This window comes from Ascidia mentula, chromosome 1 (assembly GCF_947561715.1).
Source record: "Ascidia mentula chromosome 1, kaAscMent1.1, whole genome shotgun sequence".
In the NCBI taxonomy this organism is placed as follows: domain Eukaryota; kingdom Metazoa; phylum Chordata; class Ascidiacea; order Phlebobranchia; family Ascidiidae; genus Ascidia; species Ascidia mentula.
This window is the reverse complement of record NC_138566.1, coordinates 24,303,672-24,372,462: the sequence shown is the minus strand read 5'-3', so window position 1 is coordinate 24,372,462 and position 68,791 is coordinate 24,303,672. Positions and strand designations below refer to the sequence as shown.

Sequence of the window (68,791 nt, the reverse complement as noted above, 5' to 3'; positions counted from 1 at the left end):
CACATTGTAAACATGCAACGCTGATATATATTGTAATGTAATTGTACGTGGCGCTGAAAGGAGATTATCACGTGTCTAAGCCGGGCGTCTCGTATCTCACATTAAATATCGCTGTGATCGTCGGCATATAATTTTATAACTTGGCAATGCACAGTGATGTTAGGAGGTAAAGGGTATAGAGACTGTGTGCCATAGCACAAAGAAGGTATAGGCCTACTAAAACACCCGAGTAGGGCGTGGTGATAGTCGATGAGGTGGTCGATAGACAAATTCCCCACCTGTATATCATCGCGTTGTTTTTAGGGCTTTACTGATACTGAATGAAACCAAAAATGTCTAACGATACAAATCGTGAGATATTTTATCAACGGGCGGCTGCATTGCGGAGTAGATGGAGCACTGAGGACGATTTGGAAAAATCTTCTCCACCTTTCGCCGATGTTAAAGACCTCATGGATTCGAACGAATCGGAATTAGAAAACATTAAAAATGAATGCAAAAGGTTGGGTTTTTACCAAGTCCTCTTGTTGTACGTACGGTTTTGCAATAAATTAACATGAAGCTTTTGCTCTGTCGCCTGTAACAAAGCAAATAACTAACCTTCATGTGCATGTAAGCTGCCTGACCTATAAAATGAATGGAAAACAGAAACACGCAGTTTCGCTTATTTTACTAAATTTACTGCACGTTACAGATTAAACGACGACATCAAGAAATTGCAGGTTGAGACGGGCAGAGTACAAGAACAGATTGTAAGAAGTAAGTACCAAATGCTTGCACATAACCCCGCATTCCTACGAAGTCGCATCATATATAAGTCACCTGGGTTGGACATAAACAAACCGAACAGGCTAAGTTTCTAACAAAAAAGACTATTCCAGTAGGGCGAAAAAACGGCAACAACAATACCCGTAATATCTACTCAGCGGACCGCTTCTTCTTGAACTTCTTCGCTTTGTTGCGCAGAAGTTGGTATTTGCCAAACGTGTTGCGCTCCCAGAAGAAATAGGGGACATAAAACGCACGAAATGCTCGGTTCGTAGAGTTCTGTGCGCTCAGAAAATGTACTTCTTCGACAATGGACCACTGTTTCGTCATATTGCTGTACAGTGGTTCACGATTTGTCGCTACGCCATTGTTGAGGTCAATCAAAAAGTGGCAAGAACTTATGTCCACATAACGGCTTTTTTCTTCCAAATTTTGATCGTTGAAATTATTCCTGACCAACCTCGTGCCTTCAATCCCAGGAGCAGAGAAATGTTGGGGCAACTGAGCCCGAAATTCCGACTCGATGAGCTCCAGTTTAAAATGGTCTGGAAGGAAAAAAGTGGAGGGAAATCTGTGCCATTCCTTTCCAACACAAACGTTGATGGTTTTCCCGGCAGTGTCCATTTGTTTAGAGATTTGATGCATCTTGGGATAAATATCGATGGATCCATGGTAGCCCTGGAAGACGGCATAGGAGCGAGACAAGGATAGGATTGCAAACGTTACTATGGCAACGATAGTCATCCATTGTTCGGTCACATATTTATGTAAGTTGAACACGCAGTAGAGCTTCTGGACTGTGGCAAGGCAGTGAGCAGCAGACAGGCATATTAGTGGATAGACTGGAAAAAGAAATCGTTCTTCCTTATGTGGACGTGTGAAAAATACCAGGAACCAAATGAGAAGCGTTGATAATGAGAAACCGATCAACAGCGTCGGAGGTCTGTAGCCTGGATATTTGAACTTGATGATAAATTCTGCCAATGGGATGATTATAAAGGAGAGTAAAGCCAGTATAAAAGCAATGTTAAAATTGAGGAAGCCGTTTATGAAATAATAAGAAAACGGTTCAACACCATAGAGATCAGGCCCATGGGAAGTAAAGACATTGTACATAAGAATATTCATGGAAGCACAAACAGATTTTCCATAATAGTAGCTGTCGATTATGATGCAGGGAAGTTGCATAGTTAACAAGGCAATGGTGAACCATTTGGCAAAGTAAAAATATTTTTTTCGTCTTATTACAATGTCCACTGCCAACGGGATGCCAAGAGCTGCAAAAAATGGCCAGGCAACTATGGCTCCAGCAGCAACAGCCAGAAGAGCATGATGTAAATTGCCTTTCATCCAAGAACCAAAGAACAGAAATGTCATATACATACAAAATGTGCTTGGCAGGAAGGCAGTGGCTGATATGAACATACCAGTGCCAAACAACAGAAAACCAAGCACCAATCTTGCAACATTGTTTCCAAACCTTAATGTTACACCATTGTAGAAATGGACTTCGCAAAGGGTGCAGACAACACCCAGAATCATACGGATATAATAAAAGACCAGCAGTCTGTTGTCCAGAAATCCAAAGTGAAACCAGGTGAGAATATAGTGGAGATATACGTAGGCCCAAGATCTGATGGCATAAGTTGGGGAATACTCCCAAGTCTGGAAACCTCGGCCAGTTATCATATGGTGTAAAGGTTCCCAATAGTTGTAACTTTCATCGCAGTCAGAAATATTGCTTAATAGAGCAGAACACAGATTGGCAGACATCAGAATTCTGAAGGCAGTGTTAGTTTCAGGCAACCAGACTTCAGATGTTTTCGACCTGGATTCTTTGGATTTTTCATCATCCGAATCTGTTGTGTCCTTGTCTTCTTGTGGAGCTGTCTTTATATAAACACCTTTTCTGTGTTTCATTGTGGATACATATACTGCTAAGAAGCAGGTTCTAAAGTTGCAAACCCCAAAACACACGCTCTATAAATTGCAAAACACAAACATTATGAACGTGATTGTTGTCTAAACTAATTTTGTCTATCACAACACACATATTAATGCGGTAATCCTAAAGAAACTGAGTGTTTCTGTGCTAAATGGTATTTTTACGCCCAACTAACTTCCAAAATTGGTTAAAAACATTGGTAATCAACTTTCTGAATAAAATTATCGAAAAGTTATAATTTGCTTGCCGCGTAGACGTACCAATAAAGTTTTGGTAAAAGTATACACAACTTTTACGTACTACTATTTGGTCGAGTAGCTCGATAACAAAATTATAATGTTTTATTTTAATAGTGAAATGAGATGGAGTTTTCTTGATCAATTCGGTTATTATGGGAAAAATTTTATTTTTCCATTAAATGGGCATCTGGTCAACACTTCTTTCAATATTCTTTTTATAATGCCGTTACAGTATACCACCAATAATTCACGCAGGTTTAAAGTTAAATATGACTTTCAATTCCCAATATGATATCATAGACTTAACAACATGCTATGATCCATAACGACAAATAGTTGTATATCTGTTTTGCAATGTGCGTATTGCCGCAGTGTACAAAATCAAAAATTATAATGCAGATTTTAAAGAACTTTTGTGAATTTCCCAGCTCTGAAGTTAACGCTTACTTTCAACACAGGTGAGCATATTAACAAAGGGAAAAAGCGCAGACCTCACAACGTCCGTCACAGCGGCTCTGTCGAGAAGAAACCAACCGTAACGAACGTTGCGTCATCGGCACGTGATTCGTTTGAACAAAGGCTGCGCGTCCAGGTGAGATAAACCTGTTTGACCCCAAACACGTGGTTCACTAAAATCGCGTCTGCTTCTAAATATGGTGAAGGGTTGATGTAGCGGGACAAAAAAAGTGCAGAGCGAAGCTTATTTTTCCCTGGTGTCTGGTGTTTACATGGGGAAGAGATTTAGACAGGTGCGATCGAATTCAGCCATTTGTCGGTTTTTCCGGAAATTCTCAATTACACTTAGCAGGTGTTCGAGTGTCTGTAACATGTTCCATGATTTCATCTATACGATGTAAATTTGAGTTAATTCGTTATATCAACATTGCTGCGGCGTCACCAACCCCGCAGCTTACCTGATCAATATAAAAAACACAAACAGTGTCACCAAAACAATTTAAATCCGTGTTTTCGAAATTGATAGCATGATAATACTTAGTTGTTGCAAAGAAACGTTTTACTTTTTTACCTGTAACACCTCGAGACTGAAACCGTCCCTGCGGGAATTTATCGCAAAGTTATCTCGAGTAACGTCACCGCTCCACGTTGATACGACCAGTCGGGGGAAAAACGGACAAAAGGAAGATTTTGTTACCGACACCAGTAGTGGAGGTTTAAAGGCGATGAAGCATGCCGGCGTGTTGTGTTCGCTTAGAGTTAATGAACAGGTTTATAGTCAGCAGATAACTGCTGGTTTGGGACTCGTGGTTATGAGCGAGGGAAGTCGTATGACTATGTATTTAATTGTGCTTTTATTCGCTGTCGTCGTTTAGACCCTTTTAGTTGTTTTGTATCAACTAAAAATATTACCAGGAAATGGTTAAAATATACAGGTCTTTTGTGAATAGTTTTTTTTGCCAGAATACCACATTTGAATTACAACAATCAATTTCACATATGAGTTATCATGTTGTTCACAAGTTCACTTGTGTGCGGAGAAAGGATCTTAGTTAATGGTTGTGCTAGAATTTCAGTCAACATGCAGTAAATGCATGAGAAAAGTCAAGCAAGAAGGTTAAAGCTTCAATTTTCCTCACCTGACGGAAGTCTTAATGAATTTATATCGATCGTCTGTTTTGTCAAGACTCATTCGGTCGATCAAGGTGTCTCTATTCCCCGTGAACTTATGGTACTGTTGTTTATGACTTTCGAAAATCGTAAAAAAGTTGTTGAGCAGATCAGAGTTATTCAAAAGTGTGTTTGAATTTTGTTTGAAAGGTTTGCTGTGTGTGTAAGTCATAGCGTTTCCAATGCGAATATATCCAAACATCCCCAACACTCACGTGTTACGATTTCTATGAAGCTTTATAGATAAGAGCGACAAACCTGTAGTTGATTACACTGAACAGAAAAGTCAAAATTAATATGCTGACCATTGTAAGCGAACGCTCATCACCAGTGCTGTGAACTAACTGACAAAGGCGGGCAAGCTTTGCAGATAAAGTGCGTAAGTGAAAATTGTGAGAACGCGACGACAGAAAGCAAGTTTCGTCCCGAGCAATAAAGTTGAGGGAAACTGTGACCAGCGCGCAGCAGCAGAAAGTCTTCAGCGTGTTTAACTATCGGCCGACTAATCCATTCCTTTGTGAAGCCCCGCGGGAGCACATGCGTCCAGTTGAACGCTTTACTGTAATAGTGGTGCGGCAATTTGGTCGGAACCGCGCAACGGTTGGCGAGGAATGCCTACTCTTACCTGTTAACCTGTAAGCCGATACGGAAGGGAGAGGAAAGCCTGGATTTCTTCGTCGCAGCGAACGCACGAGGGTCGGCTGAATCAATTTTCAGAGTGTTTACACTAAACATCTTGTTGCCTTGTCTTACATTGTATTGCGCAAGTCCGGCGCAGGATCCAGGTGCTGATACAAGATAAGCTCCATATGGAATATGTTTTTTCTGGCTAGCGGGCAATTGAATGCATAGTTTGGGGGACAGGCCGAGGAATATTTCTGTGAGGATTTTAGTTGAAAAGTGCCGCGAAACTCGTAAAACAGTATACTTAGTCGCGATAACGTAATAGCTGAGGAGTTAGAACCGTAAAAAATATATGACTCCCTTCTTATTTAATCCTGTGTACTTAAGGTAGTAGAAAAGCAATCACAAAGATATCAATTTCATGACCAAACTTTGCGGCTAGCATTAACTTAAAGGTTTAGAAAGAGACAGTGACAAAATTGACGAATTTTTGCGCAAACAAAAATTTCCGCTGAATTGTTATCAGCGCGTGTCTTGCTCAGTCGTATTGACAAAATAGACTTTCACTTACAGAGAGGGCGAACACGGTTCCGCCGAATTTGTGCGATATACCGTAAGCCGTGGCGCCCAATCGACTCGACACGCAGTTTCCCGGCAAGTTATTCGCCAGATTGTCGTTGTATATTCCGGGAATTGCGAAACTCGATTCCTTCCTAATCGCTCTGGAATGGTCCGCACAGCTTAAAAAGGTTTTACTGTTGTTGGTTGCGAGGTTCTGGAAGTCAGAAGCGCCCGGCATGAGAAATTGTAGCTCCTAGAATGCTTTGAGTTTACGGTTAGCAAAGTTCGTAACTAAACAGGAAAACAAGTTGACTGGCTGTAACATATCAACGTTTTGTGATGATGTGACTTTTTGGAAAGATAGGTTTCAGTTATTGAGAAGCTGTTTTTCAGAGAAGCAAAAAATTGCTAAATAAAGCAGCGTCAAACATAGTTATTTTTTTTAATTTGCTTTAATATCAATCAGTTTAATTTGCTGTTTGTTTCGTGTTTCGCTTTAAGCAACTTAAGACATACTGCATACCAGCTGAAATACACTTTTGATTAGAAGAAAGTATTTTCGCGTAAGTCAATCCTATCACATAATGTCAATCTTCTGCACAGTCCCACTGCGACCGCTGGCACAACTAGCACACAGAGACACAGCCTATTTCCGTACAGACAGGAGTATTTCAAGTCGAAGACCAACAGTAAAATCATAAAAATCCGTGCACTGCGTCATAAACCAAGTTAAACGAAACGATTGTTTGACATTCCGAAGAAGGCGGTCCAACGACCGACGTCCTAGTCTTGTGTTTGCCTATTAGTTCCACAGAAAACAGCCTTTTGTGTTAGCGTCTGTTGCGTCAAATTAACTAATTAGTACGAATCAAGACAACGCGTATATGGTAAGGATATAGTCAGGAGTCGAATTACTTGGAAAAGCGACCTGTTTTATTCAAACCATTATCACAGAAACCAATGTTGTTTGAAATTGATTTTCAGGATTGTAGAAAACAATTTGGTCCTTGTTGTAGTTTACAAAGTGCTGCGTCTGTGTTTCGAAAACCGCAAAGACTTCGCGAACGACTCGACGGAAAAGGTAAGATTGTGTTTACAACTTCCCGCTGTGTAAGACACCCGCCTTTACAAGTGCGATTGGGTGCAGTGCAGGCGCATTTATATTAGAATATTGACAGTAAAGTCGCTTGCAATGCACTAACTATCAATTCTCTGGCAAGCATGCTTATCAACAATAAATAAAAAAGAAGCAGGTGCTTACATTAAAAAAAAAAAATTAGCGCGATCAAATTCGTAAGGTTGACATGAACAGATACCTCTGTGTATAACATTGCCGAATATTATTATTTTACATCTGACGTAACAACGTTTTTTATGCATAATAAGTGAAGCAACATATGGGGTTGTTTTCTGTTGGCGGCCTCGGTTGCCTTGACTCGCTTCCTTATCATGCTGTGATAATGGTGCCATGACCTTCTGAACAGAGGTCATAACCCTGTTCTTGTGAATTTCGATGGAATCGCATTTACTAAAAGAATTAAAGTTCGTCCCCAGCCAGCAGTATTTCCTACATGCTGACGAGGCCAAATGCACTTTTGCACAGATAAAGTCAACTGTTGCAAAACCCAATGCCTCAGCTATCTCTTGCACTGCGTTCCTAAGACTTGGTACGAATAGTGTATGCCACCTTATGTGATGTCATGCCAAATATGATGTCATTTCCTCTGACGTATCAAAATTTACAGGAGTTTGAACTTTTCATACCGATACGTGGTTAGCCAGCTAGCGCATATGCATTTACCCTGCTGGAATACCTTTGTAGATTGTGGAGCTTGTCGTTATGTTTGTCAGAAAACGACCTGACACAGTAACACAATGCTGTGGATGCACTATTTGCAGACAACCGCAATCGACCCCAATCCACAAGCGTTAGTGTATATTCTCACCTTTCAGCAAGGAAAATAAACAAAACGGTACAGAACAAAACGGTGGCGACACACAAAACCAAAAAAATCTCACCGCCAGCCGTAAGTTTACTTAACCACACGAGTTCGATACACCTTTTCACATATGAAAAGCTTCTGGCACTTGGATTTCCAAGACAAATGTTAGCTTTAGTCTGCGGCTGGATATTATTTTTTCGCTCGGAAAGAATGGTCTGAGAGTGGGTGGAGGCATTGTTGACAGTGGTATAGTACTTAAGTGTAAAGGTATTTTATTCGCCCTTGGTCTTTTTGCTGGAATGCCCGGTAGCAGTTTAGTCGTTCCGTGCAACGAGTTGTGGATTGCACTTAAACATGGTTTAGAGATGAATGTATTGGCAGTGGAGGCACAGATTTAAACCAGTTTTGGAAGTCAGCATACCGCAGAAATGACTCATACTTTTAAATACGACATGAACATATTTGAAGAAATGCGTAGCCTACATTGTAGACAAGTTCGCCAAATGCTCTGTACTGGGATCTATTGTGCATCATATCGATCTTTAGGATCAAGGATTGGCCGCCATGCTAGCATAACCTACAAATATGTAAGAAATAATGTCTTGATGTTGTTGGAGTTGTTAGGTAGATAAAAAAAGACTGCCGCGGAGTGTGTTTATCCTTCAATATCGGTTTCTGACGCCAGGTCGGGTTTAGTGTGTTTGTCCACTTAAACCTTGCGCAAACATTTCTGCAGCTATGTTGTGGTCTGCTTTGGACACATATCCGCGCAGATAAGAATCGACAAAATGAAACTGACAGGGATAACTCTTACCTCGCATGTTGTCTTTCAGTTTCTTGTTTATGAAAACTCGAAAGGAAAATGGATTATTTTTGTTGCTCAAATACCGCGAGACCAGCAAACTATAAACTGACAAGAGGCACTTTTGCTCCTTTCCGGCTGACGTGGTAGTTTGTAATAGCTCTTTAAAGCGCCGTTTCTTTCTAACTCTCCCTTTAAACTACATAAGGGCCAAGTTAAATTAATTTTTAACCAAATATTTTACTGTGTGTGGTTTCACGTTTGAAGTCATGCATGTCAAAGTCAGAAATGTCTTCATTTTCAATAAACAGTCCTACACCACTACTGTATGCGTGGTTTTCGTGTAAATCTACAAATACTTGTGTACAAGGAACCACTATAGGCCACTAAATTGCTACCATTGTAATTGTTTAATCAAATAAAGTCATCTGTAGGTGTGGATTTCGTACAAGCAGCAAACAAAATACCGCCGGACCTTCGCAGACACGCCTCAGTGACCTTGTGGCGCTCCGGTGAAATAGCAATCTACCGTATCCAAAAAACATCACGATATCTCACCTTGCTCAAGAGGTTTAAGTGGTTTCATGTTTTAAGGCGACTTCCCCGAACATGCAGGCACCGTTAGCTAAACATTGGACGATACGATACAAATGTTTTTCTCGACTAAAGGTTTAAATGAAATTTTACGAGATATTGATGCTTGGAGGTTGGACGCAAAAGTTATGGTGTTGTTGGAACTGTGTGTAACGCTCATGCCATGGCATTTAAACCGCTAATTACATTTAAGTTTTGCAATCCAATTCACTTAAGACGCGTTTTAAGTTTTAGGTAGATTAGGAAAATCAATAAGATGACAACGGGAACCAGTCCAGGCAAAGCTTTACAACATTACAGAAACGGACTCTGTTCATTTCAAAAAAATAAACATCACACAGCACTATGCTATCAATAGGTTACCATACATCGTATTAGTTTTTGTATTTTCCATTCCATGGTGGGCATGTACATTGTGACGTCGCCGGGTATCGCAAAATTGAATATCAAGTTTACAACAACTACAAAATAGATTTCATTCGCGTATGCATAGGCGCCTCGTTTTCATATTTCCGGAGTTGGCGTCTATATTGTGACGTCGAAATTTGCTATTATGACGTCATGAGGTTTCGCATAACTTTTTGCGAATTTCAATTTAACAACAACTATAAAGAATATGAGATTTGTGCCCATGTGCTGCTAAGTTCATGGCGATCAAACGCACTAACATGACGTTCGTTCAATTTCGCAGAACACAGATACCGAGTCGCGATGACGGTGTGTCAGATTTGTGAAAAGGATACGGGACTGCAGCGTGCCCCTTGCGTTCCAATTATCTAATCAGACACTTCCTTTCAGGGTGTACAGGCGTCTGTGTCGCGCAGACTGCAAAGGTCAGTTGCTTAGTCACGCTGCAACTGCTTATATGAGGTCCGAAGTTTGTGGCTGTTCCCTCGGCGTCATTTTTGCTTTTAGTGGATAACATGCAGACTTCGGCGGTGGTCAGATTGAAAGGCCTGCGAAGGGTTTTTAAACAAAGATGCTTAGATACAGAGTGTATTTTGTTGACAATGTTTGATACGCATATTGTGTAGACAGTCTTTTTGAAAACGTTAAATTCCAAGGTTAAAATTAGCCAGGAAGATCTGTTAAAAGAGGTCTTAGCGGCAATACATCGACGCAAATATACCAGTAGCATGCTTTGACGAAAGCAGTTGACTTCTTGGCGTATTCCAAATCGTGTCTATGCAATTTAAACTGGAGAAACCTTGGTACGAAACATATTTCGTAAAAGTCGATTTTATCTGACAATTATGTTAAAACATGCTTGTGTTTGGTCGTTATTAGTGTGCAGCACAATCTATAATTTGCGAGAAACTATGGTACAGGAAGGTCAAACATGTTTTTTAAGCTTGTTTCCTAAAAAGATTGCTTTTCTAAACCAACACAGCCCCGTGCCATATTTCGGCACCTACCGAAGGAACTGGACTTTCCTTCTATATATTGAGGAGCGAATATCAAATATTGACAAAACCCACCTCGTTTGCGGCGCGTATCGTGATTTCATCACATTCCGCGCGGTGTTGGAGGCGTCGACCAGTTGTATATATTTACTTTTTTCCTTTTGTTGGCTTTATTGCTTTCGATGGCACCGAAAAAACATGGTTGGTTTTGTTCGATATTGCCAGATGCGAGCAACTGAAAGGCATTTGTAAAGAGATAGGATGTTGTGTTCTTTATAAGCACTGTTTTGGGAAACCCTTGGGTTCCATGAGCTCAGCGTTCAAGCAAAAACTACTAAACCTTTCCATCAAGTCTTTGAGTATTACTTGTTAGCCTAAATAACCTTGCAGCGGAGAAAAAAGTTTGGGAAACACTGGCGTTAAGTATCGCATTTATAGAATATATATATTAAAAACACGAGAAAGTTGCGGTTAAACTCTGTATATAGACTAGAGATCATGAATCGTTTGCAACCATTTTTTTTGTATAGCACGAATATATGTGTAAAGTTTTGGTAAATTCTTTACCATTGTTATGGGAAATATTCGCGGATCATTTCATGATGCGAAATACGCGGGAGTCACTCCCTCTTCATTTTGACAATTAGACATGTTTTCATTTCTGCACCTACACAGGAGCACATTACCGTGTAAGTTTGTGCCGCCATCAAGCCGTAGAACCGCAGCGTGCTTCACATGTACGCTGTTTCGTGACGTATACAAGATCAACCCGTGACGAAAACTGACCTTTGAATAAAGATTTCAGAAGCTTCGCCCAAAAATTTTTGACCCGATTGTCGGCGGCGAGTTCGAAAACGACAATTTGAGGATTTTAAGGGTGGGTGAATTCGCCCAGTGCCAGTTGTGTGTGATTCGTCATCGAAACAGGAGCGCTTTGGTTGCTGTTTGCTGAGGGCCGTGTATAAGGTCTGCAAACGTGTGTTGCAAGTTTTCGTGTTGTCATTCATCAAATGTGTGGAAAGTTCTGTTGCTGATGTAAAGAAGTTCAACCTTTGGTAACGATAAGGGCTAGTCAGAACTTTGCGTATTCATGTTTGCACGGAAAACTTTCATTAGATATCGGAATACCGTGTCGGGTTTGTACCTTATATTAAAACTTGATTAATTTTACGCTTCAAATGTTTCTGAATAAGGTCTTTTATCAAAATAGTTCCTATGGCGTAGAAAATGACTGTTGGATGTTGGATGGAAGGGTTTTGTAATTCGATTGTGAGCTTTTGAAGTGCTGGCAGTCTTTGCAAACAGACTTCACGTCCATGACGGTTCTGCAGTTGCAACTTTTCAATCGATCGTGAAAAAGCGTTTTGACTTCCTGTGGACTCGCGCGTATCTCGTCAAAAACAAAATCGTTCGTTCGTGACAAAGTCTTTGCAAAGGCGCCAATCTTCTTATTTTCGATTCCCGCCACAGAGTTTGAGATCGGTGATTTTCTGATGTACCTCTAATTCATCTATATATCACTAAAACCTTGCTGTAAAATATAATATGTTGATCAGCAATTTGCGTTTGGCGTTAAGGTTAAATAGCACAAGTAAAGAACGTAATTTTATGTTAGGAACAACAACAACAACAACACATATTACGATAAACAAAACAAGCCTGTGAACCTTATGATAAAAACAACCTATTTTTATGGAAAAAGGTAAGCGTTTCCTGTTGATATTGGCTACAATTAATTTTGCACCGCTGTGATTGACAGCGATAAAGTACAGGTTTATGCGTGCAACAGGTATTGAATCAAACTTGCTGGCGTTGCCGTCAACTCTTTGTTTACTTCGTGTATTTGATCAACCAAGTCGTACTGGGATTTTACCGCTCGTCAAACCTGTGAATTCGAGGATTGAATGTTTTGTACGAACCTGACTTTGCATTAGTCGGCAATACAACTTAGTACGCAGCTGGAGTTTTTTGTGGGTTTGAATTTTGTGCGTTGTTAAGATTCCAAGTGTAGTTCCGTTCAAATTGCGTTAAATGGAAGTTCGGCAATTTGGTTATGGCAAGTATTCCGTTGTGAGCGTTTCTATATGATCGGTGGTCTTACGTCGTATCGCATTAGGCCTTTGCACAGGCATTACAAAAGTTCCGAGAAGTTTAGTCAGGATTCTTTGGCACACCGCAGGTCTTTGCGAGCACCTTTAAAATACAGGACTCTGTAACCAATCGTTAAAAGAAATTACAACACACAAACAATTAGTAACAAACCCGCGTCGGTCTCTTTAATCTCTAATTGTTTTCCTGGCATCCTCTGTGCGCACGGTGCTGGACCTCATAATTTGGTCGCACCCCCTTGCCCGATGTAGCAATAATCATGGTATAATCCCTTGCTGTATACAGGCTAGTCGACTAATAAAGTATGCACGCTGCTGTATAATCCGTCTGCCCCGCGCCGCCCGGTTCCGAGCTTGTACGAATAACTCGTTACAAGTTGTTGGGATGCTTGCTAACATTTGTACAGCCTTGTTTTCTCGAAAGCGCAAGGTTAGACAACGCACTTCGCGGGTCAATTTGGATGAGTTCCCAACTGCGCTGGAAAGTTGCTTGTAATGAATAAAAAACGCGGTTGGTCTCTTGATCTATAATTCATAGAGCGTAACTCACATTTCACATCAATAATACGGGCTGCGTGTTGTGTATGCAGGAGCGTGAATTTGCAGCAATTGGATGTCACGAAAAGTTGTATTACGTTAGCTGAGGTATGTGAGCTAAGATCTCCAGGTAAATGATCCTATCGTATCATGTACGAAATGCATATTTTCTGCGTAATTCAAAAGTTGCGAGGACAATTGTCGAGTTCAGAGAAGTGTACAAAGTGACTTGCTGCACGTACTAGGAAAGCCGAAGCTGATATGCGACCATTATTAGGCAAATGTTTCGAACACTGCTGTACTCATCATCAGTGCTATCAGTACATTGCTCCGTTTTGCAGATGCAAGTAATTGCTGAAAAGCTGTAGGTTTAGCTTGGCTTTGAACTAACATCATTTATCACGCAAGATACGCATATAACAGACATGAGTTCCAAGCAGGTATGTATTCAGTCTGTTGACATTATGTTGGCCCAGTGCGTTAAATTGTAACTCGAAAAACCGCATTATAAATTTCATTTCGAAAAATACCAGCATGCTTAAGTGACATGATTTTGAAACTTATTTGCAAAACTATGGCAAAAGCAAAATTGTGCAAGTAATGATGGTAATATCGTCATTCTTGTTTGCACCATTTTCTGTCTGCAATTCCAAAAGTTGTTTATAGTACGCAAACAACACTTTTTTGGGTACTAACGTCGGTGCATCGACTTTATTGTGATCGTAATGGGTCTGGGGCCGTTTACAATGTAGCGCAACTAAAAATCGAATTAAAAACCGAGCGTCGAGGGCATTGGGTGGCGAATACATCGCTCGCTGCTGTGTAAAAGTCGTTTAGCATCGACCACGGGAAGAAAGGCTCACGAACACTCCAGGGAAAAGCCTGTTTTCCATCCGAGCACGTCAGGCCGCGTCAACTGTACGCAGTCGTGCAAGCAGTTTCTCAGTTTGCGATAACCTTGACAGTGACGGTGACAAGTGGGGATGTTAATACATGGCGCTTCCTCTGTAACAGATGCGGACGCAACTGACTTTCATCGAGTTTAGACATATTCACTCTCGCGATCAAACTGTCGTTGCACAGTTAGGTTTATTGTCAAGAAAGTTTGGAAAGTCTTTTACCAATCATACTTATTGAGACCCTGTAATGTATCAGTCTTAGGGATAAATACTATTTAGGCAAAGCAAACATAATAGAGGCGTTTTACTAATGATGTGTGGTCGTATGTAAGGTTGATGGCGGTGTATGACCACGTTTCTGACTCTGGTTGTTTTGCAGGACGTGTTGGCCAAGATCAGTCCGCGGTACATGCTCCAGTATAAGATTGACCTTGCCCTACAGAAGATTTATCAAGACGACATGGATGAACAAGCGCAGAGCACCGAAGCGTGTACAGGTGTGGGTTTTAAGGCTTTCCGCCTCTAATACTTCTGCTGCGTTTGCAATATATATCCGTTACTCACTCGACTAAGCTTGGGGTTCAACTTCATCCAGTACACGTATTCTCTGTGTTAAAAAAGGTTTTGTAAGGTTTGGTCATGTAAACAACTGGTTTATAGTTTAGATACCATTGTAATCGAATGTAATGGAGTTTGTTCGCGTAATTGTGTGCGTTTCTATGTATATGAGCGTCGATACAAAATTAGGTCGAATCGAATGCATGCAGATCCGTTTGTTAATATCGGATTGTAAGTTGAACATAATCCCATTGATCGCCATTAGACTGGATTTCAAACTGATCGCATTCAAACCAACATTGGGTAACTGATGACGTGGCAGCAATTGGTATTGGCTAATATCTATACATATATGCTCATAACATCGCGTTCATCATCTTCACGTTCTTTCAGGCTTGGACTTAAGGGAACAAAACGAGTCATCCCACAGCAGTTCGGACGATGATAGCGGCTCCCACGCTTCACCAACCCCAAGACAGAAACGCGTAAGCTCGACGTCATCAAGTTCAAGTGTGACGTCATCCTCATCTGACGAGTGCTCGCCAGCGCCGCAGGCGGAAAAACGTTCCTTCACTCCAGACGACAATTTTTCATGCGATCAGAATCAGCAACACACAGATATTCACATCGGCACTGACGTCACTAGTACTACGTCACCACCGGTTCCGAAACCCAGAAAGCGCAAAGCATCGAGGGAGCTGGAACGTTCTGATGAACATGTTTACCAAGGTGAATGCACTGGGGCGTGAGTTCAACGTGTTTTGGGTCGTTCATGCTCTGTCGGGTTCTGATCGGGGAATCACGTTTGTCTGCTGTTATTATACTGTGTTAAACCCATGAAATCTATGCTACGCGAAACCAGACAAAACGTCATATTTGGAGCATTTTCTTCAGGTCGACCTTTAAAGTATCCATTTCTCAAACATTTTCGGGTAATTGAGCGTTAAAGTTTAAGCGTTTCTAATGTGTTTTACCCTCCAGAGCTAGACTAATCCATTTAAGCAACTAATCGTAACCGGAACGACCATGCGTTGGCGTTTAGTTTCTATCCCCCATTCAGAATTCGAAAGTTGAAAGAGCAATTGTTACGTCATAGAGACCCTGCTTGCCTGACTGGTTTGACCACACGAGCGCTGATCGTTCATTACATGGGCGTCGTAATCATAACAACTTTGACTGGACATTTTGTAGTTGGTTTACAAGCGTCAAGTGATGCAATGTTTTGAAACTAAGGTGCAGGAATGAGATGGTTTCGGTCGGAATAGAATGACCAAAGCTAATATGCTGGTCATGGTGAAGCAGACGTTTCAAACACTACTGTGTCCATTATCAGAGCTGAATGAAAACTGATAATGAACACAGTAGTGTTTGAAACGTCTGCTTCACCATGATTAGCATATTAGCTTTGGTCATTTCGCGCCTAAAATTGTTACACAGTATTCGCAACACAATTAAGCCGTATTTCGTTGACAATAATTAGTTGTTTCGTAACGATGAAACGTTGTCTTAGGATAAAGAATTTGTAGCATGACCGGACTGCCATAGTATATTTTACAATCATAAAAATCGTTTTGAAAACTCGATGTGGCTTTTGGCAGTTGAACATTCGCTCAGCACATTCAAGCTTGCTGTAAAAATAACATTTTTCGATTTTCGGGAGCCTGTTTACTGTTTACGACGCAATATTTCGCCAAAGGCCAGGTTGGTGAAATTGCGTAGGACGACAACGATCGTGCTGTGCGACAATTTGAAAGCTCAAAATTGCTGTCAGTTAGCATCGCTAGTCATGGTTGAGTCAAATGCCAGATGCAATGAGATGCGATTGCTGGTAGCTAAAATTAGCCTTGGCGCTTGTTAGGTTCCTAATGCTGCCTTGGATGCGGTCGTAGTGGGCTTTCTGCTTCCCTCTCGCTGTATTACTTGGCAAGGTGGCGAAATTTGAACGACCCTCAGGTGGCAATCGTTCATAGTAAAATTAGGCAATTGTTTATGATCGGACAAAAGGTTATGCTTGGGTGATTCTGCGGGACAAATAGAGCTGCTGATGCATTTGATGACCTTTAAGTGGTTTCTGGAGCGTAATTAAGGGCCGGGTGCGTTTTAGGTGGCTCGGTATGGCTCTCGTGCAGCAGACAGGTGTGAAATGTTGAAACAGTTGAATTGGTGGTTCCTCAATTTAACAGTTCTGCGGTTTAGTTTCTTGGTAATGCATATTTAAGGTTGGAAATTTTGTGCAATGCGAATATTGAATCAAAGAATGTTGGTGAGTGTGAATCAATTTTGCTTCAAAATCGTTTTTTGCCCGACGAATTACTTTGAAGTGAGACTGGTATACGAATGTTGTAGTTGAAAAACTTAGTTAAGGAATTAAAACAGCCGAGTATAGCAATCACCACATGCATTAATAAAAGCTACGTTAAATTAGTTAGAAGTCGTTTGCAATGCCATTGCAGCAGTTGCACGCAGCTTGCAACATACAGCATTATTGCTAAATAATAACCTTCACGAGCAAACGCGATGTAAGTGATTGGGACGTATCTATATACACGTCGGAAGTTGTCGATTTTCATTCACTCAGCACAATTCGCGTGCTGAGTGGGCGTATATTGCTTGCATGCAATTTAACACCCTTTTTTCTGATTACGTGATAAGCGATTTGCAGGACATGTTGAATGCGACAAAATAAATTCGTTTTAAGGGTTTGCGTTTAAACAACCATGGGGGACCTATTCGGTCTATGTGCGCCTTCTTATGGGATTTTGTGGCTGGAGCTTCCTTGAGGCTTGGGAACATGGTTTCATAGTTTGCCATTTTATACTTTAGTTTTTGACATTATTCATGTATATTTGGACCTACATGATGTTAATTGTCCATCTTTACCCATTATGAATAGTTTTCAACTTGAACTTAAGTTAGATATCATGATAACACTGAAACTGCTTTGCACTCGAGATTGTTTACGTTAGCGTTTCCTTCGTGGACAGAACAATCGAACGCCGACGAGCTCGCGCCAATGTCAGACGAGACCGAAAGTAGCAAGGTGGAAGACATGACGTCAAACGACACTGAACCCCGGGATGCGTCACTTCCGGTAGACGAAACGCCGAAAAATCCGCCGGTTGAGGTCGAGAAGGAAAGCGTGGAATTTGAGGAGCGGCCGTCGATCGAGAGCGGAGAAGAGGGAAATGAAGGAGCACAAATAAACAACAAAGGCGACGACGATCAAACATTAGAAACGACGGACGAACTTCTACATCCTGTGGCAAGTGGCCTTTGTAAACAGGACGCGGAATTCGATCAAGCTGAACTAGAAGAAGGCGGAAATTTGGGGGTAGATATCATTGACACTGCGCAACCGTTGCAAGAAACCAAAGAGGACGTTTCCGACGATGCTTTAAGCGAAAGTGGTGGCTCTTCAATGGATGAATTGGACGCCACGAAAACTCAGTACGTCTACCAGGTTAATTCCGTGAACGCCGAACAAGCTAGCGTCGAATGTTCGTCTCAATCTTCGCGAGCTGAAAGCGATTCCTCTAGCGATTCGGACAGTGTCGCGCCCCAGTTGGACTTAAGCGCAGAAAAGGTTCTTGAAGACAAACAAAGCAAAGGCAGTTGGCATGACAACGAGAACACGGCGCCCACTATAATAGTATCGGGACCCGTTGAAATCGAGGCGCAGGACGACGAAGAAGGAATGTACAGAACGCCAGATGTGGCCGAAGAAATCTCGAACAAAGCGACTGATTTTGATGAACGGGATTCGTCCTCGTCAAGTGGCGAAAGTTCGGCGGGAGACGAAGAACCTGGCCAGGTTTCTATAGATACAGATACAACACCGGCTCTCGACGAAGGCTCGCGCGGCTTCGAATCCATTGTAAGCAACGCGAATCACGCTGAGCTGTTCGCCCCTGCTCTGGCCCGTGCTGTTGTAATTGATGGAATTAACGAGGCCGCCATGGTAGAAGTTGCACCGACGACAACAACTGCTGGAAAGGGCGATGGGTCAGACCGCGGTCTCCTTATGACAGAACAAGGTTACGACTCGTCGACAGGCGATGAAGAAATGCAGGGCGAGGCCGTTGAAATTCTAGACGAGTCTCAGAACGTTATTGAAAGTGACGCAGGCAACCAGGAAACTGCAGTTGCAGAGACTCCATTGACAAATTCTACACAAGACATTGCGTTACAAGACAGGAAGAGCAGCAGTGACAGCAGCAGCAACAGCAACAGTAGTTCTTCTGAAAGTGTATCAAGCAGCGACGAGGAAGAAACTTATTTCCAGAAGGAACCCGAAGTCGAAATATACCGGGAAGCGACCGGAGAGGACCTAGCGGTTACCGTGGAAACAGAGAAACAAACTCCCGAAGAGCAAGATCCAGGGGTAGGGAGCGAGGAGTACGTTGAAGTTTTCCAGGAGGAGAAGAAAGAAGATTCAGTCGAAGGAGACGAGATGAGGATTATTGAACACACCGGATTGATCAACCGTGACGAGGAACCGTAAGTTCAATGTGTTCTGTGAAAATATTTAATAGCGAAACTTTTTAATCCGTAAATACGGACAAAAAAGAAAATATTTCGGAAACTAATTGTTTTAATTAACTTGTAGACAGGGCCACTGTTTCGATTTATTAGGCCTCATCAGTGCGTTTTTGTGACTGTTGTCGACATTGCCTATCAAACGGCCACTAATTGTTGTAGCTAGGTAAATGTTATTATTTGAACACCTCCTTCTGCCAGACGTATGATAGGCTTTAAGTCTCAAATAGTGCACTTAACCAAGTCACAAAATTACGCCATGAACTTAATGTATAATAATGCAAATTTGTCATAATTTCTTCCTTACGCAAATATGAGTTCGCATTAAACGTTGCAAACATTCCAGTCCGGTTTATACATTTCTGTTGTGGTGGGCCCGTGACTGACGTCGGCGTATCAATGGAATTTTATCGCAACACATAAGGAGTGACGCCGGTGCCTTTTGTAAGTTGTGGAGATAATGGGTTTTGCGCATTCAAGTAGGTTGGGACGCGGCGACTTGTCAAAGCCGAGAGACGCAATGTGTTAACTTCGGGGAATCCGTTTAAAAATACTTAACATGACGTCATGCAAGAGATGTAACCTGATGTCATTATGGGAATGTACTGATTTAAACGAAAAACATGAAAAATAGTTCTGTCGATCCAGCTTCTTTTTCCGTCAACACTTCCAAATAATTTCAATCTACACCCTTGGAATGACGTAATCGCTCCTAATATGACGTAATCAATTTGCCGCCAGTCAGACGCCCAAACTGATTAAACTCCCCCCCTCCATCGCTGTAATATCGGCCAGACACATCGATTGGAATTGGTCTACTGACGACTATGTGTTAAATTTCACGCCTCTCCGCCAGTGTTACTCTTACTAGGGCATCCAGTATAAAAGTTTGTATAATCACGCTGTTCACCGATGCAGTTATATGTGGGTTTCTCTGATTGGAACTAGTGGTTTATTCCAAAAGCGTGGTAAAGTTGTATTGCAAGGTTCATCTTACTATCTGTTGAAACCGATCGAATTCAAATCGCCGTACACACCGCCATGACGTCACAAAAAACTTCAAAAACTTTGCTTGCAATTGATACCACTTCACATTAAAAGCGATTTTAAAACTTTGGCCACAGCTTTTAAGTCGAATGATTTAAGATTATGACCATAAACATTTCCTTTCGTTTTACAGGGAAGACAAGACGAAGTCGTCGTACAACGCAGCGCACAGCCAACGCAACACTGACGCCACCAAGTGGTTTGGTGAGCCGAAACCCAAGGACAAAGTCTGGTTGAAACCAAAGGGAAAAGTTGATGATGATGCCGAGGCGTGAGTTGATTTATTAAATGTTTTCGTATTCAAACTTCATGTAATGATAAATCTGGTTTGTTAAGCTTTGGATGCTTTGTTAGCCTGCTATTGCAATTCACGTGGGTTTGCGCCGCCTGAACAACAAACGACGCACTATTTGGGAACATCTGCCCTCAAATATATACATACCTAATACGTAACCCCAACAGGGGATCGGGCAACCGCATAAACCTGTTGAAAGTAGCAATTGGCATTTTTCGACTAACCTTCGGTGGTCCTAAGGCTTGTATGTTTATCTACCTAATTTTCATTTAGTGTTTTATTATTATGATGACGTTTCTACCAAACTGCCCGGCGTTTGAAATAATTTCTCTGCCGCTATTGGTCGCCAAAGCGTTCGTTATCTCTGGACGTCAGGGATTGGCGTTTTGGCGACTTGCCTTAGGGCACGTTTGAACATAAACTTGGATTCCAAAATAGAATGCACTGGACATTGAGCACTGCACAACGTTTCATAATACCCTCGTATAAACTTTTTATTCCGGGTTAACATTGCTGCATAGTTCCACGATTTCATTACAGCCACAATAACTAGATTTTTGTGGGCAAACCGCGTAACATAAAACAGATTTTGCTTTACGATCACATAGTCAGGAATGTGCACTTGGGCCTCTCTGTTTTGTAAATATTCCTGACATGTTACCACATACAAAAAACAAACATGCTTGCTTTATGATATAGCTTTCGAAATTATGCGGCGAGGCGTGCAAGTTCAAGCGAGGTATATTTTTGCCGAGCGTTATAGCCTCCGGGCAGACTTTCTTGCGATAGACATTGACTGAAACTTAAAAGCGAGCAACACAACAGCTTGGTCCTATGCCCTGCATTCTAAAATCTACGCTATAAACATTTTAATCGCTTCATTTTAAAGCTGTACGTTTAAAACTTCCATCTGCAGTGGCAATAAAAGCTGGCTGTGTTTGGGTCAAGTATAAATTGATCCATTCCGGAACTAATGCATAATGATGGTAATCCGATTGTGGATTCCTTTTTTTCCAACAACCTAAAATGTCGTTTAACCTTGGGAGGTCAAAATGAAAAGAAATATTTGCGTTTTGGTTGTGACATTTAAATGTGTGGCGTGCAGTGGTTTTACTATGAAAACTTGCAATTTAATTCTTATGGACGGTTGTCGACTGCGTTGTACCAAAAGGTTAGCTAAGTGGATTACGTGAATCAGACCACATTTATGCCCAACAAATACAAAACCCGGATAAGACGTTTCAATGACGTCATAAACCTACCACGATTACGTCATAATCCGAATGCAACTGGATATGTTTGATGATGAGCGCTTGTTTAAGCAATTGTTTGTCATACTCCGCAGGACAAACCCATTAAAGGCAAGATAGCGGAACGTCCAAATTGGCCCGCGGCCCTCTGTACTGCGTTTACCGTCAAAATGGCCTCGAAAGTAAAATAGGGATTGAAGTAATTGACTTATTAGGTCGCCTGGCCCTGACAAGGCTTGTCAATGCGAGCGCGTTCTGCAACCCTCTGTCCTACGCAATGCTGTGAACTATTAAACTGCACCTTCCGACGTTTTATTCTTTGCGAATATGGTTTGATGTATTCAGTAAAGGTTGAAATTTCAATCCTTGTCAGGCAACCACTTCCGTGTAAAAGCCTTATCGTGCGAAATACGAGACAATAACTTTATTCGAAAACTGACGTCACAATAGGACTAATTTAAGATTTAATCAAATTTTACGTGTAATAATTAGTATATGCTTCAACTCCTGGTTGTCAAATTGATAAATCGACCCTCCCCCCACGACAAGCAGCGAAGGTCAAGTGAAGGTCGCACGTGTTGCCCTTTCAAATATGACGGCCGACGTTTCTTTTGAACAGAGAACGTCGGAAGGTGATAAAATCCATGACTCGTAAGCACAACCCGAACATGGTGCAGAAGTGGAAACCACCGGCCGAGAAGGACTGGACGAACGACTTAGACGGAAATAAGAAAGAGAGTTTGAGAAAGTAGGATGATTTTAACACTTATCACCATTTTTTTCTCGCATCCTTTCGTTGAAATTCTATTTCAATGCTCATGACCCCGATAACGGATATATGTGATTTTTGTATGATAAAATACCAATACATGTTCAAAATATGGGTTTGCAAAGGAAATTTCATTGTTGGTCTCAGTGAAGATCGCCAAAACTTTCTTGTTGATAACCAGACAGTCAAACATGTCAGCTGTCCATTTAACACATGTTGAAACGCAACGGCCTCAAATATGCAGAAGTTCTGCGCATGTAAATGAACATTAGCCGCGAATTCACCACAAAAAAAACACTCTTGTGCTCACGCAGGTACGAAGAAAGAAGGAAACAACGCATTGAGAGCGAGAGCGATCCGGCATCGCGCCTCAGGGCTGCCTCGGTCGAATCCTTCGCAGATTCTCAGGCCTCCGAACAGTCGTCGAGTTCGAACTTGGAACAGCAGCAGCAGCAAGTCGTGAAGCAGCAGGAGTCTGAGGTGAGGAAATGACGTCAAGAGTAGTTTAATGGCAGACAGGTTGAGGTTTAATATGGAAATGCAGAAAATGATTTCTATGCAGTGTGTTATAACTTTTCGATTACGTAAAAGGTTTAAGCGAGTGTTACTCTTTATTCAGCGGTTAAATAAGTCGCATACAGCATTGGTTCGTTGCTCTTTTTCTTTTAACCTAAATCATTTTTCGGCTTATTTGCCCACAGCTATACACGCTAGAGAGTTTATTTGCACACGCTTTAAGCATATTTGCTGGTAATCGAATTAGCGTTTACTATTGCTACTTTGTTGGGTCTATAGAGAGCGAAATTTGCTTCTTGGTTTTGTGGGATCTTGTAACAACCAAGGGAATTTGTAGATAAAGAACCAATGCACATAAGTTTAGAATTTCGGACGAAACAAGTTTCAATTTATCGATGATTGGAATGAATGAGAAAACCTTCCAGTCCACGAGCATATTTTCCTCAAGTTTTCGTGTCGTAGTTTCGCGTTTACTAAACTCGACCTATTCGTGGCTTTGGGCTAAGTGGAGGCAAACACAGCATAGGTTCGCCTTGCCCTATAAGGACCTAATGCTATAGTAGGCAACGTCGGGCATCTGATCATTAGAAGGCAACGGACGCGCAAGGTCGTAATTAGAAAAGTTGTGTGCAAAGTGCTCACAACCGTTTCGTTCGTCGCAGAGCCCTTGTTAGATCTTGGGTGGTTTTGTTGTCAACTCTACGGTTATTAATAAGTACGGTTGTCAGTAGAATTACGGTTGGCAACGAAAATATTTTAGGACATTTGGATTTCGTGTTTGCCAGCTGTTGCAGTCGTTGATTCAACTTTAAGCAATAGGTTTTGCCACAATCCTCACACAAACAGAATACGATTCCGTTGAACAATTCGTTTAGCTAATTTAGAAAACGCTTACAAAAAATATCAGTACGGTATCTCCTCAGTGACATTTCGTAAAACCACAGTTGGTTTGGCCACAAACGATGTGGTTTCGTACTCAATATACTGTGACCGGGTTTGTTTTTACGGACGAATGGGATTATTTGTACCCGAGTCCACTTCGGAGAATGCTTGTGGGTAGGATTACAATCCGACGTAGATAGATTGTTTATTTATCATCCGTGCGACGCGACAAGGCTTCTTATTTTCTCGCAGGCGCTTTTGCTTGCGAGGTCGCGCTGGTGGTCGTGTTCGAGAATGAAATAATCGAGCATGAAGGTCTGTTGTCTTCGCATGCTGCTGTTGTGGGACGGAATTAAAAATTCGGAGGCTGTCAGTTTATATTCTGTGGACTTAGGGATATCTTTGGTGCTGATGAAGGAATTAGATCTTGGAATATTTTGAATCCTTGGTTTGTTTTGTAAGTTTGGTGTTTTCGTCACCATTGAAGTTGGTTGTGTGCGGTCTTTCGTTCATATAGGTAGCGCCCGACCTCATATTTGTGAATTGGAACTTACTTTCAATTATAACGGTGCTTCTAGTGCGTGTTTTATGTAAAACGAAACAAAATTTGTGTGTCGGATGTTCAGATTTGATATCGTTGGTTTCGTCCATGAGACGAAATGCCATGAGCTGACAGAATGCTTTTCCTGTTGAAACTACTTTGCTTAGCTAATGCACATCGGTACCGTATTTTCAATGACGTCAGCAAATACAGGTTATGTAGATAAATGGAAAGTGTTTTGCACTATGTTGAAGCATCAAGTTTCTTAAAAATCTCCCATAGGAAAATGTATTAGACGTATTCGGACGCGTTCATGTAGACTTGTAGAATAAATTCTTGGCGGAATAAAGTTGTTTAAACCTGTTATGATTCGCATAAGCGCCCTGGAAGGACAGGAATATACGGATTGATTTGGAAGACGTGCGGCCGCGAATTACCCCGAAACGGATTCGCTTGTCTGGTAGTGCGGAAAACTGTGCCTAAAATTATCGCTTGGCCGCAAGCTAAACCCACTGCACAAATAGTTTAGTTATACGTAGGTGTGAGTCTGTTGTGCGAACTACGAGTATTTCTTCTAATTTCCAGTTGTGAAAAACAATAATATGTGGATAGTTTTCAGTGGAAGTTTACAAATGTGGTTTATTGAATTGTGGTGTGAGCGTTGTGGCAAAACCGACATGTGGCAGTGACGTTGTTGAAGGTAAGGTCTCATCAGCATAATGTTTTGCAAGGGATTTGTGATGAGCACCTGGGAGCAATAGTCTGTGTTTTTGAAATCTGTTGTTGTTACTATTCAGTGACTCATAGAGTTTAGTAACCGGGACAAACTCTTGTTTAACCAAGTTCTATTCTTTGCAGGCCGAACCTAAGGTAGTCGGCAACAGTGAGATCATATTCGAACCAGTGGTACACAGTCGTGACGCAATCAACGTTTGGGAAAGCAGACTCAGTGAAAAGTTTCAGAAGGAAAAAACCGAGGAGAAAAGACTTTCGGTTGGAAAACAACGAAGGTGAGAAAGTGAAAACGTACTTGGGTGCAAAATATCTGGAGTTAATAACTTTGAAAACTTACTATTAGTAACGGTCTGTAAGTATAAACCGCCGCGCAGCCCAATATAATGTTTATAAAGATGCATGTATACACTTGCAGTATACATTTATACGTGAGTGACAGTGGATCGCGCTATTATTACTTTTGTTGCCATTCTACATTACCGTATTATGAACTTAAATGTCCGCAATTACACAAAAAGAACTGGATGTACAACGCCTGTGTGGACAGCTTTGCAAAACTTTTTTCAAGCGCCGCATTTTCTTGCATCGTAACAGGACTTTGTGGGAGGCTAAACGACGGGAAAGAACCGAATCAACCTCCAGCGTGACGTCATCGACGAGCAGTATGTCGGAACTCCCCCAAAGCGAGAACATTATTCGGGAGTCGATCGGGGTTTCTGACGTCAGAAACAGGTGGGGGTGTGGATTGAATGCGCCAGTCAGTCGGATAAATGGGAGCAGTTTATTTTGGGCGGAGGTCATGGTTCCAGTGAAGCTTATAGCCTATATTTCAATTCCTAACGGCGCAGACGACCTTTTATGGACCTCCCACGGTTACCGATACGAATGTTTTGACATATCAACCTTCAGTTGTCATGTAAATAGACCGAAGTTTATTTTTTATGTTTGTCTTTTTACGCAGAGAATTCGAAAGCGATATCCAGACCAGGTACTTAAATTAAACCCCAATAATTCGATTGCACAAAAAGCAATGAATTATATCAATTTTCCTGCGGTAAATTGTTAGCACGTTCGGATGCGATATTGCGCAAAACTTGCATGAAACCCTCGTGTAAGATTGGTTTAAACTCGGAAGAAAGATTACTGACTGCGGTTGCGTAATTTATAATTCATCGAACGAATCATCATTGCATTATGCTCCATACATTGGCATGAAGCACGAATATGCCACGAAATTTCTATCTCAGATAAACTAAAAAAAATCCGTCAATTAGCGGTGTATTTCGCCTTCACGACCACATACGAAGCTCGTCCTTCACCATTCCATAATTTCTCCTGCACTTGAAATGCCGAGATGCCACTTGAAATATTTGCTTGTACTCAAATGTCGGTACCGGATGGGTTATGGGGTCATTGTGAGAGTTGGGTTGAGGGTTGTAAACTTATGAATAATATATGGCTGCATTCCACGTTGACTTTTGCTAAAATCACACTCAGAAGAAATTCACATTGTCAATTTTAAAATAATTGTCTCGCAATTATGCGGCGAATGGCATGGTTTGTTATGTCAGGTGAAGAAGTTCCATGCTAAGGATTAAACGACTTATTGGCAACAAATCATACGCAATTGTGCCTATAGTTGTAATAGATTCGAGTTTGATGCAAATACACACTGCGTTGGCAAACATTGAAAACAGGTTGAACTGTTTGCTGTAAAAATCAAAACGGAATCTACCGAAAATGCATTGACTAGATGAAATTATATTTCAATTAGCGTTCGACTATTTGCGAAGGAGCGTGGCGTTACTTCCAAAAACGTGTCATATTATCATATTTAATTCATCATTCTAATATATCACCCGCAAAACTCAGTCTCCACACCCAGCAGCATTCGACACATTTTACCGTTTCCGTTTCCTCAGGTGGAAAAACCTGGACCACAGCAGCACCCAGAAACCTCCTGAAGTGTCACCGAAACCCGCATCCCGAAGATCGCAGTCTTTCACGGTCAAGAGCGCGTCACCCTATAGAAGCTTCGGGAGAGTGACGTCAGCAAAGGAGTCACCGATTCCTGCCGTGAACAGTGGTGACGTCACGGTGATTAGCAGGAGACCGGGGGAGAGTCAGATCGATTACGAGATCCGGGAGTCTGCGGAGCGGGAGGAGAAGTGGAGGAAGGAGAATCGTCATTCCGGTAAGGAGGGGGAGGGGGAGCAACCAGAGGCGAATCTAGAAAAAATATGAGGGGGTGTCGAGTTTGGGCATAGACTAATTATTGAAGCCGTTATTTGCGGTTACAAATTTTAATTTTTTTTCGAGGAACGGATAGTGGTGGTTATATATAAAGTTGTTGAGTATACGAATATTAACAACACTAAATTGCACTACATACAAAGTACAAGCGATATAACAGGATCAGACTGGTATAAGTTATCAGAAAATGCTAATCCTGTATTAAAGCTATAGTACTATGTGGGAGTATTATTAAGGAACGACCAGTGATTGCAAGGTCAGCACCTGCAGTCTATGGATAAGTTCCTTATTTTCATACTAAAAGTCTAAATTGTATCATGTATTTTACCTTTTAGATAACTTTTTAGACACCATGGGTGTAATGGTGAAAATCTTAAATGGTCGGACAGAAGTAAATCAGCAAAGCAATGTATTTTAATATCTAAAATTGCATGAGACTGTGGAACGTGACAGCGCAGAAAACACATGTTTTCCTAATCTTGCTCGGGACAAATCGTAAACACCCACTTATGAAATTCTCACGTCGGATTATCGCATTCCATATTGCGTCACAATGCAAACATTCCAATTCCCGTTCCAGAGTCGCGGGAATCCACGTCCAATCCAAGGTCGCCCGAGCCAGAGAAGAACATGGAAACGGTTAATCCAGTGACAGAAACTGCCGAGCAACAAGTTGAGGCTCCGGCTACTAACAAGTAAATAATAATTCGTTTAATATTTCACAGTGACCACACAATTCTTTGTAGTCGGAAGAATGGATAATTGTCAACAAACCTTTGGCTTCAAGTTGATTTAGTTCGTTAACGGCAACGAGACCTGGTTATTTGAATATATGTGAATAAGCGTTGCTTTTGAGATAAGATATTACCAATGTAAAAGCACATTTTATCACATAACGCCATACAGACCGCTTTGTTTCCGGCGATTTCGCTAACTCCATGCTTTCACCTGTAAAACTATCTATTTTACGAATTTCAGAAACAAAACAGAAGCAAAATCGCCCGTTGAGGAACCTCCAGTTACCCCGGTTAAAGTGAGATCACAAACGATGCCAATTCTCGATCTCTCCTTCGCGCTTGGACCCACCCCCGGAAATGACGTTGGCGACAAGCATGCCACAGTTGACGTCGATACCGGCGCCGACTCAGGAATTGAATGCAACGCCACCAGTGCAGTGACGCGATCAGACGTGACGTCACCTTTGTCTGAAGATGGCCACTACCCAAGCAGCTCCACGGCGCCACACAGCGGTCACGAAGACGATTACGCGTCATCGGAGTTGTCTGCGACGTCACAAGATGATTCGCATGGTTCCAAGGTAAAAAAAGTTAAATTTGGCGGAAAAAATCCACGTATTTTGACAACGACTTACTGACGGAATTCAATGTATGAACGAACCATCTTTTGCTATTGGAATGTTGATGTAAAGCATATAGTAACGGCTTTACTAACATTTTCTTTTGGTAAAGTAGCACACACATGGCTTTGATGTTTAATTGAAAGTTTACTGAAGATTATATCACTAAATATCAGTGTCAGTGAAGACAAATCTAATCTTACTTGAAACAACTTCGCAACAACTGCAACCTTCATTTCTTCAAAGGAAAATTCCCCGGAAGTGAAAAGCCCATCATCATCCACGCTACCCACAGTGATGTCACCCAAAGGTTGGTCTCCCAAACCCACAGCAATCAGCCCTGTCAGTCCTCTACCCACAACTGAGGTATAACCAATTGAAAGCAAAATTGTCATAATAAGGTCTCATATTTTTAGTACGTCTGTGGATAAGTCTTGCACGGCTTTCTTTGCAGAAGACTTTTTGTGAACATTTTCATTTAGATTTAAATATGATTTACACAATTTTAATGAATACATGGGATGATGTGTTTAATGAATGAATACTGGATCAATTTAAAACCAATAGTCCCTGACAGGCTGTCGATCGCTCACCGTATCGATATAATTATTTTTTAAATTTTTTTTTATGTCAACATTAAATTGATTGCTTATTGGTTACAATGTATTTCCCCATATTTCTTCAAAACTATAAACGTTAGAAAAAACTCTTTTGCGACGGAAAATCTTTTGGCAGCCTAACAGGCCGTAATCATGTTCCTCACTAAAAGTTTGGTACGTGTACAGATAATCCATGCACCTCAACGACTTTCCTTACAAAAGACTGTTTGTGGGCAATTGATTTGTTTTCCTATTCAAATACGACTTAACATAATTTGAAAAACATTGGGCGTAGCAAAGAGCGTACGTACATTATAAGTTGGCCTTTTCTGCGTGTTGATTCGCGACGTATTTCTTCAACTCCAATTACAAATGTTGGACAGAAATCTTTTGCGACGGTCAGCAACGGGCACCCAGCCTCACCACCTCCTACTGAAAACGGAATCAAGGAGGAGCTTGTAGAAGAGGAAGAGAAGAAAGATGTCGTTCCAGAGTTAAACACCACGCAGCTTGACTCCGTTGATCCAAGTTTGGCAGGAGGTTTGTTTGACTGAAAGTTTCAAGTTTAAAGAAAAGAAACACGACCCCCCTAGTTGTATTTGTACCGTTTTTTTTTCACTGAATTTTTGCAAAAAAATTGGACCAATATCCGGAATTCCAGACTTTTTCAATTTTTGAAGAAAAAATCGATCCAGACATAAAAATGACAAAAAAACCCGATTTGTAATATTGAAAAAGACAGATTCAATATTTTAATTTCGTGTTAGTAATGAGACTAAGCGGTTCCACGGTTGTTAACAAGTAGACGGATATCCTAATTAGATTTGGCAAAATGTACTTTTGAAGCGTTATTGTAGTCGTGTATAGGAGTTGTATATACAACCCACTGTAAGAATAATTGATGCATTCCAGTACAACAAAACTTATGTTACCTTGTAACTTTCCAGCGAATAAAACAACCATGGTTGTGACGCGGCAACGTTCGGGGCCATCGTTTGAAATTCTCTCCAGCAAAAGCCGGCTTCAGACCATAATGGAATTAGAAATTAAAGAGGCGGCGGTAAGATTGTGTTTGTTGCTTCACACTCACATGAAGATATGTTGACACATTATGTAAAGTCGCGTTAAATGCGAAAGTTTAAAGAATTAAACAAGTGGTTTTTGCACACAATCCGCATCCAATCATTTGCATACTGGACCATAAATATATTCCTGGAAAGGTAAATTCAGTAGAAGTTAAAGCAAAGTTTGTTCAAAAATTAACACAAAATTCAATGAATCGAAAGATATGTTTGGATAGTTTGCATCTCCAAAATCTGCTGCATTCTAATTGGAAAATCACCGGACTGTTTTCAATGCAGAAACGCGAGGCTGAATGGAAAAAACACGTTGTCGAAAACCGGACACCGGAAAATAATTCAAAACCTACATCTCCAACCCCATCTTCTCCACCGCCGAAAGAATCTCCCAAACCTCCTTCATCACCAAAAGAATCACCGAAACCTGTACCACCTGTTGTTTACAGGAAGCCAGTGAAAGTTGTCTCAAATGGCGGTAAGCTGACCACCTACATTAAGAGCATAAACGAATAATTGGAAGATTGAAGTAAAATTCATAACTTAATTCTTTCTCAAGATACAAAAGAAAACGCAACAAATGATAGAAAGGTGGAAGAGAACGACGATGCTACCAAAAAGATTGTGACTGCTTCAAGCTCCGAGTACAAGAAGAAATCGGTGAGTTCAAAGTATTATGACATTGTGTAAAAATAACCGTTTGTCACATCTTGTGAAGCTGAAAAGGCCACCCTAACTTGCATGTTTTACACAGAAAACAATTTATGTTGGCCATCTGAAATGTGTAATCAATAAAACACAGTTCACCATAAAGAACTTATGGAACAAAACGGTGACAATTTATCACATGGCTTCACAGGTTGTCATGGCAAACCGGGTGCACAGAAGGAAGAGCAACCTAGCAATGCAGTGGGAAGCGGGAAGGTATAAGAACCACGAAGAGGAATGAAGTTTTCTTTTTACCACGCCAACAGCTTATTGTGCGGAGAAAACCAAAAGCTTGCAATGACTTGGGAAAGATTTCGCGCTTCGCTTTCTTGTGTATTTTATCCTGTGCGTTGCGGCCAGGCCAGCAGTTCCACCCCTCCGGACGGCGAGATTGTAAATTTGCAACCATTGCTTTGCTTTCTTAAAATTTGAACGCAGTAACCGTCGCTGTCATTTTGCTGTTGAATGCTTGTCACGCGGTTCGTGTCGAGCGTGTTATTGCCTTCTGTGATGTCACAGAGTGTGTTTTTGTTTCATGTGAAGTGTACAAATGCGCCAAACGAATATAAAAGTTTTCTGCAAATGCAGTTTCTGCTTTCGAGTAGGGAGTTGTTGAGATGAGACATCTGCCGAGTGTGTTTGGAAGAAGTTTGAGTAGAATATATCAGACCCCGCCATAGGGGATGCAGTCAGTACGGCGCACCAGGGCTATACCAGTCTAAGGGGACATTGAGCAATTAAAGACGATTGAAGAGCATCACTTTTTGCTTTGAAACTAAGGAATTTTTAAAGTAAAAGCTGAACGAAACGTTTAGTTTATGTGATCTCCAAATAACGTCCTCATGTTGACACAAAGACCTGTAATGTGACTTCAGAATTAACAACAATGCACACGTGACGTGTTGTGCTGAGATTCAATGTAAAGAGCACCAGTTCAGAAAACGTTACGTTATTTACATGCTGAGAACTAACTTAAACACATTTTGAAAGCAAATGCGTGTTTGCTGTTGCGGACTGCATATTTTTGCAGCAACAACGCGGTGTATTGATGCAAATGATGTCTAAAGCATGATGATTGTCGCGATTCAGTCACCATAAAAGTCCAGTAAGAAGACACCACTGGTTCGACGAAATGCTATTTTCAAGCAAAACAAACAAAAAAAGCTTTTTTCGTGGTTATCCGATTTACACACCTTTGCAAAGTTTTGTGGTTCGTTGTTCTAATTTTTTGGTCTGTTTTTTTTCTGTTTGTGTGTTACCTCGCTAACATTATTGCCTGTTTAACTCGCTGACACCCATTTGTCCCAACTCACTTTGCATGTGTATCAAATATAGAGACAGCATACAAACTCACTTTTGTATGAAACATAAAGACAACATACAAACAAGAGGTTGTTCACCTAAACGAGAGAATACTACAGTGTCACGTATTTAGGATTAGCTTGCACCATTGCGAGAATTGTTAAGTCACGCAATCTGTGAAAACAACAGTTGTTGACACTTTCTACGTGCAGCTGTAGCAAGAATAATTAATTTATTGTGGGATTATTTTATGATGTAAAGAAGTTGGATGATTCTGAATCATCATAAATCAAAGCCACAGTTAAAATCATTAGTCATTGATAGAAATTGGAAAGACTGTACTTGGCTGTTATAATTTGCCAAGGTCATCATGGCTTCAAGGACCATTGGAGCCACAGTTCGTGCTGTTAAAGGGAGGAGGTTTATTCCAACTAAACAAGCTTTAGTTTTGGTTGGTCATGCTTGTTTTGTAAATAAGTAGGCTATAATAAAATGTTTTTGATTCTTTTGGTAAACTGTAGTTGACAGTTTGTTATCATATTCTAATTAAACAATAATGATTTACAAATAATGCATTGAAATCTTGTTCTAGACCCAACCTGCTGTCAAGCGTGTAAAAGAACTAATGAAGGAAAACCCAGAGGCAGTAAGTGATGGATTTTTGTGTTGTGGTAAAAGTAGTCAATTATATTATATGTAACCATATAATATATCAGATACTTGGCAAGAATGTACATTAAAGGTTGTATGTTTTTTGTGCAAATGCCGATGGATCAATTCCTTTTCAGATGGGTTTAAAAATTGGAGTAAAGCAGAGGGGTTGTAATGGCATGTCTTATACCTTGCAATTTGTTGCATCCAAAGAAAAGTTTGATGAAGAAGTCCAACAAGATGGTAATAAATAATAAATGTGTTAACCATGGTGACAAAATGTTGCTAATGTTCTGGCCTTGTATCAGGTATTAAAGTGATCATCGATTCCAAAGCTCAAATGACATTACTCGGCACTGAGATGGATTTTGTAACGGACAAGCTATCCAGTGAATTCGTTTTTAACAATCCAAATATCAAAGGAACTTGTGGATGCGGAGAAAGTTTCAACTTATAGCACTACAAAGACAATGCTGATATTTAAAAAAGGAACAATTCATCTGCTTTTGCAGCTTGTCACATACAGGAAAGTTTATGCAATACGGGGGAGATTATATTGTACTGTATCAGATACACTGTCTACATGGCCTGACTAACCTCCCTATGTGCCCTGAATATCTGTTAGAAGTGTATTTATACCCACTGTGGCCTGTATCCAAATTGTTAAATTTACAAAGTCTGTTGATCAGTGGTAGAATACTCTTCCAAAAAACATCTTTATGGTTTAGATATATTGGTATTGGGACTTGTGGTATTATCTATGTTTTACAAAAAATGTTTTATTTTGTTGTTTATATTTTGCCCTGATTTTATATTTTGCTGGTCGACATGCTGAAAATAAAGTCTATGCTTGCCTTTGGTTGTTATTCTGTAGGAGAAGTAGTCGAACCCTAAAATGTTATAGAAAAAAATTCCAGTTTGCTGTTTAATGAGACACATAGTGGCAGAGACTTGTACAGAAACGTGTTCATTTGAAGGCTACACGTATATTGTATATGTCGAGCATGTACACGTCACATGCGGTAATCACGTGATTTGGGTTTTGGAACCGGCGATATAGCGGAGGGTCTCGAATTTCCGTTACCGTTGCTCGAAGACGAACTTGCTGCAGAAACCCGGCTGCTTTTCCGTTTCGACAAACTCGTTTTCTCCTTTTCTCTAAAATTTAATGCATGTTAGTTGATCCAAAAACATCATTGCAATGGGGACTTTGTCGTAATTTCAGGAACAACTATATATATTCAGTTTAACTAATATATCAAGAAATGCCAGTCATTACAATAAATAAATGACGTTTACATAAAAATATAAGATATAGTTTAAAGTAAAGTTAAAATTAGTTGTACTTACGGTACTTATTGCATACTGCCAGTTATTCAAACTTTGGCAAAGGGAATAATTATTTGCAGAAAAATAGGTACAGACAGTACAAGATTTTAACCTCATCTGCATTCCGGCTGCCGCAGGTTTGGGAGCCATCTGAGAACTTAGTTTGTAGTAATCGGCAAACGTCTTGGCAAGATTTCGACCGATTCTGGTGTCTTTATCGGATGGGCTGGTTAAAGAAGTGTTAATTGTTCAAATATTTTTCCATATCTTCACAATTACATTATATTAGCCCCGGTAGCGCTCTTTGCCGCTCATAGTTAAGTCTTTGTCTACCTCAGTTATCGTATTTAACCTATATCAAGTAGTTCTGTTAAACATTTGCATGTTGGTATGGAAATGCGCTCAGTGTATAACTGGCAAGTCAAGTTCAACAGCGATGTCGTGTAGGCTTTCACCCTGCCAAAAAATAACTTATAAACACGACAACGTAAGGATACAGCTTTCCTCAGTGTAAGAGATCGGATTCGGCGATAATCCGTTGAAATAATTGTAAAACGATACTTCCAATGTGTAGCAATACGAAGATTCGTCGAGAATTCCTCCCAAAAACCTAAAAAATATAGCATTGCGACTTTCGGTTTCAAAAAAAACCCAGACATTTAAAATATGGATGCGAACTACATCATTCAAGAATTAACATAGTATTTTTGGCCGTTAAGCCTGATGTGCTTTGCAAATCGCTCAAACGCTGCAGGTGGTTTCACAAACTGAACATTACATTTAAACACACCACTGGGTGGCGCTGTGGAGTTAAATCCGCACACCCAAATGACTATTCGTTCGCAGTGCTCGGGCGATTTGGGATTAGTGCGCAGAATATCCAGGGTTCGAATCCCGACGTGGCCAAATATGTGTTGGAACTCATAATAGAGGGAATATGGAAAAAGCGCTAAACAGCAAAAGTAGGAAAAATACCTCCTTCCGGTTCCGGCTTTTACGGCGTCCCTGTTGAAAGCGGTGTTGGCGAAGCTGAAATCATCGGCGTTACTGCACATTAACCGCGGGAAAACCGCTTGACGCTGGAAACGCTCTTCATCATCATATATGTTTCCGTACATAAAACAGTTACTCAAGGTCGAGTGGGCGTGAATGTCAACGTAGAAATCAATATCGAGCCACTGGAATATTGGATAAATAATGACAAGTTTAAGTTTATGATCTGCAAACAGATGGCCACTGTTTCGAACTATAAGGTCTGCACCTCAAGAAATATATGATTGACTTGTTTATTTACATGTTAGTGTATTATTTTGGCAATAGTGGCGAAAAAGTGACCATAATTTGATAAGATTTTTTGATACTTAATTGTGTGCCGCACCATTACCCTGATGAAGACTACTTGTATAACAGGCGAAACGTCGGTTAATTAAAGTTGCGTTTAATTGTGGCAGAAGAACAGATTGATTGAAACAATTTTTTTTTTAATTAATTGCCATCGCAGTGAACAATTAGCACTGATTTAGCTTGTAACCGAACAATTTGATTTTCCAACGAATCTTTGTCAAAAAACTCACAACCGCTGCCAAATAATTTGTCATAACAAGTGCAGGTAACGATTGTCATACATAGTTTAAACAACGATGCCAACTTTCAATCGTGTCATTTTGGAGTATAATCGGCATGACTGGACTGACTGGCGACGGTGGTTAAGCCAGAACATGAAACCGATTTGCGAAATCCATGTCTGTACATTTAATCCGCACTCGGTACAGTATTTGCACAGACGTCGTTTACAACCTTGTGCCGCGTATTCGACCTTTTCAAGATCTTGAGCGGCATTTGTTGTTTTGTACAAACAGAAACACGAGCGTCAGAACATGGAACGTTGTTGGCAACTGGGATAACAGCGCACACATGACAGGTTTTGGCAAGATCACTGACGTTGGAATTTTTTTTATCTGTTTGACTTGTCAGTCACGGGTATACGGCATATGTGTACCGAATAAGCTAGTTTTTGTAAATACGTTTGAATTGGTGCGATCAGTTTTAAATTTTACTGTTTTGCAACTGTATTTAAACAAGTTCAATTTGAAAACATTAAAGCTATCTGCTTGACTTGATTGCCATTTAAGTGTATATGGCACGTATACCGAAAAAACTAAAACTCGCAAACATATTTGTATCGGGGCAATAAGTTTCAATTTTAGTGTTTATCTACAAACTATACAGCTCAATTAAAAAGGTTGAAGTTATGAAAATAAATTAGTGCAACTTCACAAAGTGAAAAACGACACCGACGTCATGTCTTTCTATTGCGAGGTTTGTAAATGGGGAGGGGTTTTAGATCGGATTCAGGGCTCAATAGTTGGGTTCGGTTACAAATCTTCTCGGCGCTACAAAACTGAAGCAAGTTGAATACCAAGAAAAATTTAAATCCACTGAATTGTGTGTGGTAGCAATGTTATGTGGTTTGCTCGTCAATATAATATTTGCACTACGTGTTAAATTGCTTAATGATAACAAAACCAGCAGACCCAACATGACAAAACAAATTACCGGGTTCGAATGGAGATTCATCAAATATTGTTTAGTGGCGTGCAAAGTTGGATGAGCCCACGGTGATGGATCTTGCCAGTGACGATTCAAGTCAAATCCCATCAGCGAACACCTACACAGAAAAAGGTGCTGTCAAGAATGTTACACCAAACCAGTCGAAAACAACATTCGTAACTGATTGCACCATTTAACAATACCATAATTTCACGAGCCACTTGGCACATTTTATTTCGTTTGTTCACAATATAATTGCGAAATATATGTCGATCTTCACGAGCCTAAGAGACCGACGGGCGTTTTAACAGCAACAGAATGAGCAACTCGCAACAATAAATGGTCGTGTATACTTGGCAGGCGCACGATACCACACCTGTAGTTTCCCAAGTAAACGCCGTCGGGGTTAAGCATTGGAACGACCTTGAACACAATATTGTCGCGAAGAACACGGGCCAGTGGATGATTGCTGATCAGGAAGTCTATAAACCCTGAAGAAAAAGCGAAAGACGTTGTAACCTTTGAGACAGAAACTAAACATTGAAAGATGCTGTGGGTATTAAAATTGTGACATTTTTTGACTGTATTTGCACTGTAGAAAATAAGTACACAAATCTTGAGGGAAATTGGCATCGGTTCGCGTGTGCACAGTTCTTGGATGTTTAACTTATCTGCTGATATTTTTTAAGATACAAAATTGTCATGGTAACGTCAGAGGTATGCTCTTTTCTGGTATTTGGAATCATCCAAAGTCATGACAACAAACTTATTGTGGGGGGGATGAGACCCACCTTGAACGATGTGGGACGCGGGGGATTCTCCAGGGTGTACCCGTCCCGTTACGAAGACGACTTTCCGCTTTTCGTCCTCGCAAAGATTCTCCGGTGACGTAATTGTGAGAAGGTCGAGGCGGCGTTGTTGCTGTGACAACAGATTAACGTTTTTTCAGGCTAAATAACATCTAAAAGTTTTTTTTAAATTTTGAGAATTTGTTTAGTTTTTTTTTTTTACTAGCAAATTTGCATTATCTAGCTTTAGGCAGTTCCTTTGGAATACAACGTTTATTTGAAAGCTTCTCGTCTTAAACGAAACAAACTTTCCTGATATTGAACAATCCCGCTTCATCAGACTTATACAAAACGAGAGCATTTCCAGTGACAAAGAAGTTTATTTAAAACCTCAACGAACAATAAAGATCAACTCACCACGGTCAAGGTCAGAAGTTCACGCTTGAAGAAGTTAAGTTGCTTTTTCTCGATTCGGTCTAGATGTACTTGGAGTCTGGTGTAAGTGTAAGGATAGGAGTAGGCGAAGTAATAAACCTCATTCTCATCCGCTCGATCGAAACAAAAGGCAAACGACATGACGTAATTTTTCCTGTGGTCTGGACACCGGTAGTAGTAAACTGTCTTCGAAGGAATTCTTTGCCTGAAAAGAATTAGGTGTTGATTCGGGTTGAATAGGGTTCACATATATTTAGGAGGATAACGGGCCAAACACTTGGCTGGTGCTTTTAAAATATTCACAAAATCATGTCAGAACATCCTCGGCAAAGTTTAGATATGTTCGGATACCATTTAGATTTTAGGAATTACATCTTTTCATTTCTATTATTTTTGTGGGGCAAGCATTCCATCTAACTGTCCACTAGTATTATAGATACTTAACCAACATATATAAAATAATAAATTATAATATTTTGGGTATAAAACTATGCATACTCAAGGAGGAGGGGGGCCTACCTTTACTCTTTAAAAAGTGACTACTTAAAACAATATTGTACCAAGACAAGCATTTTAAACCTTTTCGGTTCACAATATTTATACAATCATGCATACCACTTTGGTCGACTTGTTGATTTCACAACAGGGGACATCCCCTCTCTGTAGAGACTTTTAGTTTTGCTGAAGTTCACCACATTAAAAATGACCCTCTAAAAATATTGGTTTGAATAAGAAGAGAAAAGCATGAGGATAAAATTTTACACAGAATATGTTGGGTTCACAAATATATTAGAATTTTGATGTCATTAATCATTAAAAAATTGGAAACCAAATCTTGTCATCATCAAGTAACCCAAAATATCAAAACATGTGAATAAACTAAGAACCACAGCAACTTATACATACTGACTACTGAGCACACTTTAGTGACTTGTGTTTAAACCTTATTTGAACCACAACATTTAAATATCATTTGTTACAACACCTTTGGTCAACAAAAGCTGTGCTTGCAAAATATAAATACCTGATCAGCTTTGACATTCTCGACAGTGAAATAGAACCACACCCGAAAACGTGGGTTACAAGTGTCAGGACGTACGAACAAGTCATATTCGTGCTCGGTGATGTAATCTACCCTCCCCAAATTGCCTGAACAAGGAGTTAATTTAGGATGTGATATTTATAGTTGTTGTGTTGTTAGAAGTAACCTGATTCATTAGTAGCATGACTGATATACATATGGTTTACTGGCATCACAGCCCAGCTGGATTATTTAAGCCACTTTTTCTTGACTAGTCTGATCGAGATATAAAAAATTAAGCTCCCAATGAGGTTTGAACAAATAACTCGGGAAAATCTGACCAATACTGTACTATATATGTAGATACCTAATAAGCAGAGTACCTACGTAATTTCTATGTGACATTGGTGCTTACCACTTTCAAAGCATGCATCAAAAATAAGATGGCCCTTTTTTGGTTTTCCCGTGTATCCAGTTGGGTAGACAAGATGTTTGTTGACGTTTCCAACTACAGCATCATCTCCGCTATCTGAGCTTGCTATAGGAAGAACAGATGTTTTAGGTTAATTTTTAATATCATCCAATACTAGGTTTAGATAACAAGAAAGCTAAAAACTACTCATTAACTCACAAAACATCTTATTTAAAGTATTATTTACAGTACTCGGCATTTATTTGCATAAATTTACAACCTCTTTATTTCATTATTGAATGAAAGAAAGTATATTTTACATGCGTAAATTATAACTCAAAATACAAAAATAATGTCAAAGTTTTAAAGAAAATTTGATTACAATAATGTTAATACAAGTGTGTAGCACACAAAAAGCATGGCTATAACTAGTGTAACCTATAAAGAACTTTCAGTCAACATTTGATCTTTTTGTTACATACCTGAATCTGCCCTCTTTGAATCTCCCATCATTAAAGTTACATTCTTCAAAATTGTAAATCACAACCTAACTATTTTGACTAAAAACGTTATTTGTCATAAACTGAAGTACATCGAAAATAAAATAAATTTGTAGTCATGCAAACTTGTCAAACACTAAAAATCATTAAAACCAAAACTTTGCAGTTTGTTATAGCTTAACCAACAATAAATATATGCAGCATTAGCATTAAATTTTAGGATATCGTCACACTATCGGAATCCTTCATGTGAATTCTTTTGCGAAAAATCTTCAACGCTGCAAACTTCGGAAACAAAGTCGCGTCCATCACAACCGGCAAATTGGTAATCCGTAGCATCAGAATTTCAATAAAATAATGTCGAACATTTAAAACAATCTGAGACCTGAAAGAAGTGATTCCAAATTCATTTCGTTAAATTTTATTTGATTTTAAGAAATTGTTTAATAGAAATATTTTTTATGATTTGATTATGACGTGAGCATGTGTTTTTATTTTTGTAATTTTTCGAAACCGTCTGGGGTTTTCCCTCATAAACAATGATGTACTAGTTTGATTGAAATGAAGCCACAAATAACTTTCAATGACCTGTCATGATCAGTTCGAATTCGTTAATTGACGGCCTTTCTCGCATTTTATCTCAATATCCTTTCAAGAAAACGAGCACAGACGACACCTCTCCATCTGTGAACATAATTCCAAAACATGTTTCTGCAATACCTTACGAGGATTTCTTTGACAAATGCCTCGCCCCAAACACACCTTGCATGTTTGGAAGTTGGCTGACAGATAACTGGAAGAGCAAATTGGAGTGGGTGGATGAAGGTCATCCGAACTTGTTCACCTTGATGAAAAAATTTGGCAGTGCCTCAGTCCCAGTTGCTGATTGCAGGTAAATAATGCACATATGCTTGGTTAGAGAGGATTTCTTCCATGCAATTTTAAATTTTGCATACTTTTTTATTTGCAGTCTTTCGTGCAAAATATAATGATTTAATTTTTGATATCTTGTATATTTTGATTAAACAGATGTTAATAGTAAAAGAGTATAATGACAAGCCATGTAGGTACCAATGTGCAAAAGCTATGTGTGCAGAGCTGCAGAGTTAAGTGATAAATATGATTCCATTCTGGAGTTTGGACAAATAATGGTCAATTTTGTGACAAAGTTTAGTATGAACATACACTTTGTAGCAAATCTGAGTATGGATCACAACCAAAACAAACCTGGACAATGAAACAATTTGCTGAATACTGGATGCAACGCTCTGAGATGGATGTTTCAAAATGCACTACGCAATACCTCAAAGACTGGCATTTTGTGAGGTGAACATAAAAACAAATTTACATGAATAATTTCCCTGAATACTTTTCTTTTCCCCGAATACGTAACAAACACAACAAATATAGAATTGGCAATCTCAATTTTAATTATTCCTCTTTAAAATCAATTTCCTTTGATACTGTGTTAAAAAGATACTGTGTTAACAATTTCACTTCATCTAGAGAATTTCCACAATATGTGGCTTACACAACTCCCATGTATTTCAAATCTGATTGGCTGAATGAAGCTTGTGATGAGAAATGTTTTCACTGTGATGAGGACTTTCGATTTGTTTATATGGGCCCCAAGGGATCGTGGTTAGCACATTTCTAATTTCTATTTTCATTAGTTGCAAAATCTTAGTGTTCCTTTTTTAATTTTATTTTCTGGAACAGATATTTAGTTTGGAGAAGTGTTATTTTTAAATTGCAGGACATCGTTTCCTGCTGACATTGTTATTTGATTTATTTCATGGTGTGTTTTTTTTACAGGACACCTTTTCATGCTGATGTTTACAGATCATACAGTTGGTCAGCAAATATTTGTGGCAAAAAGAAATGGTTTTTCTGTCCACCTGGAAAAGAGGTCTGATTTCTATATTTTATTAGTTTCTTTTGAAGAAAAGGTCTGGTGTACCTAAAATTCTTGTCATAGGATAAATTAAGAGACAAGTTCGGTAATCTTCCTTACGATGTTAGAGACTTAGATAAACACAAGCGTCAATGTTTCATTGAAGTCATTCAGGAAGCTGGGGAAGTGATATTTGTTCCAACAGGGTGGCATCACCAAGTTCATAATATGGTAAGCAAATTCTGTTGTAAACTCCCCAACTGTCAGGCATTGGCCAGATGAAAACAATGACCCTATGTGTGGGAAAATGATCTTCAAGTAGGGTTGCCATACTGTGTCTTTTTGGATAAAAAATTGCTGACTTTTAATGAAAACACAAATTTTCCGGTTTCTGAGAAACTTAAATTAATTAACTTATGGCATCAAAGCTGTGAATTTATCATTTCCAGGCTGATTGTAGGCTGTCTAGAAATCCTAATTTTTAGTCCTTCACAGGAAGATACAATTTCAATCAACCACAATTGGATAAACAGTTGCAATGTAATGCAAGTGTGGAAATTCCTGCAAGAAGAACTTGCAGCGGTTGAGAAAGAGATTGATGATTGTAGAGAAAGTATGACATCTACTGAGTGGAGAGACCAGTGCCAGGTTGGTAATGTTGTGTTACTATTACAGTATAAGGTTCACTGGCATCGCAGCTAAGCTGGAGCGTGCTATGAAAAATCAAGCTTTTGTTTTGAAATGTACAGAAAATTTGTTTTGCCATATTTCTGAGCTTACTCTATTTCAGTGTGTTCCCGACCGGTGGTACGCGTACCATTAGTGGTACGCGAGCAACTTTTCGTAATTTGCGGATATAGTTCTATTTTAAAAAATCGTTAGTGATCTTAAAATGTTTGATACTACATCCCATAGGTTACTTTGTAACACTCAACTATGTGGTACGCGTCGAAATTGTTCCACCTCCAAATGGTACGCAACCACAAAAAGGTTGAGAATTGCTGCTCTATTTGATAACGCTAATCATTAATCACTCTTTGTGAGTAAATTTGGATACCTGAGTAGATTAGACATGTCTGTCTGTACCACCTAGCAAAAACAGACTGACTTTTGCTTTCTAAATGGCATTTTTCTTCTGTGTTGTACAATTTCTGCACTTGATGCAGTAGATCCACTTTCAACATGCGTTAGGTTGAGATAAAATCTCTTCGGCAACAACTTCTAAGCTTGTCCAACACAATAGATGCTGATGAAAGTCAACAGTGGGATGGATTTCGCCGAGTTTCTAAAGTTTCTTCGAACGATCGCCGAACCGCGGCTTAAAAAACTACAACAGGAATTCAAGACTGATCATTCTGCAGAGATCGACGAGTTACCGAACGATGTTAACAGTTGCGTGGAAGTGACTCAAGCAATTTTGGTGAGGTTAAAGCGAACTTTACAGACACACAAACACAAATTCGACGAACTTGGAAAACAAATGAACCACACTGTTTTTGACCTTTGCAGCATTTTGCCTGTTTTGCTGAGTTTATTGGACAGTCTGACTGTTAACAAGGACATCGTACATAAAGTTTATTTTGACATAATCCATACATTACAAAATATTTGTGAGCACTATGAAAACAATGGCTAATACCGATGCGCTATGGTGTATTTGTGTGCCACATAATAGCTTTAAACTCTCTTGTTTAAAAGGAGTATCGATGAAAAATCTTTTAAGTAATATTTCTTATATTTTAAATTGAGCGACGTGAAAAATGCGCTCAATTCAAAGGTAGTTTTGCAAGACTCGCTTTGAGGCAACATGAACGTTATCTCCGGTTCTTGGTTTTAAACGTGAACAGCTGACCTCAGCTTTGTATTTGATAATGCTGAATCGCTTATTTCATAACACCCTTGCTTACACATACAGGAACGGGGCTTGTAACACCGCAAAACTGATAAATGTGATTTGCAAGCAAGTTAAAACGGGGTTTATTAAAACTACGGCAAAAGTATCGGACTGAAAAGTGGATATAAACATTGTTTGTATGCGTTTATGGAAGAACTATTACAAAAAACACCACTGAAATTGTAAAAAATAAAATTGATGGTTGGAGAGAAGCAGAAATCAACAAAGGGGCTTTAAAAGTTTCAGTTATATTAAACCTTGATGCTTTTGTTGTTTGAGTACTGGTATGCTTGTATGTAAATATATGAAATACATCTATTCAAAATTATTCCCTAAAGTTAGATAAAGTTGCATATAAACTGCGGACAACGCAGAAGTAGTGCCACGCTTTCGCATAGCAAGGCAGGATCGCCCCACACCCTTTATATTTGGCGATCGCTGCGGACACGGATGGTTGTCGTCCCTTCACTGCATTGAACCCGAACCCATCACCTCGATCCTTTCTTTTTCCAGTATTCCATCGCCCTCTAAATCTTTACATAAAAAAAGGCGTAACCATCGACGATAGCTTCTGTTCCCACGTTTAATGAGCATTCAAAGTGTCAGAGGTACAGTTAAGAAATATCCGGATTTTTACTAGGTAGCCAACTTTTCACACAAATGTTCGTAAACATTGTGGTTCTTGTCATTTTTTAACCGGGCCCTATAGAGTCCACATTGCTCTTACTGACTTTAGTCTTTAATGTCAGCTGTGGTAGGATGATATTCACCTGTTAAATGAAATGTTGCTTCATCTTTCAAGTCAACAGCACGGTCGGACATCGTGTTTTTATCTTCCAGCCAGTGCGGGGATCTCCTTACTTCTTCCCACCTCTAAATAATTAAAAAAACAAAACAAATGGGGTCTAAATAACAGTCGATACATCGAAGGTCCTTTATGATAACCCACCTCCTTAATACTGCCTTTGGCTTTCCAAAGTCGGTAAATGGCATACGTGGGTATCCACTGGATGGCGCTTAGTGCCATCAGCCAGCAAATCACTTGTGCCCAGACAGGATACGTATAAGTGCGGTTGTAGGTGAGAGGTTCGTAATTCACTAGACTGTATATTAAAATTCCCTGGAAAGCAAACAAAATAGTTTACTCTGAAAACAGAAAATATTACAATGGCACATGAGCATCAGAATATTGTTTCACGATCAAGTTTTGACCGATCCAAGCTTCCTCACCGTAACCAGCAAAGGTGTAACTGTGGCCCAGGCGAACTTGAACCATGGAATCGGACGGAATCCGAGCATGTCGCACACGTGGTCCCAAAACTTGCCGGGTGAGTAAAGCCAGCTCACAGTGACGCACTCGCAAATACCGATGAAGAAAAAGCACCAGCTTGCCGCTGCGTAGTTGTCGTATATGTTAAAAACATATACACCTCCCTGCAAAGCACAATGCTTGTCAATGACCGATCAAAAACTGCAACCCTAAAGCAATTGTTTTAAAAATACTCTGGCGTCAAGGGGTATGTGGTCCCTGCTTCGACATATCTCTTTGCACGTGAGTAGACGATAACACAAAATTAATTGTGCGCAAATTAATAAAATACCTCCTAACATAGAGTACTCACCTGCGTTATCATAAGGAGTCCAATTAGGAACTGCCCAAAACACAGAACCGCGACAAATAATTCCCTCCGCCATGGCCGCGCAAAAAACTTGGGTCGCATGTCGACGATAGCGGTGATAATGCTTTCCTGGCCAATAAACTGAAAGAAAACTTGCCATATTGATTTTGACACCAAATATTCGATGAATAGCAAAGTATGTACACCCTAACCTATTGGTGTATATTTGTCTACGCGCAATAAGACTCTAAGTTTCGTAAAAATGCAAGTTGGGAAGTTGTTTATTTATTCTTTGAGCTGCATAAAAATGCCCACTGATTCGACCTATGAGATCTCACCAGTGCAGCTTGATGGTGTGACTATAGAGGGTCTTGCCGACCAAAACGGCCAGGAAAAGACTTCCACTTTGTGGCCATTTGTATACAGGTCACACAAACTCCCATGCTTACATGCGTTATTCAATTTTCACCGACCTCACTGTCCAACCCCAGAAGAAAGATCATGACGAAGAAGAGAACTCCCCACAGTTGGGGAAGCGGCATCAGTGAGATGGCTCTGGGGTAAGTGATGAAAACAAGACCGGGACCCGATTCTGCTACTGTGTCGATCGTCGTGTTCTGTTCGCAATTTTTAGAAGGTAATTATACGTTCTCCACGATTCATTTTATCCCGTCGATGGCCTCGGGCATTTCAAAGCGTAAACAGTGATCATATCAGTATTTTCAGCATAAATCTTTTAGAAAAATTGTTTTCATAACATTTGACGCGTTTCTTTTTCGTGGAGGCATTATTCTGTTAACGGTTGTCGGCGATTTCATCCCTTTTTGACTTAAACAGTCCATCACATATTCTGTTATGATGCTGAACAACGCACCTGCTCTTTAGCCATGAAGCCAAGTACGGTGAACACAGAAAAACCAGCGAAAAAACTCGTCCCGCTGTTTAGGAATGCGAACACGATCGTATCTCTACGAACATAAGAAACCAAACTCGTCAAACTCCACAGAAACAATATACGTGGTTTGTTTGTAACGTTAAACCTACTTTCACAGAGTCTTAATATATCATCAATACAGCGGTAATATGGAAAAACCATATCACTTTATATATTGGCAGCATATACTGTATCTTGTCGAAACGTGAAGAAAACAAATAAACATTAGGAAAAAACATCAAAAGTAAACACAGAAGAAAGAGTAGTCATTATTTTCAACGCGGAAAATCCTTGTAGATCTGTACCTGTACAAGTTGTGATTGTACACGTTGTAGCTTCCCATGGCAACCATTATTCCGAGACAGATAGAATACGAGTAAAAAACTTGGGTGGCCGCGTCCGCCCAGACCTACGGAAGAGCCGCGAAAAAAACATCAAAGTGATTGGCGTACAAAACGCGTCCTGCATTTTCGATTTCCGTTATATATTTTTTGACCACACCGGATTTGAACCCAGGTTATCCTGGCCAAGAATTCCGTTATTTAAATTAGCACGCGGCCTGCAAGACGTACCCACCCTGCTAGCTCAACACTTTTTGGAAGGATCCCAATATTTTTGGGGTATATTCGAGTTAAAATCTTTGGTTAAATCATCACCAAGCGAAACCATTAACAACCAGGCGTGCTTAACGACAAAATATCGAAATTTAGACGTTAAATTGTGCATCTGTAAACACAAAACTTAGTTTTTATCTCGGATATTTGCGAGGGGTCATGACCCCTTTTGCCTCTCCCTGGCTACGTCAATGTGTACCCACAACATGTTGTGTTATAGTTGACGAATTTTGTAGTACATGGTGTTAACAGAGCTTTTGAATTTGAGGCTTCTTGTCAATTTTTATCAATCAAGGCTTGCTAGGTTGTGTTTACTGTAAATATATACCTGAGCGTTTTGAAGTTTCGTAATATTCGGTTGTAGGTAGTAAACGATGCCGTCGTATGCCCCATCCAGTGTAACTCCCCTCACGAACAATATGAGGAGCATGATGAGCGGGAACGACGCGGTAAAATACACGATCTGGTCAAAGATGTTAATACGTGTTTTACATTATTGTTTATGACTATATTTTGAATCATGTGATAACGAATATGAGGTTTGCAGGCTTGACAGCCCAGGCATTGCAGCCTAGATGGATCAGCCACTTTTTTCCTGACAAGCCGGAGCAAGATTTGAAAAATCAAGCTCCCGGTAAGGTTTAAACTCTCGACCCTGGGCTAACAATGCCCAACGATCTACCAACTAAGCTACAAGAGCTCAGTGGTTTCACGGGGTATATTGTGGTCAAGGTACACTGGTGCGCAAGCGCACAACTTGCCAAGCAACCTTCATATATACGTAGGGGATCTCCACCAACGTATCAGATAGCACAGTAAAGATAATGTTGCTGGGGGAAAGACACGCCCGCCAGCGTTGGTTTCCCTCCCCGACTTAAACATTTGTCACCTTGCTCGTCCAAGCAATCCCCTTCCAGATGCAAAAGTAAACGACTATCCAGGAAACGATCAGACACATTAGTAAATCCCACTTGATGTTCCCGATCTCATTCACCCCAGATGAAATGTCTAGGATTCCGCGTCTGAAAAATTTATTGAGTGGCAATTTAACACTTTTTGTATCGACCAATGATGTTTTTCTGTTGTTCACGTTGTTGTCGTAGCCAGTGCCGGATTAACCATTAGGCAAACAAGGCTCGTGCCTCAGAGCCAGCCACCTAGTTAAAAAACTGTATTACAAGAGGTTGACGTCAACGAATCGAAAGTTAATTCCTTCACAAACCTGACTCTGTCGAAAGGTTAATAAACTTGTAGCAATGTTGTTTCGCGTTACAAGGGTATTTTCGGGCCACTGTAGCAGTTTGCCATTTGCCCAGCAGTCCCTTAATCCAGCCCTGGCCGTAGACATAATGTGGCTTGTTTTATTTCTGTGGAATTTACGTATTTCATCCCCCTTTATTGAATGCACTGAATCCTTTTACTTCAATTTTTTATATTACAAAACAGATGATGGCTTTCTTTAAAATAAAACAGCGTTTTGACACAAGTTTATTTTATAATTTAAATGTTCCAGAATGGTTATACTTACTCCCAGAATTCAACCACCGACGAAACATTCTGTGTCTGCGTCGCGACGTTTGTACCTAACCCCACGAATGAGTTGTTGGAGTAGATTGTGACATTCGTAAGTGAAGTATTTGTTGTCGGATAATGCCTGAAACAATTGGGGGTGTTCCAGGGGTTGTCGCAAGTCGACCAAGGCAGGACTGAGTTGAACGAAGCCACGATGTAGCGGAGTGACCAACATAGAAGTGTCATGTAATAAGTGTGAAGGTTGAGGCTGATTGTGAGGCAAGCAAAGCCGATTCCTGTAGAATCAACAGCGGTGTTAAAGTATCGACATATTCATGTGTAAGAAAGTCAGACGGAACTTTTGGTTTTAGCATTTGCTTGGCCATATATAGTCTTTCAACCTTGGTTTATCACAGGCGGGTTGCACCTAGTTTGGTTTCCAACGGTTTACGTCGACTACATGGCCACCATAAAGTGGAAGTTTTGCTTGGCTATTTAGCTTGAAAGATATTTGTATAACACCAAAGCTGCACTAATGAGACATATTAGGTCGAAACAGTGGCCCTGTCTTGCAGCCCAAGCTAGCGCCGTTAAAATATCAGTATATTAATTGCAAACAAAAGAGCAGTGTGTGTCACGACCTGCACGCCACTGCACCAGTAAAGCAAAACAAAGTAATAGCGGATGGAGGTTCGACATCCTTGTGCATGTCGGTTTCATTCATTTATCACAAACACGATGCAAGTTTATCAGATAATATGTGTGTTAAAGGAATGAGACGATGAAACAAATTGCTCCGCCGAAGAAATTTGTCTGACATTCTATGGTGTAAGTTGGCTTTCGGTGTAAAGCTTTGCAGCTGCTGAACTGGTAACATATTAAGAGAAAAATTCAACAGAAACCGGCCTATTGTTGCAATAGGTACCGACGGATCTGTGCATTGTCGGGTATCCAAAATAGTCGGTTGACGATGTCGTTATGGCGAAATTAATATTTTTGTGAAATTTTAAATAAAAGATGGCACTGACGCTGATCGTCCATCACTCTTTGCGCGTAATTTTGGATACTGGTGACATACGATTGCTACCATAGCATATTTCAATGATTCTACGTTATTCAATCTTTCATATGGTAAAACTACCCTGAAATGTGAACACTCGGCTTTTGTGAATGTGGCAACAATGTGAAAAATTACCACAGCACTGATAAATGAACAACACACCCTCGTTTCCCAGAACAAAACGTACTAACCTCGCATGAGAGGAAACATCTCCCACGCCTTTGTTACACCAGCGCTCGTAAATTGTCCCAGAGACGCCTCGAGAAAAAATATGGGCACTGCTGCTCCGACGAGAAAAATAACGTATGGAATTAGAAAAGCGCCTGGAACAGAAATGAACGTAAATCAAATGAATCAGAAGTCACATCGGACGACCGTTGTAAGTTACAATTGCTTGCATCGACGTTTTTGGGTTTATTAATATGGCTGTTTGGCTGTTTACTTTGCCATGTGTAATACAGTTAAACATATACCTCGCTGTTGTGTTTCATTGTATTAGTTTAAATTCGAGTGTTTTTGTGAGACAAACTCGACATTACTTTTCATGTTGATAAAAGTGTGAACTCGCGAAATGCGCGGATCGTTCAAACGTAAAAACAAACAAAGAATGTCGAACAATGAGCACGTTTCAGCGCCGTTTCATAATTACTGCGCTATCCGCTTCCCGGATACAGCTTAGTCACATTTAATTAATATTGCAAGGCCCTGCAAAGGATCTCATATAAATTTATCGTTTACTCCAAATGGTGGTTACCAGCATCTCTTATTACTGGTGCCATTTATGCAACAATTTACACACATTTTGCTGCTTCCGCCTCCAATCTTCTCAACAAAAAGGTTTTGAGTTTTACCTAAAGATGGTTATATTAAAATAACGTGGGGTTTAATAAAACAATAAACCCTGTTTACTTGCAATGTCCATATTTGCTTGCATTTTTGCCGTTTTGTTCCCAGTTGCTAGGTTTAAATATAGTTTTGGTTATTCGGCAAAATCAAATCAATTATCTTTATTTTGGTTACCGTCAGAATGAACATTACTCAGGCACCGATAAAATTATGCGAGTTACTGAATTAAGCGCTTCTGTGAATTATGAAGGCAATTTCCTTCCTGTGATTCACATTTAGTCGCAGGATCACAGCAGTAAGTCGCACCAATCGAAATGTAAGCAAAACGCGCTCACCACCACCGTTCTTGTAGCAGAGATAGGGAAACCTCCAAACATTTCCCAAACCGATCGATCCTCCGGCAACGCTAAAGACAAAGTCGAACTTCTTTTTCCATTTGCTGCGATTTGTTCCTTCGTCTGTTCCCATGATTCTTACCAACAGGGCTTCACAAAAAATGACCCCTGTTTTTCCAACTTTTTACCTGGTTACCTATCCTTGACAGTGGCGACAATATTTTAAACTGATTGCAATTAATGTACAGCAACATAAAACGCGTGTTAGTACCGCGAAAGAAAACTGACAGCATAGCACAGGGCTGTCAAACCTTTTGCTTTTATGCACTATTTGTTATTCCTTATAACTCAGATGCGCCTGCAACGTACCACTGAATAAGTTAATTGAACCGATGCAGGCAACATCAAACACCTCAGCTGTTTTCGACGTTGACGTGACATGCATGTAGATTGCCAGACACAGCACTTGCAAAGCGAGCGATAGAAAGGAAATTACAAAGCCAGTGTATGAACACAATTTCAAATCATTACTGCGTTTGCAGTAGCCTTAGAAACGGTCTCCGCTAGTTACGTAACATTATGGCCAACTTTTTTTCTTTAAAAGTCGATAAATATTACATTATATTCACTTTCAGTAAATCTCACTTATTGCTATGCTAACCTAACTTTTGAATGCACTTTTACAGACAAATCTGTAATTTGCTTTCCTTCAACAAGCGGTCCTGTCTTTACCTACGTTATATCAGAGTAAAATTTCGCACTGCTCGCCACCATCGGCAAAACAACGCGCGCTTGTTGTAAAAAAGGGTTGTGACGTAACGAAGCTGAAGCCGATCTGCATTTCACAAACATGCTTTAAAAATATTCAGCGTGTTTGACTAAGGCATTTCGGGTCGTAAAAAGGAAAAAAAAACACCTCTTAATATTACCCGAGAACATGTTAACCACTAAGTACAGTTTACCAAAGCAAGAACTACAAGGATTCCCAACTCGTTTGGATTCTTGGACCCCCTGGTTAATTTTTTTACTCTATTGAGACCATCACCGATAAAAGAATGAATGACCTTTTTTAGTTGTGACCTGGTACAAAATAAACCTCATCCTTAAAAGTGTAAAGTCCTGTAGCCCCCTCGCCAGGTAGCATGAACCCCAGTTCAAAAAAACCTTTTTTCAGTTTGTTTGGCTTACATCTTTTATGCCACGCGAATATTTTATCTGTCCTTGTTTTACTGGGATTTGCATCCACCTCGCCCTTGTCTACTGAAACTTCAATATAGGTGCTACATACGATGCACACTGATTCGTCTGCTTGGTCTCATTTGTTCCATCAACTCTAACACGTCATACAACATAGATTTTATACTACTGTCATTTCGGCGAAATGACAGTAGTGATTTTATCGTACGAGATAATCAGCCTGCCCATAGCGAGCGGCAGATTTGTTGATAATACGTCAACTTGCACTTAAACAATTTTGTCGGCGTTACGTACAGCTTACATTCGCGGGCAGCATATTAATTCTTTCATATCGTCGCACGAGGCCAGAAGGCGAATTATAATTGAGTAAATTCGCGGCATGCGAAATCTTCGACTAAAACGAAAATCCCATCGAAAATTGACGAACAAGCCATAAATAGTACAAAATTTACGGCGTCTGAAAGCTTTAGGAATGTGGAACTAAAGACTTATAATCCCACTGTGGTCACTGCGGTTGCTCGGTTCTTGAATACTCTGCACAGCAAGGCATGGTATCATCCGTATGCCAAATGAGGACGCTTACAATTGTAAACCTGATTTTCACCAATTCGTTAAATTTATAAGTTATTGTTATATATAAGTTATGTAGGCTAAACCTCAATAGTAAACTTCCCAGAATGTGATTGCCTTTCCACACAAACAACAAAAACGTCCGAAAATTCACCACACTTATCCCAAACACGTGCAGTTCAAACCACTTCGGCCAAATTTCGATTATGTTTCTTGCGAGTTTCGCCCTTTTTCTTGTTATTTTCTCCCGGTTTTGCAGACTTCCTGCTAATTGACAGTGCGGGGGCACTGAAGCGTATCTTCGCAAGAAAGGGAATTTGCAAACATTTTGTTAAAGCCGACGTTCGCACAACGTGCAAAACTTCATCACATGAACCGCGTACATCAGCACAGACAACCTTCACACGGTCACAAACTTGGAATGCATACGTCACAATTCTCGAAAAATGTTGCTATTCACACTGGTTGGTTCGCGTCACCGAGTTTGTGGGGCAAGTTATTATGTAGGGGGATCCCCGTTATGTGCAGGGTTTGATTCAATGTGGCTCATTGCCCAGAAAATACATAAGTGTGCTTTCATCAATGAAACAATTTTACTCACAAACAAAAGTTATTCGACAATATAGGACGAGCAATTTAACAACATTAATTACATGGTAAAAACGTAGTAGCAAATACACAAAGCAAAATTTTTTGCACCCGAAGCCACTGGGAATCGCACTAGACTTGACGGGAAAAAGTGGTCGATCCAGTTCTGTAGCCATGCGTTAGCTATGAATCCAGTAGGCTTAGTGAGCTGTGATCGCCAAATAAAGACGTGCGCAGTCGGGCGATCCTGCTTGTTATACACGATAACATATTTCTTCGTTATCATACACGAAGTGAATAAATATAAATAATAATAGTGATACACTGATACGTCATCCAGTAATTTGAATATATTCATCGTTGGGAGAAGGCGTGATTGATCCTGGCATGTTTACGTACACATGTGAGGAATCATTGCGGAAGTCCCCTGAAATAGTATAAGTAGAACTGGATCAATAACACAGAAGGAAATATTCAGGACAAAACATTAAAACAATGTCGACAAAATGTGGTTCGGACAAGTCAAATACGAATGGAAAGTTTTCAAGCATGGCTTTCGGATGAATGTGTTAGGTTTGTTGACTTGGATGCTTGATTTAACTTAACTCAACCAATTATCTCTCTAACTCGGCACCGAATTCTCGTCAATCTCGTATGTAAATTGAGTGATAGCAATGGTGATAGTTTTTTACCTGTAGCTTCCACATTGTAGTAGTCAGCAAACTTATTCCTTGATTCATCGTTCGGACGTGGACACGGAAAACTCTTTATTTCCATTCTCGAGTCTTTATATGTCGTTGTGTTTCTAAATATACAATACACGAAAATGCTATTCTGGAATAATAACAATTTAAACGTACGAGGAGATATAAGTACAACTTACTACATTACCACCCACCCTCTAATAATAGTTGGAGAAATATTGTGTTGTCTGCCGTTTTGTTTCTTAGAGGTTAGTTATCTTTTATTTGTAAAAGGTTATGTTCCTAATTCTTATTAGGTATTCTTAGTAATATTGAAAATAAAGAATTGGTGACCGAACAGGTTTTAGGCAAAAGAAAGTTAAATCCGGTCCTCATTCCACAAACATTTGCAAACCTCTTTCGGTCCATGCACAGTTTCACGTTCACCGCTAACCCGATCACAACGATGAACGCCATCACGGATGGAACGATAATAGCTGTCACGTGTATTGGATCAACAGGAGAAATGTTTCCAACTGGAATCGTTTTGGGAAAAATATCATTATTATTCAGGACACAGCAATCAGTAATGTAGCTTTGTGGTTTGACCTTGATCGACAAGGTTAAATGCAGTGTCGGGTATCAACGTAATATAAATCATGTTAAAATAAGGAAGAAACAGACGATAAATTTTATTTGGCAAAGTTATTAATTTCGCCTTTAAATAGAATAAAAAATACTCTCCTTCTGTTTAAATTATATTCTGCCATGATGCTAGAAAGTTGCGGCGGAACGATTTTTCCAGAAAATTGGGACTATCTGTCAGTTGTTCCTTTAGTAATAGAGAACGGTTACCCGTAGAAGAAATAGTTGCCGAAGATGCGTTTGAAATGGAGTTGTTACTTCCAGATATATCTTCAGCAGTGGTGTTGGAATATTGGCTTCTGAATTGTTCCAATGCGAAGGTCGTGGTGTCCACAGTTGTGTTAACTGTGAAGTAGTTGATTAAATGAATATGCCTTAATTGGTGAACTATCGCAAAATCAGCCAATTATTTTTGCAAGGACGCCAAAAACATCATACGTATTTATTGTAACATATGATTGAATTTTGTTGTTGATGTAGTTGCGTAGATATCACTTTAATTGAACAACAACTTCTGTTTGTTCGTAATTTGATGTATTTCGCTTGAATAATTGACCAAAAAGCTATCGTATGTGTCACACAAATTACAGCATTAAGTCGTTCAACCTGTGATGTTTCGCTGGCAAATATATCGTGACGCGATCGAACAAGGAAAATCTCTAAATCCGAATGTTGCATCAAGATGATAAATCCAGCCCATCACCACACAATCCTCATTTCCACTCACGTTGTTTGGTTCCTCTCTACTCCACTGTGCCACATCAACACTTGTTCCATCTGTCCATAGGAAATTGTCCGTTCCCGGGAATCGCACTGCACCGATGTATAATGAGTAGGGAAAGCCTGAACAAGAGCATGAAATACAAATGCAAGGGAGAGGCGAATGCTGTCTGTTATGTTTCAGTTTAAATTTTTAAACCAATTGTTTTGTGTGCGTTTAAATAAATTTACTTGATAAATTCCCAATCTTTTCCACCAGAAAACTGTGCAGTGCAGGGTTTTTTACATAAGCTAAGTGTGATTTATTCGCATTGCATCCACGCATAGCATCCAAATGTGTTCCAGAAGCAGTTCCTATTAAGTATTCTTGACCTTGGAATGAATGCCACGTTTGTCCATTGACCGCATGTATCAAAATAATTATTACCAAAATAAGTGACATTATTCTACAGTAAAACCTTTTTCACGCACTGCAAAATATGTGATATAGATTCTATATGAAACACAGAGCCTGTTAATTTACCTCTTACACTCAACGTAAAACATTTTTTAAACTTTTATAAACTTTTTTTCACTGTAACCAAACTCCAAAGTTTATTTCAGGTAAATATGCATACATTTGCGAAAAATAACCTCCAATTCCTTTCTGTAAGACCTCATAGATTTATCGTCTTTTAAACCGATTACCCTGCATTCTTTTCACCACACGTCTAGACTGAAATTATGAAACCCAACGACAAAAGACAAGGTTTGCATATTACTAACTTGATTCATTTGCATAAATTAAATCTCATCCCATGACGCTTGCAACGTATTTTCATAATCATATTATTTAGATAGAAACACATTTTTGACCATTGATCTTAAACGCAAGGACTTTCTGTCGAAATGCCAAATACACAATTAACCCTGTATTGTGCGTGCTTTGTGGCTGCACCCATGCCATATTTTATTGCATAAAATTTCCAACATATTACGTACACCTATTGGTGTAAAAACGCCAAAATGAGACAGGAGTCCCACATTAAAAACACACAGATTTATGTCAGGATGAAGTTTAAGTTCAGCTGTTCGTTCACATCCAGTCTGGTGGAAACACAAAATCACAAAAATCACATGTGCCTTGTGGTCGTGCAGACCGACATCTACATATTTGCAAGCAATTTATCTTTCATAGGTAAAGTAGTGATGATGAGCGATAAAAAGTTAATATTCCAATACGCGATTTTGTGAATTTGTAACAAACCTAAATCTACTTTGACCATCAAGCCAAACATTAAAAATAACATAAGAAATGTGAGGTGGAGATTCTAACAAATACGCCCACGAACAAACTTATCAACCAACTAACCAGCAATGTGTAGGCAATGATGGATTGCTTCCGTATCACAAAGGTTATACGTTGCACTCGATTAGATTTCCCCCACTCTTGCCACGCATGTGCCTGCTATGTAACTTTTCCGTTATGTAGATTATTTGCGAATAGGAAGTTTTAGTAAACAAAATGTAAATCTTGTTTTTCAATTCAATGATGGCCTAAACAATTGCTGGAGTCTTTGTTTAAATTCAATGTGAAGTTTTTCACTCATCATAATTGCAATGGAGATGAACGGTTAATGCCGACCAACCCATCACAGTTTATAACAGGTGCTATGTCGAAGTATATGACAACATACTTTTAATAAACCGGATTTCAATAAGTTATTGATGCATGACCTAGGCCTTAAAATATATTCCATTAAGGCGATAAGCTCCTGTTTGTTGCCAGCTGTTTTGTTAATCTAGAAATATCGATTTCGCTTACATGTTGTATAGGTATCATCATTTATTTGAACAGTCCTGAAATAGACTCAAAATCAAACTTACACTACACAAGACGTTATTAAAAGTCACTTATGGTGTGTTTTGCGGACAAAAAGTGACTGCACACGTTCATGCTCACACTTAAACAACACGTTCACGCTATCGTTCTCTTCCACTAAACGGCGGTAGAGATCGGAAATCTGATGGTCATCTATTTGATTCGATTCAATCAACGTAGCCGGGTCAGCAAGTTGTATCTCAGTCATGTCTACATTGTAGATGGGATTTTCTATTGTCTTTCGCACGTTATAGTCGTTTATCAGCTTGTGAACAACAAAGTAATTTTGCCTTTCCTCTAATTCTAACACGTTTTATACCAGAGAAAAATACACGATGCAAATTATGTCACTAAACACTTCTCTACCGCCCACTGCCGGTCGTCGTTCACCATCTTTCGTTTATTTCTTGACGCAAAAATTACAAAAACGAAACATTTTAAAACAGTGCCAAAAACAAAAGACAACCCTTTCATGAGAACCATTTGTAACGTATGGTACATTTTGAGCTCCTGCTTGTCATACACGATGAAACACTTCTTCGTTATCATACACGAAGTGAATAAATACAAATAACAATAGTGATACTCTGATACGTCATTCAGTAATTTTCATATATTCATCATTGGGAGAAGGCGTAGTTGATCCTGGCATATTTACGTACACATGTGAGGAATCATTGCGGAAGTCCCCTGGAATAGTACAAGTAGTATTGGATCAATAACACAGAAGGAAATATTCAGGACAAAACATAAAGACAATGTCGACAAAATGTTATCCGGACAAGTCAAATACGAATGGAAAGTTTTCAAGCATGGCTTTCGGATGAATGTGTTACTTTTGTTGACTTGGATGCTTGATTTAACTTAACTCAACCAATCATCTCTCTAATTCGGACCGAATTCTAGTCACTCTCGTATGTAAATTGAGTGAAAGCAATTATGATACTTTGTTACCTGTAGCTTCCACATTGTAGTAGTCAGCAAACTTATTTCTTGATTCATCGTTCAACCATGGACCTGGAAAACTCTTTATTTCCATTCCCGAGTCTTTATATGTCGTTGTGTTTCTAAATATACAATACATGAAAATTCTGTATATATATCTGGAATAATAACAATTTAAACGTACGAGGAGATATAAGTAACACTTACTATATTACCACCCACCCTCTAATAATAGTTGGAGAAATATTGTGTTGTCTGCCGTTTTGTTTCTTAAAGTTTAGTTATCCTATATTTGTAAAAGGTTATGTTCCTAATTCTTATTAGGTATTCTTAGTAATATTGAAAATAAAGAATTGGAGACCGAACAGGTTTTACGTAAAAGAAAGTGAAGAAGTTAAATCCGTTCACATTCCACAAACATTTACAAACCTCTTTCGGTCCATGCAAAGTTTCACGTTTACCGCTAACCCGATCACAACGATGAACGCCATCACAGATGGAACGATTATAGCTGTCACGTGCATTGGATCAACTGAAAATTATCATAACTTTTCAAAAACAGCGATCATTATTTTAGCTTTTTAGCAGTTTGACCTTAATCGACAAGGTGAAATGCAATGACGGTAATTACAGCCAAATAGATCATATTAAAATGAAGACTATTTTGGAAGAAAATTACGATCATCTGTTACTTGTTCCTTAATTTATGGAACTGTTACCCGTAGATGAATCAGTTGTCGAATTTGCGTCGGTAACATTGTAGTTGTGATTTCCAGATGTATGAGCTGCAGTGTTGGTGTTGGGATATCGGCTTGTAAATTGTTCCAATGTAAAAGTCGCCATGTCCACAGTTGTGGAAACTGTGAAGTAGTCGATTGTATAATTAGCCACAGGATGTACTAACGAGTTCTTGACATTCGTTCGTGCACGACAGGCGAACTTCGCCCCATGGTAATTACTTTTGCTTGGGCGCCATAAGTATACGCTTTTTGCCAATGTCCATACCGCGACATGTGATAGATTTTTTGGTTTATTCAACTAGTTGTTCGCTTTAAATTAACAAAAACTTTTGTTTGCTCTTAATTTAATGTATGAACTAGGTGACTAAAAAGCTATCGTATTGGACACAATTATTACCACAACAAATCATCCGACCTGTGACGTTTCGCTGGCAAATATATCGTGAAATGGTTGCACAAGGAACATCTGTCCATTTATATGTTGGATCAGGTATATAACTCCCACCCATTATTACACAATCCTCATTTCCTTCAATGTTGTTGGGTTCCCCTGCACCCCACTGTGCTACATCAACATTCGTTTTATCTGTCCATAGGAAATTGTCCGTTCCTGGGACTCGCATTGCACCGATGTAGAACGAGTAAGGAGAGCCTGCACAAGGGCATGAGATACAAACGGAAAGGGTGAGACAACAGTTGTCTGTTAAATCTCAGCTTTTAACCCAATTGTTTTCAATAAACTTACTCGAAAAATTCCCGATCTTCTCCACCAAAAAACTGTGCTGTGCTTGGGTTTTTACGTTTGTTAAGTTGGATTTATTTGCATTGCATCCACGCATAGCTTCCAAATGTGTTCCAGGAGCAGTTCCTATCAAGTATTCCTGTCCTTGGAATGGATGCCACGTTTGTCCATTGACTGCATGTATCACAGAAATCACTACCCAAAAGAGTGCCATATTACTCTACAGTAAAATGTTTTTCACACACTGTAAATCGATGAAACAGATTCTATATGAAACAAAGAGTCAGTTAATTTACCGCTTACTCTCAACGTAAATTTTTTACAAACAGTTTTTCTTCATTTGCGAAAAAAAATCCACTTTCTTTACATAAGTGTTAAAAGCTTTGATGCATAAAATTTATGTACGATCTCACAGAGTTATCGTCTTTTAAACCCGCGCTTACCCTGCATCCTTTCTAACCACAGCACGTCTTGGCGGAAATTATGAAACCCAACGAAAAAAAGCCAAACTTTACATATTACTAACTAGCTTCATTTGCATAAAATGAATCTCATCCCATGATGCTTGCAACGTATTTTCATAATCATATTTATTTAGATAGAAAAACTTTTTTCACCAAGACTTGACCCCAAGTCTGGACACAACCAAAAAAGAAATACAGGAAATGCACAAAACAGGCATAAATTTCAATAAAAATGATGTCCTTGTTCATTCACCGACCCCCAGGGACCATCCACAAAAACTCTTGGGGGCCTGCGAATTCCCGGCTTTAAAGGAAGTCAACTAATCACAATTGCAAGAAATGAAAACTCACAATGCATCGATAAATTTCCAGTGTAATTTAATTCTCAATTGTCCAAACGAGCCATCAAGCCAAACATTGAAGAAAACGTTAGGGGTGTTTGGTGGAGATTCTCACAATACGCCCACCGACCAACTTATCAACGAACTAACCAGCAATGTATATACAATGATGGATTGCTTCCGGTTCACGAAGGTTATACGTTGCACTCGATTAGATTTCCCCCACTTTTACCATGTATGTGCCTGCTGTATAGCTTTTCCGTTATGCAAATTATTTGCAAATAGTAAGTTTCGGTAAAGCATAATGTTAATCTTGTTTTTCAATTCAATGATGGCCTTAACAATTGCTGATGTCTTTGTTTAAATTCAATGGAAGTTGATTTCATTTCATTATAATTGCATGAGACATTAGCGGTTAGCGACAATCAACCCATTACAGTTTTTAGTCGATGCTTGGTCAAAGTATCCAAATATATATTCTTTTCATAAACCGGATTTCTATAAGTTTTTGATGTATGACCTAGGCCTTAAAAATATATTCCAGTAAGGCGATAAGCTCCTGTTTGTTGCCAGCTGTTTTGTTAATCTAGAATTCGCTTACATGTTGTATAGGTATCATCATCACCTACAATATGTAAGCGAAATAGATCTGCCAGGCATATTTTCTTGCTGAATACTGCCCTTCTGGCAAACTGTATTTTATTGACGTTTCTCAACGTTTCGGCTGTCATGCAACAGCCTTCATCAGGAAGTAAGAAATGTAAGTTAACACTTAAACTGCACAAGACGTTATTAAAATCCACTTATGGTGTATTTTGCGGACAATAAAGTAAATGCACCCGTTCATGTTATGTATAAGTCATACACAAAATAAACACATATCGTTCTTCCCACTAAACGGCGGTAAAGGTCTGTGCGTTGTCGGGAATCTGATCGTCATCAATTTGATCCGATTCAATCAACGTTGCCGGGTCAGCAAGTTGTATCTCAGTCATGTCTATATTGTAGATGGGATTTTCCATATTCTTTCGCTCATTTCCATCGTTTGTCTGTAGCGGCTCCAAGTGGTCGGCTTGTGAACAAGAAAGTAATTTTGATTTTCCCCTAATTTTAATATCCATACTTCCAGGGGATTAGGCAAATCCGTTTCGGTCTAACGAATTAACAAATATTTTACAGATGATCATTAGGTTTGCAGGCTTGGCAGCCCAGGCAATGCAGCCTAGCTGGATCAGCCACTTTTTCCTGACAAGTCGTAGCAAAATTCAAGCTACCGGTGAGGTTTGAACTCACGACCCTGGGCTAACCCATGTAACATTACTGCGTTATTTTATTGATGTCATTTATTTGGTTACTTTAATTAAGGGGTAAAAATTTAACACAAAATACCATTTGGTGTCATTTATCAAAGAAAAGTAGAACTAAAAAAACTGCGCTTACCCTTGAAGTGACCTCCTAACAAGTTGTAGAATCGCCTGCAAACAATTCACATCATAAGCTAGAAAAAAATTTTTTTTTGCAATATTAAAGACAAAAAAGTGGTCCCCATGGTATGGCATTAACAGCATCGAGTGTATGACATTTTAGCCGTTTTAACTGAAACCTAACATTATCATGAGTGATAGTTTAATTGTGATGTTAAAAAAATAGTGTTGTACGGCGACGGAGTGCAATTCCTTGTTGAAAAAACAGGTTATTTTTGATTTGCTGCAAGAACTTTTTACAGCCGATGTTGAAGACTATGATCTATGCGAATAGCAGCTCCCGCCAAGTCCGCTTATGTCGACTATTTCCTGCCTTTAGGTTGCTGTTACATCCTGTGGTTAACCAATCCGGGCGAAACCGGCAACGTACCTGCGTCTTATCGGTTTCATCTTGAAATACGCGTAACAAGCCAGGGAGACAAAAACCAAAACGGAGCAGGTTGCTATCAGAGCAACCAAAACAGTTCTTCGTTGATCGCTGACTGAGGATGGGGACTTCACCCACACTGTTCCGTCTATGTAATTTCAATAACAATGCGTAAAATGACAGAGCCAGACTCAGAGGCGATAGCTTTTGGCAACAAGTATAGGCAGAATTATACAGAAAGATCACTGTCAGCTCAGCCATCATAAATACGTCATACGAGAAAAACGTTGGGGGGTATTGAAATCAAAACAAACGTATAAGTTAAAAATGGGTTATTTTGGGGATCGGAAGTAATTCAATATACGGAAATCATTTATTTTACAAAATTCATACCGTTATCTGTTGTTGGTGTCAAAGTCGGGCTTGTGGCATCTGTTCTATTTGTTCCTATCGGAGTGTCAGATTTCGAAACTCCGGTCAAAGTGATGTGTATTAGCGCAGAAGTAGTTTTAAACTCTTCACTCGTTGAGATCCAGCCAGTTTTTACCTCTGTGGTGTCATTAAATGATGTCGACATTTCCACTGACGTTTGTGCTATTTCGGGTGTTGTAAAAGCGGTCGCTCGATCAACGGTGGGCGTAAGATTTTGTTCCAGCTTGTTTTGTAAAACCAAAGCATCGCTTGTAGAAATCTGAACAATTTTTGTCCCCACGTTTTCTGTCGCTTTTTCTGTTGTGGTCATTTTGTCGGTGTAAGGGTCCGTGTTAACATTTTCTGTTTTTGGTTCTGTAATTTCATCTGTTGTTTTCATATGTCTAGCCTTCATTGTAACTAAATCTGTTGTAGCATACGTCGTTAACGTTGTTCTTACTGTCGCTTCTAAATTTTCAGGTAAAGGATCTGTTGTAGTTTTTCCATGTGTTGCTGTTGTTGTGGCTTGTGCAGATTTTTCAGTGTGAATTTCTGTTTCTGTTTCTGTAATTTCCGTTGTTGCTTCTGCATGCTCCGATGTGGTTGTAAGAACTCCGTTGGTTTTAATCATCATTAACGTTGTGATGTGTTCAGTTTCCTCTTGCGCTGAGACGGTTGTTGATAGTTCTTCAAGCAAAGTCGGAGGGGTGGTAAGAGACACCGTCGTCACAGGCAAGGTTCCTATATCAAATGAAATAAAAAAATATCAAATAAAACAAGAACCCTACTGTCAAGTGCCTATATTCGTGTGTATACATCAGCGAGGCCAATGTTAAAACCACATATTTGTATCAAAAGGAAATACCTGGTAGCAACGTAATAAAACTTGTGAGTAAACTAATGCTAATGGAACTGCCACTGTGGCATACATACAACTGATTTTTTTCCCTTAAAGTTTACTCCCGCCCATGCAACCAACATACAAGCTCGAAATTACAGTTATTTGTGATTATATTATCCGCGGTACTTACCGACGTACTTCTGGCAGATGTACCTCAAAGCGTAGGAACACTTGACATCGTACCACCTGTAGTGTTGGAATTTATCTGTTGGCGGCTCGAAAACCCACCCCATGATGACGCAATCTTCCGGTCCCGATCCGGGATTTTGATTAGGTTCGTTCGTGAACCACTGGGTTGAGCCTGTTGACACCGAGCTTCCATCTGACCAAACGAATTCCGCTCCAATTTTTTCCAAACCGATATAGAAGGAGTACGGTTCCGCTGCCGTAAATGTAACAAAAACGTTTATTATCGCAGTTCAGCATTGATTGGCCATTTTTTTTTCATTTAGAGCTATTGAAGGTACCCAAAGTGCAATACTGTTTATGCAAAACGTGATGTCGTGTTGTAGTAGCTCCAAAGTAAGTGCAAGTCTTTGCTTTTCCAGTTCTAGCTTTTAAACGATAGGGGTTGTTTTATCATATAGGCAACCCTCACAATTAAAGAGCAAAGATAGCTACGTAATAAAATTCAGACCCTTGAAGGTCATGCAATATAACTGCCGCTGTGCCATACCTGTTAAACTTGCAATGTTGTTAATTAAGAACCGATGTAGCTCTGTTGTTTTCACAACAACTAAAGATCCTTCCACGGCGGCACATCCAGCTTTTGCAGTGTCTTGGTTGCTCACGGAGTCGTAATTTATGTGGTAAGCGTATTCACCATACTGCAGCCATTCCACACCACAAACAGAATTTGTAGAGTAGTACAGCACAATCATCAAAAGCAAACCCAGCATTTTTAACTTGTCGCCTATTCTATTAAAAATCAAACTGAAGTAAAAACATGTTTTTGCTTTATCTAGACAGATCTGTCTGCCCCTATATCATCATTTAGAACAAGATTATCAGATTTAACTCAAGTGCCGTTATGTTTACGTGTGAATCTTAAATACGCGAAGGCCCTGGTGTGCTGATGCTGACCAGTCTTCACTGTGCAAACACTATTATTATATAAACTCAAACGTATGTGGAGATTGAAAGCAAAATGATCCTTCACTGCGTGCATTTTCTATTATCAGATTTTTTATTAAACGTTGTTCCATACCTATAGATAAACAAACGCTAGGACTGCAGCTTAAACTCACTTCATAACATTTTAATAAACTCATGATGTGGGACGCACTTTCCTATGACGTCAGCGGCGTGTGCAATTACACCCACACGTGATGCAAACCAGGTAAATGCATCGCTGTAAGTGGGTTTTGTTGTTACTGTGTTACGTACAAACTTCTTTGGTAAAACACGATCTTGCCAAGGTTGTTTATTTTTGGTTCCAAAATCACACTTCACACAGGAAGAAATGAGTAACTAAACAACGTTATTTTTGTAACTAAAAACCAGTTACACAAATTATACCTTTCTTTATATTTAAAATTAGCATATTTTATAAGTCCCGAAATATGCTGAAATGAAATAAGATTGCAAATAAACAATATAACTCCCCAACTCTACTTGTGTGGATAAAATTTCTGGCGGGAAAATTGGGTAAATTCCCATTGTTAGGACTGAAGAGGTCTGAAGTAAAAAAAATTAATGCGTTTGTTCAAAACTTGGTTGTTCCTGGTTTAAAAATGGCGTAAGCCTAAACCTCGTACATAGTATCTTGTATTTAACTGATAAGAATGTTGACTACGGCTTACAATACTCGCCAATTATGTTCATGCACAAATTTGGCCCATTTAGGGGGTCTTTAGTCTGGCCCACGCCGCCACGCCCACCAGGGGTTGGCAGTAGAAATTATTATTATAAATAATAATTATAAATATGTCGGTCCACAAACTGTAGTTCAAACACCCTTTATCAACTGTGTACTCATATGGACCACTGGCACGCTTCTCAAATGGTATTGTTACATTTAAAAATTTTTGACAACTCAATTTGTCTCAAGAACTTCTTTTAAATTTTTCTGTAGGGGCTGCACTGCATACATGATTTAACAAAAGGAGTCTGAGACTACAGAAGGTTGTAAACTACTTATATATGACTTCAACAACATCATTTTGTTGAAATTTTTTGAAAAGGATTTTTAATTGGGTTCACTTCTGGAGTTAATCATACATTTATGGTAACTGCACAATGGTTCAGATAGTAATAAAAAAGCTGGAGAATGCAGATGAATGGACCATGATTGAGATGCAAGGGGAGCTGCAGTCGAGGTATGAGAACGGACTGACCGGAAACAACATCGGTGATCTACATTTCAACAAGAAAGGCGTTCCTCTGATGATAATTGGTCACCACATTTTGTATGGAAAAGTTGTAAACCTGGAAAAACCATTTGCAGTTTTGGTGAAGGGTTGCAATGCCAAAAATAAAGACACTGTTGATGACAGTGAAGTTCAAGATAACACTTTTGAGCAAAGATATTGCATACGAGCTTTTATCAAAACTAAACTGGTTTTTACAACTCGCCCGAAGCCCATTATTATTCATGTGGCAAAGAAAGTTTAACATCAAAGAATTTACTGATAACAACATTGTCATCAAGTCAACTGATAAGTTATATTCCAACTAGTAATTGTTTTACTTGATAATTAAACCCAGTTCTAAACAGCCCCAATTGTGTTTCAATTAAAATGAATTCATCTGTTACAAACAGTATTGTGACATCATAATTCCTGATATAGCAACAGGCTTGGCAAACAATGTTTCCTAGTTTTATCGGAAATTGTAATTTCAACGTGGTTTTAAATGAACTTTTTTGTTGCCCTTTTACCCGGGCAGCAATATCATTTTTCAGTTTGTTACGATCAGCAATTGTCATGAGGTATGTGGCTGTCTTTTGTACTATAGAAAGTGTGGGATAAGATTACTTCTGTTTATCATTTGCTTTTTGTATGTCATCACAAAAGCAATCTGTTTATTATACAGACGCAGTTGTGCTTTTGTGTTATGCTGCCAACAACTAATTTTTTTACAAGTATGTTGTATATTGAAGTAGTGGGGGGTCTTTTTTAAATTGCAGTCTGCATTCTTGTTTGTGGTTGATTAAATTTTTTGCATTGGTGCAATATATATAAATACTAAATTCACTTGTTGTTTATTGCCATTTCTCAAAATAATACAAATATACTTAAGAAAGACAATAGCATGAATTATTCATTTGTAAAAAGGTATCTTTTTTCCTTTTGGTGCTTTTGTCGTTGTTGACAATTTGTACTTTGCAGTGTTATGAGGCCATGCCATGTCAAAAATGCGTTCTCTGTTCGAGCGAAATTTAATACTGTGGTTGGCTGTGGTTAGCTGTTGCTGTGCGACTGCTATTGTTTCTGATGAGAATTTCCGAAGGTATATATTTCTCATACGCGAGGGAAGGAGTGGCGACGAGGTTACATTGCTTTACCCTTGGTGATTAAAAGTGGCTCTATTGATACAGAGGGTGTCCTTTGGGAGGCCAAGGCGTCCGTTGAGACTTTATATCCGTCCGCTTTTGTAGGAATATAATATACATTGGTGCAATAGATCATGAAAATGAAACTTAAACAAAGCTGACGATTGCTATGATTACGTTAAAAGGGAGTGGAAATAGAATATGCCAAACGTACAAAAGTCCAACACGAGGCGTCTTGTGGCGAATGGAAAAAAGGCTCAGTCACCCCGCAACGTTCCGCTCAGACGTGTGCCCGGCTATCACTTTTCCAATCTGATCGTTTAGCTTGGGAAGACCACAGCAGCTGCTGTTGTTGGTTGGTTGCTTATTTATCTTATCTCCCGTTCAAAGCCTTAGAGATAGCGGTTTGAAGCGTGTTACCGAGTGACTACTTGAAACACACCAGAATCAGAAAGCACTGCCTCTCTTGTTAATAGCATGGTGGATAATATACTGTGTAGGCTGTTAGGAAGGGCATTCCTATTTTTGACAAGAGAAAGGTCTGTTAGTACATATGCGTCGTTTTTTATACAATCTGCCATTGTCTGACACCTCGTGAAAACGTTCGGGAGATATAAAATATGTTTACGTATGGTAAAAAAAAACCTCACCGACATCATCTGTCCCAAGCAAAATTTCCTAATTTGCGCTAAATTTTTTCGCATCACCGTTGCACGCAACTGTAGGTGTGCGGTGACAAGCTGTGCATTTTGAGCAATGCCACATTTTTTTTCTCAGAAATGTTCAATAATTCAACGAAATTCAATGTAACCAGCACGTGACTTTTTTTTATGTCCATGATTTTTTGTTTCCTTTCAATAGCTGACTTGATCGAATTGACTTAAATATCAAATTTCAACAATGCTATTCTTTGTTGTCACGCTGGAGGCAAATTAAATCATGTGTATTTAGTGCATATTGTAAAGGTGAACAATATACACGGGATATATAAAACCACAAAGGTTAGCAGGTAAAGCGCCCATGGAAGTAATTTCCTCGCGGATAATCATTGCCGCCTGCCGCAGGATTGCAGTTGGTCGCACTCAGAGGTGATGGCTTGCGACAGGCTGCATAATTATAGGTGCTAGTTGGCCTCCCGGCCAGCCATAGCAAAACTATTTAAAAGGAAAATGTCAACGTAGTTTACAGAACGTTTCATTTGATGCAAATATACAGGATACATTTGTTTAACGAAGTTGGCAGCAAAACAATTGTCAAGTATTTGTTGACTCTGTAGTTAGAATGGATGTCCATTAGGTGAAGATATTTGTGCAGAGCTTTTGCCAAAAATTCAGATGATTTTATTTGTGTTTGACTTTGTTTTTATTTGGTATTATGACGTCACAATGCGACGTTTCTCAACCTAGTGGTCGTAGGGATTTTCATGAAATCCTCCATGGAAGAAAAAGCGTAATCATGTAACGTAAATGTAATAGCCTACGACAAAATTTGTACAAACGGTTTTGCTGCGGTTTAGTCACAAATGACGTCATTCTCACGAAATAGGAGTCAAAGTGGAAAACGAATGTAGAGCTGAGCCAAACTGTTCAACCCTGTATAGCAGTGTTACCCAACCTTTTTGCGCCCAACGTATATTTTAAAGGTAACGCAAAAAAGTCGCCTACCACCAAGTTCCACAGAAGCAGTTTCGATCAGATAACCTTGGTGTGATATTTGTAACCTTCGAGGGTCGCGAACTTGTGTTTAGTTTTACTCTAATAATTTCTCATCGT

General features: G+C 39.6%; 8 protein-coding genes across 8 annotated transcripts; 4 read left to right on the top strand and 4 right to left on the bottom strand.

Moving 5' to 3' along the window:
- Positions 1–690: 690 nt before the first annotated feature.
- On the bottom strand, positions 691–2,744 carry LOC145895080 (alpha-1,2-mannosyltransferase ALG9-like). The gene has a single exon (XM_082983834.1). It carries the CDS (start codon positions 2,686–2,688, stop codon positions 919–921), a length of 1,770 nt encoding a protein of 589 aa, XP_082839960.1. The 5' UTR covers positions 2,689–2,744; the 3' UTR covers positions 691–918.
- Positions 2,745–13,489: 10,745 nt separating this feature from the next.
- On the top strand, positions 13,490–31,754 carry LOC145895069 (uncharacterized). Its single transcript, XM_082983823.1, has 18 exons — positions 13,490–13,590; positions 14,429–14,546; positions 15,001–15,336; positions 17,592–19,104; positions 20,324–20,461; positions 22,355–22,483; positions 22,819–22,984; positions 25,302–25,453; positions 25,773–25,910; positions 27,101–27,372; positions 28,012–28,126; positions 28,410–28,749; positions 29,035–29,154; positions 29,771–29,927; positions 30,335–30,447; positions 30,749–30,941; positions 31,023–31,123; positions 31,323–31,754. Exons 1-18 carry the CDS (start codon positions 13,576–13,578, stop codon positions 31,410–31,412), a joined length of 4,206 nt encoding a protein of 1,401 aa, XP_082839949.1. The 5' UTR covers positions 13,490–13,575; the 3' UTR covers positions 31,413–31,754.
- An 879-nt stretch (positions 31,755–32,633) lies between these two features.
- LOC145906468 (iron-sulfur cluster assembly 1 homolog, mitochondrial-like) lies at positions 32,634–33,979 on the top strand. Its single transcript, XM_082993887.1, has 4 exons — positions 32,634–32,924; positions 33,066–33,119; positions 33,262–33,367; positions 33,433–33,979. Exons 1-4 carry the CDS (start codon positions 32,844–32,846, stop codon positions 33,579–33,581), a joined length of 390 nt encoding a protein of 129 aa, XP_082850013.1. The 5' UTR covers positions 32,634–32,843; the 3' UTR covers positions 33,582–33,979.
- A 91-nt stretch (positions 33,980–34,070) lies between these two features.
- Positions 34,071–40,244, bottom strand: LOC145897863 (cytosolic carboxypeptidase 6-like). The gene is made up of 12 exons (XM_082986321.1): positions 40,142–40,244; positions 39,663–39,785; positions 39,251–39,375; positions 38,842–38,936; positions 38,209–38,431; positions 37,795–37,924; positions 37,380–37,494; positions 37,010–37,121; positions 35,429–35,631; positions 34,951–35,063; positions 34,566–34,665; positions 34,071–34,282 (listed from the first exon to the last, which is right to left on the bottom strand). The coding sequence occupies exons 1-12, from the start codon at positions 40,170–40,172 to the stop codon at positions 34,138–34,140; spliced, it is 1,515 nt and encodes a 504-aa protein (XP_082842447.1). The 5' UTR covers positions 40,173–40,244; the 3' UTR covers positions 34,071–34,137.
- Positions 40,245–40,743: 499 nt separating this feature from the next.
- Positions 40,744–43,696, top strand: LOC145897124 (2-oxoglutarate and iron-dependent oxygenase JMJD4-like). The gene is made up of 7 exons (XM_082985698.1): positions 40,744–41,051; positions 41,354–41,485; positions 41,666–41,800; positions 41,975–42,068; positions 42,138–42,284; positions 42,549–42,701; positions 43,297–43,696. Exons 1-7 carry the CDS (start codon positions 40,753–40,755, stop codon positions 43,687–43,689), a joined length of 1,353 nt encoding a protein of 450 aa, XP_082841824.1. The 5' UTR covers positions 40,744–40,752; the 3' UTR covers positions 43,690–43,696.
- On the bottom strand, positions 43,616–51,065 carry LOC145895910 (sodium- and chloride-dependent taurine transporter-like). The gene is made up of 13 exons (XM_082985053.1): positions 50,868–51,065; positions 49,878–50,009; positions 48,643–48,922; positions 48,004–48,136; positions 47,443–47,577; positions 46,806–46,909; positions 46,441–46,534; positions 46,040–46,183; positions 45,570–45,707; positions 45,178–45,381; positions 44,897–45,067; positions 44,718–44,820; positions 43,616–44,480 (listed from the first exon to the last, which is right to left on the bottom strand). Exons 1-13 carry the CDS (start codon positions 50,998–51,000, stop codon positions 44,413–44,415), a joined length of 1,839 nt encoding a protein of 612 aa, XP_082841179.1. The 5' UTR covers positions 51,001–51,065; the 3' UTR covers positions 43,616–44,412.
- Positions 51,066–61,204: 10,139 nt separating this feature from the next.
- Positions 61,205–64,440, bottom strand: LOC145912055 (uncharacterized). The gene is made up of 6 exons (XM_082999480.1): positions 64,203–64,440; positions 63,657–63,908; positions 62,608–63,366; positions 62,218–62,362; positions 61,804–61,838; positions 61,205–61,435 (listed from the first exon to the last, which is right to left on the bottom strand). The coding sequence occupies exons 1-6, from the start codon at positions 64,423–64,425 to the stop codon at positions 61,257–61,259; spliced, it is 1,593 nt and encodes a 530-aa protein (XP_082855606.1). The 5' UTR covers positions 64,426–64,440; the 3' UTR covers positions 61,205–61,256.
- A 1,164-nt stretch (positions 64,441–65,604) lies between these two features.
- Positions 65,605–66,861, top strand: LOC145908769 (chromosome transmission fidelity protein 8 homolog). Its single transcript, XM_082996105.1, has one exon. The coding sequence runs from the start codon at positions 65,765–65,767 to the stop codon at positions 66,137–66,139; it is 375 nt and encodes a 124-aa protein (XP_082852231.1). The 5' UTR covers positions 65,605–65,764; the 3' UTR covers positions 66,140–66,861.
- The last annotated feature ends 1,930 nt before the right edge of the window (positions 66,862–68,791 follow it).

Bases quoted from the DNA above. Each gene is read 5' to 3' on its own strand.
- LOC145897863 (XM_082986321.1), bottom strand. From the start codon at position 40,172: ATGATGGGAGATTCAAAGAGGGCAGATTCAG. The intron at 39,376-39,662 runs GTAAGCACCAAT...CTCCTTGTTCAG, and splicing joins TGATGCATGCTTTGAAAGTG to GCAATTTGGGGAGGGTAGAT. The intron at 34,666-34,950 runs GTATCCTTACGT...CATCCGATAAAG, and splicing joins CTCTTACACTGAGGAAAGCT to ACACCAGAATCGGTCGAAAT.
- LOC145908769 (XM_082996105.1), top strand. From the start codon at position 65,765: ATGGTTCAGATAGTAATAAAAAAGCTGGAGAATGCAGATGAATGGACC.
- LOC145906468 (XM_082993887.1), top strand. From the start codon at position 32,844: ATGGCTTCAAGGACCATTGGAGCCACAGTTCGTGCTGTTAAAGGGAGG. The intron at 32,925-33,065 runs GTTGGTCATGCT...ATCTTGTTCTAG, and splicing joins CTAAACAAGCTTTAGTTTTG to ACCCAACCTGCTGTCAAGCG. The intron at 33,368-33,432 runs GTAATAAATAAT...GCCTTGTATCAG, and splicing joins TGAAGAAGTCCAACAAGATG to GTATTAAAGTGATCATCGAT.
- LOC145895910 (XM_082985053.1), bottom strand. From the start codon at position 51,000: ATGGGAACAGACGAAGGAACAAATCGCAGCAAATGGAAAAAGAAGTTC. The intron at 45,708-46,039 runs GTCGGTGAAAAT...GTTTTCTTTCAG, and splicing joins TTCTGGGGTTGGACAGTGAG to TTTATTGGCCAGGAAAGCAT. The intron at 44,481-44,717 runs GTGAATATCATC...TTTTATGTAAAG, and splicing joins AGCAACATTTCATTTAACAG to ATTTAGAGGGCGATGGAATA.
- LOC145912055 (XM_082999480.1), bottom strand. From the start codon at position 64,425: ATGCTGGGTTTGCTTTTGATGATTGTGCTGTACTACTCTACAAATTCT. The intron at 63,909-64,202 runs GTATGGCACAGC...CATTTACGGCAG, and splicing joins CAACATTGCAAGTTTAACAG to CGGAACCGTACTCCTTCTAT. The intron at 63,367-63,656 runs GTAAGTACCGCG...CATTTGATATAG, and splicing joins CATCTGCCAGAAGTACGTCG to GAACCTTGCCTGTGACGACG.
- LOC145895080 (XM_082983834.1), bottom strand. From the start codon at position 2,688: ATGAAACACAGAAAAGGTGTTTATATAAAGACAGCTCCACAAGAAGAC.
- LOC145897124 (XM_082985698.1), top strand. From the start codon at position 40,753: ATGATCAGTTCGAATTCGTTAATTGACGGCCTTTCTCGCATTTTATCT. The intron at 42,069-42,137 runs GTCTGATTTCTA...TTCTTGTCATAG, and splicing joins TCTGTCCACCTGGAAAAGAG to GATAAATTAAGAGACAAGTT. The intron at 42,285-42,548 runs GTAAGCAAATTC...AGTCCTTCACAG, and splicing joins ATCACCAAGTTCATAATATG to GAAGATACAATTTCAATCAA.
- LOC145895069 (XM_082983823.1), top strand. The intron at 14,547-15,000 runs GTGTGGGTTTTA...ACGTTCTTTCAG, and splicing joins GAGCACCGAAGCGTGTACAG to GCTTGGACTTAAGGGAACAA. The intron at 28,750-29,034 runs GTAAAAAAAGTT...ATTTCTTCAAAG, and splicing joins ATGATTCGCATGGTTCCAAG to GAAAATTCCCCGGAAGTGAA.